This window comes from Podarcis melisellensis (genome assembly GCF_964234715.1).
Source record: "Podarcis melisellensis genome assembly, chromosome: 1".
NCBI lineage: Eukaryota > Metazoa > Chordata > Lepidosauria > Squamata > Lacertidae > Podarcis > Podarcis melisellensis.
Genome location: NC_138528.1, coordinates 11,431,446 through 11,503,534, shown reverse-complemented (window position 1 = coordinate 11,503,534; position 72,089 = coordinate 11,431,446). Strand labels below are relative to the sequence as shown.

Sequence of the window (72,089 nt, the reverse complement as noted above, 5' to 3'; positions counted from 1 at the left end):
CTGTGAAACATACCGTAAATGTGCAGAGTTTTTAAAAAACTGGGCAATACCCGCCCGCCACTCCCAAGCCTTCTCCAATCTCCTACCCCCTTCCCCCTTTGTTTTGACTGATCGAGGGAGGCTTGGGAGTCACGGGCGGGCAGCTGTTGCCCAGTTTTTTTTTAAAAAAACTCTGCACATTTATGTTTCACAGGGTGCGAAAGAAGGGCTTTGGACCTTGCCTGGCAGAGAAACCACGTGCCTTGTGCCCCTTCTGGGCAGTGCCTGCCCGCTTGTGACTCCCGAGCCTCCCCTGATCTGTCAAAACAAATGGGGAAAGGGGCAGGAGATCTGTACCGCCGTACGTCCCTGGTTCCCCTTCGGCAGTGGCGGTGGCAGCGAGCAGCTCCTGAAGCCAGCCAGAGCCAACTGCGTTACCAGGCTGGCTCCGGGCTGCTGAGGCTGCCGCTGCCACGTTTCCCAGGGACAGATATGCAAATCCAGGGACTATCCCTGGAAACTGGGGACGTCTGGTAACCCTAGTTTGTGCACCTTTGGTCCCCGCTCTGCACTCAGCTCTCACCTGTGTCTCCTAGAAGCTGACAGCAGCATCTGACAACGGCCACAACTCAGGAATGGCTTTGACTGGCTGGCTAAACCAGGTGAGGGGCTCCAATGGGTCTTCAACCCTCTGGCCCTACATGCGAAGACTGACTCTGTCGGATTGAGCAGACAAGACCAATAGTGGGTCCAACAGTCAAGAAGACTGTTTCTGCACGTGCTGTAGAGGGAAGTGAGGGGCAGATGGGGTTTGTCAACCTGGGAAGGTAGCCCATCTAGGAGAAGGAAAACTCTGGTCCTAAATCTCTGGAGTAAACCCTACACAAACGCGGAGTGGAGTTGCCTTTGGGTGAGTGTTGCTGTAGGTGTTTTCCTGTTGTTTCTTGTGGGACGGGAGGTTCTCAGCATCACCTTTTGCTTCTGTGAAATGGGCATTTTGTCGTGCCCACAATACTGTCCCTCCCACTCCAATTTCCAAATTAGCCCCTGGGGCCAAAAAAGGTTGGGAACCCCCTGCCACCGCCTCCCAATTAATTTTAAAGAAGTACTATTTTTATTTCTGCTCAGCAACAACCAGAGGACAGCAACAACTTACTCTTTGAGCAGCACTATGACATTAAATCTGTTTCAAGAAGAAAAAGCTCCAAGGACATTGCCACTCATCTGCCTGCCCCCCCTGCCCCCGCCAGCCCGGTGACTTATTTTGGTTTGGAGCAAGCAATCATTCAGTTCCTTTAATAATTAAAAGGCATTTGAGTTGTCTAAGCCTCAAGAAAGAGATAAGCAGCTTTCTTAGGACCAGAATTCAGACTGGTTTAATAAGGCGCATTTATGGGAAATGCTCTTGGCGCTTAGCAATGCAGCACTGAACATTTTGGGTCTCTGGGAGACAGAATGAAGAAAGGCAGTGCACATCACCCGCAGATGATTTAAACTAAAATATTAAATAGTCAGCAGAGGGTAACTTTCAGGGAATTGAGATCAGGCGTGATTTTTCATTTTTTAAAAGGAATATTGCAAAACAAGCCTGGCATTGCTACTGCCGACCAGATAAAATCCATAAGCATCTTAGCAGTTTAATTCTGCAAGGGAGATGCAAAAAATTAGCCAGGGATGAAAGACAAAACCCATAATTAAGAAAGGCGGATTCAGCTCACACGGAATGCATTTCCGGCCGTCCCTCCCGCCCCCAAATCCCACCTTCAAATTTCCGACGTGTGCATCAATGTCAGCTGGGAAATGCTGGTTTCTGTGTACATGCAACCATGCTAAAATTACAGGATATTTGCAATGGCTAATCTGATAGGAGCCCTTGCTAATCTGCATACAGATGGCTGGCGGATGTGCTAAGTACTGTATCACTTTATGATACTGAATACCTTGGTCCAGCCAGGGCTTTATCAGATGCTGCTGTTGCTGCAGGTGCAATGGATCAGGATTCCCCCAAGTTGCCTACAAAGAGGCCGTTACACTTTTGTGAACTCAAATAAAAGGGTTGACTCAAAAAGAGGGAGAGAGGCAGCTTTAACCTGCCCAGATGGCATCCATTGATTCTAATTCCTGCTGAACCAGAGTCACGTTACAGAGTCCTTTTAAAATTTATATGTACATGTGAGCCATAGGCAATGTTATTGGCAGACCTCTGCATAGAGGCAGAGACAAAGAGGCGCTTCAACGGCAGGGATAAAAATAAGAACGATTTGTGCAAAGATGCGCTCCCTTCTCCGGCTTTCGTGAAGCCAAGGAGCCTCGACTATCTTTTCCTTTGCGGCCTTTGTTGAAAAGAAAAATGTAATGGAGGTTAAGCCAATTATAAGTGACACATGAGATTATTGTGCTTAAAACCTTGAAGCTGATGATTTGCAGGGATTCTCAGGACCCAGAACTCCCACTCACTTTCCAGGCTTGGACATGACATTGAACAGAATCACAGGGCACGGTCAGAAAGGGAGCCTTGGGGAAGAGATCCCCACCAGAGGTGACATGCTCCAGATAATTAAGGGCTGTCTCGTGAATCCACTGGATGAAATAGCAGAAGAACGTTGCCTCAGGAGAGTGAGGAAAATTCTCAGGGATGATTCACACCCTGGCCGGCACTTTCTTGATCTCCTGCCCTCGGGCAGAAGATATAGAAGCATGATTAGCCGCACCAACAGGGTAAAGAACAGCTTCTATCTGTGGGCTGTTAGGCTGCTGAATGAAAAGATAACAACAGGGCAACTGAATTTCAGGTTCGATGGGTGTGCATCAGTGAACGAAGGGAATTAAGACTAAGAGAGCTGAGTGGGGGATGCTTGTGTAATCTCACTGTATGCATGTTGTACAAGTGACAATAAAGTATTTCAATTTCAATATTTCAATTCAATAATGGTTCCAGTAGCTCAGTTGCTCACTGGAAGGACAGATCGTGAAGCTGAGGCTCCAATACTTTGGCCACCTCATGAGAAGAGAAGACCCTGATGTTGGGAAAGATTGAAGGCACAAGGAGAAGGGGACGACAGAGGACGAGATGGTTGGACAGTGTTCTCAAAGCTACCAGCATGAGTTTGACCAAACTGCGGGAGGCAGTGGAAGACAGGAGTGCCTGGCGTGCTCTGGTCCATGGGGTCACGAAGAGTCGGACACGACTAAACGACTAAACAACAACAAGCTCAGTTGGTAGAGCAACAGACTCTAAATCTCAGGGCGGTGGGTTCAAGCCCCATGTTGGATTAAAGATTCCTGCATTGCAACACATTGGTCCCTTCCAACTCTACAACTCTATGTTTCTATGAAGCTGAGGGATGGGACACAAAGGTCCTGCCATTCCTCTCAACAATGGGAATCCCAGAAGAACCTGGCTGCTGAATCAGACCAATGGTCCATCTGGTCTAGCATCCTTCTCTGACAGTGGCCAACCAGATGCCTGTGGGAAGCCTGCAAGAAGGTCAGGTGCACAACATTGTTCTCCGTACTCTGGTATTCAGAGGTATTCTGATATTGGAGGTGATATATGTTGGGATACTGCCAGGGAGACGGGGGCATCAGGCAGCCACCGTCCAGCAGCCAGACGATCACCAGTCTCCCTTGGAAATAGCATCAATCAGCGACACGAGCCTCAGATTCGTTTAGAGACCCGTACACGCTTTATCAGCAGAACGAATAAATCTTCTCACAGCAAAAGAGGTGGACAGAGCCATGTGTAAGCAGTATATTACAGCATTTTATTCATCAGCAGGAACAAAGGGGAAAAACATGTCTGCTTCCCTTCGTCTCCAGCAAAACAGCAATGCAAGAGCTATATACAAACGGAAGTTCCCAGCAAGCGCTGGAAGTAAACAGGCATGTGACACACAACAGATGCCCAGACTTTTAGAAGACATCTGAAGGCAGCCCTGTTTAGGGAAGCTTTTAATGTTTAATAGACTATTGTATTTTAATATTTTGTTGGAAGCCGCCCAGAGTGGCTGGGGAAACCCATCCAGATGGGCAGGGTATAAATAATAAATTATTATTATTATATAGTATAATACAATAAGTATAATCAGCTATAAACACACATATAACATTATTGTCCTAATACATATATGATTAATAGAAACCAACTATATTCTGTACAAACTTGTTCCAAATGTCAATATATTTATCCAAACAAGTCTGTCGATAGGCAATTGGTTCATATGTTGCGAGTGTTGTCATGTTTTAAGCAGAGGGGCTTTATCTTTATTCTTCCAATTCATCAATATTGGTCTCTTGGCCACAGTTAGGGCTTGTAGAATCCATTTCCATTGTCCAGTTGTCAGCTTTTTCCACACAGTCATATTCCCCAATGAATCCTGGGAATGGTACTTTGCTAAGGGTGCTGGGAACTGTAGTTCTTTGGAGGGGGAAGGTAAACTACAGTTCCCAACAATCTTTTATGGGATGTGGGTGTGCTTTCAATGCATGGTGCCTATGCAGCTTAAGTCTGACGACATGCAGTAGCCTCCCAGGGCTATGCCACAATGCACAGCGAGATGCAAGATATTAAGAGGGCTATTAGAAGGTTATGCTAGCATCTCAATTTCTTTATCTCTCCTAAGACGGTTTGGCCTTTCGGATGATATCTCACTGCACGGCAGACTGTTACCGTGGAAGCCACAGGCTAACTAAGTAGACCGCTGATCATCCCGCTTACAGACTTGAATTAAAAAGCTTTGCCGATCCATCTTGAGGTCGGACGAAGGGCCAGGCGCCAGGATAAGCCACGAATCGCCACCTGGCAGCAGGGCAGCTTTAAATCTCCTCTTTCCCCTGGCCAGTTGTTATTCCCTCCACTTATTAAATAAATGTTGCTACGAATCAAGGCCGACAGCCACGCAAGCAAGATGGAGTCTTTGAAAAAACAACAGCAGCCAGGCTGCGAAGAGCCAATAAAGGGAGCCAGACCAAACTATGCATTTTTAAAAAAAGAAATAACAAAAGGAGAATAAAAAAGACAAATGTTCACTTTTTCCGCCACAGACACTGTGCAAGACATAAACGTGGAGGCCAGCAATTGGCAATCTGAAAAGAAGCTCTTCCACTTTTTGGCAGGGGTTAAGGGTGCCAACGGGGTGGCGCTGTGGGTTAAACCACTGAGCCTAGGACTTGCCAATCGGAAGGTCGGCGGTTCGAATCCCCGCAATGGGGTGAGCTCCCGTTGCTCGGTCCCTGCTCCTGCCAACCTAGCAGTTCGGAAGCATGTCAAAGTGCAAGTAGAGAAATAGGTACCGCTCCGGCGGGAAGGTGAACGGCGTTTCTGTGCGCTGCTCTGGTTCGCCAGAAGCAGTTTAGTCATGCTGGCCACATGACCCAGAAAAACTGTCTGCGGAAATGGACAAACACCGGCTCCCTCAGCCAGTAAAGCGAGATGAGCACCGAAACCCCCGAGTCGGTCTCGACTGGACCTAACGGTCAGGGTTCCCTTTACCTTTAAGGGTGCCAACTGGTTTTTCAGTTGCCACCCCAAGTTCTTTCTCCTCCTCTGCTGTGTCAGGTACCCAGGTGAGAATAAGAAGAGCCTGGCTGGACCAAACCAAAGGTCCATCTGGTCTATCATCCTTTCATGGCCTCCAGCATTTCTCTGATGAACATTGGGACATCTTATTCCATGATGATGATGGTGATTTTATTATTTATATCCCACCCGTCTGACAGGGTTGCCCCAGCCACTCTGGGTGGCTTCCAACATATATAAAAACATAATAAATCACTGAACATTAAAATAAACTTCCCTATACAGGGCTGCCTTCAGATGTCTTCTAAAGATTGTATAATTACTTATCTCCTTGGCTTGGAGGTAGCATAACTCCAGACCCTCCAACATTTCCCTAATGAAAATAGGGACGTCCTAAGGGAAAGCGGGGCGATCTGGGATCAAATCAAAAACTGGGGCAGCTTCTGGAAATCCAGGACTGTCCCTGCAAAATAGGGACACTTGGAGGGTATGAAATAATAATGTGCAATACATACTGAGCAGTTATCATCAGATTATACACCATGTCTACCTAGCAGTGAACTCTGCAGCTCAACACCTGAGAGTCTCCTAAGACAAGTTATTACCTGCTCATCTCAGATGCAACTACAGTGGTAGCTTGGTTTTCGAACTTAATCCGTTCCGAGAATCCGTTCGACTCCCGGAACCGTTCGAAAACCAAGGCGCAGCTTCCGATTGGTTGCAGGAGATTCCAGAACTCAAGCGGAAGCCGTGTCGGACGTTCAGCTTCCGAAAAATGTTTGCAAACTGGAATACAGTGGTACCTCGGGTTACATACACTTCAGGTTAAATACGCTTCAGGTTACAGATTCCGCTAACCCAGAAATAGTACCTCGGGTTAAGAACAGAAATTGGGCTCCGGTGGCGCAGCAGCAGCAGAAGGCCCCATTAACTAAAGTGGTGCTTCAGGTTAAGAACAGTTTCAGGTTAAGAACGGACCTCCAGAACGAATTAAGTACTTAACCCGAGGTACCACTGTACTCACTTCTGGGTTTGCAGCGTTTGGGAGCCAATTTGTTCAGGAGCCAAGCCGTTCGGGAACCAAGGTACCACTGTATAGATCATGGGGAGGCAAACTAATGCCCAGGAGCCGGATCTGGCCCAATCGCCTTCTAAATCTGGCCCGTGGACAGTCCGGGAATCAGCATGTTTTTACATGAGTAGAATGTGTGCTTTTATTTAAAATGCATCTCTGGGTTCTTTTAAGGCATAGGAATTCATTCATTCACCCCCCCCCAAAAAAAATATAGTCCGGCCCCCCACAAGGTCTGAGGGACAGTGGACCGGCCCCCTGCTGAAAAAGTTTGCTGACCCGTGGAATAGATGCATTTACTTTCATGGATATTGTTAGAGGTTGGGTGTTTGTACTATGAATCATAATGCATAGTTAAGGAATAATAATGGGGGACTGGTGTATCGGTAACTCCTAAACAGGGACATTTCGAGTGGTCTGGGGATGGGAGGAGAAGTGTTTGTGTTGGCAGGGGCTGGAGGGGGGGGGACTTGGCCTGCCCAAGCCTTTGGCTCCTTTCCCCCCATTGATGAGCCTCTGAATCGCCCCCAGCTTGGAGCATGTGTTGTTGCTGTTGCTGCCTACATCTTGCGAGGCTGTGTCCTTCTGCCAAGTTCATCTGCAATTCTATGGGCCGCTCTGGAGCTCAGGACTCGTCCCTCTTGCCCCACAGGAGCAGGTGGAACAGCTGCAGCTTCTGCAGAGAGAGACAGTCAGTTGGAACGCTCCCTTTCCCAGGGAGAATTTGGCACGGCAGCCGCTCTCGGGTTCAAAGCAATTGAAGGATGTGTCGACAAAGGGCACCCCTCCCCCCCCTGGAAAAAAACCCCCAACTGGCTCGGGTGCCAAAAGCAGCGTTTGCCATGGCAGCACACCTGCTCAGGGTTCAAGGGGCAAAGCTTGCTCTGCATGCGGCAGGTGGCTCCTCCCACCTGCGAAGCCTTTGGTGTGGCGTGAGGTGGCAGGGGGACAGGAGGTGGGCGGGAAGAGCCATACAGCCTCCCAGTGGCCTGCAGGCCTGTTTTGACGGAGGCCAGCAGGAAAGCAACATTGCAAGTAGGGAGGAGCCACAAAGAAGCTAGTCCTCATGAGGTCTAGAGCAAGTGTAGAAGGCCAGGAAGCTCTCGGTCAACTCTGGCCAGGGCTAGTGAAGCAATTAGGTCTCTGTAGCAATGACAAACCTAGACAGCATCTTAAAAAGCAGAGACATCACCTTGCCAACAAAGGTCCATATAGTTAAAGCCATGGTTTTCCCAGTAGTGATGTATGGAAGTGAGAGCTGGACCATCAAGAAGGCTGATTGCCGAAGAATTGATGCTTTTGAATTATGGTGCTGGAGGAGACTCTTGAGAGTACCATGGACTGCAAGAAGATCAAACGCATCCATTCTGAAGGAAATCAGCCCTGAGTGCTCACTGGAAGGACAGATCCTGAAGCTGAGGCTCCAGTACTTTTGCCACCTCATGAGAAGAGAAGACTCCCTGGAATAGACCCTGATGTTGGGAAAGATGGAGGGCACAAGGAGAAGGGGACGACAGAGGACGAGATGTTTGGACAGTGTTCTCGAAGCTACCAGCATAAGTTTGACTGAACTGCGGGAGGCAGTGGAAGACAGAAGTGCCTGACGTGCTCTGGTCCATGGGCTCACGAAGAGTTGGACACAACTAAACGACTAAACAACAACATGCCAAGTCACTCTTCCTGCTGTTTAGTCAGAGGGAGCAAGCTTGTTTTCTCCTGCTCAGAAGGTCGGGACTCGAACCAAGGGCTTCAAGTTGCAAGAAAGGAAATTCTGACTAAACATCAGGAAGAACTTTCCAACAGTAAGAGCTGCTCGACAGTGGAATAGAGGTGGTGGACTCTCCTTCTTTGGAGGTTTTCAAGCAGAGGTTGGATGGCCATCAGTCATGTATGATCTAGCGGAGATTTCCGCATTGCAGGGGGTTGGACTACATGACCCTTGGTGTCCCTTCCAACTCTACATTTCTATGATTCTGTGTTTCCCAATTAAAATCAACAGCCTCACCACAACAGCCTCACCTCACTGCTGCTGTTCAAAGCTTACAGCTGTCATGTGGGCATTTACAGTGGTACCTGGGGTTACAGACGCTTCAGGTTACAGACGCTTCAGGTTACAGACACTTCAGGTTACAGACTCCACTAAACCAGAAATAGTACTTCGGGTTAAGAACTTTGCTTCAGGATGAGAACAGAAATCGTGCTCTGGCGGTGCGGCGGCAGCAGAAGGCCCCATTAGCTAAAGTGGTGCTTCAGGTTAAGAACAGTTTCAGGTTAAGAACGGACCTCCAGAATGAATTAAGTTCTTAACCCGAGGTACCACTGTATAAGGTATTCCCCCCACCACCATGGGGCAAATAGCAAGTGTGGGGAGGGGGTTGATTTTTATCAGGATAAATGGGGAATCGTGAAGAGTTTCGTTCCTGTTCCCCTTTCTAGATGCAACAGATTTTTCTAAGAAACCAGAGAGAATCTCCCCATTATGTTCTCCCTGCTACAAGCCTCTTCTGTTGTGTAACTGATCCTCTGTTTCTGTTTCCTTTGCTTGGATTTATTATTATTGTCGATTGATTGATTGATTGATTTTTGAAATTTTTTAACCTGGATGACATTTGGAACAGAAAGGCAGGGCTTAAAAAAAAATTTTTAACAACCAATGTAGAGGCCCATCAGACTTACAGCGAGAAGTTCTATCCTTGACTTGTAATTTAGAAAAAGAAGGTATGAAATTAAAGAAGAAAAGCTGCGGTCTGTGTGTCTTAGCAACGCTGGTTTATTCTTCATTGTAAGTCAGGGAACCGACACGCAGAACATGACCTTGCAGCGGCCAATTCACACCTGCCAACTGTTTGGAAGAAGATTGCAGACAGCACCAGGTGTGCCGTTTTCGACAGATTTTATTGCTGGGTGTGTCGTGGGTGTATTTTTGGAGGCGTGATAGCCCGCAGTGGCGATTCTGTATCAGAGTGGCCTGGGGCCTCCTTAACAGAAGGCACTGCTCTCCTTTAAGGGTTATCAGAAGACAGCCCACTCTATGTGAAGGTTTCCCCTATTTGAAAGCCTGTCCGTTCCAAGCTATAAGGAAAGAGAGCAGAAAGATCTATTAACCGTCACCACCTAGACTGCAGACTGGGCGAGCAGGCAGGTTTGCTGCTATGGTGAGATAGATGTGTTATATCTCTATTTAAATTCTAGTAATTACGCCTAAATTTTCAAGGCTACATATTAGTCAGTACATGCAAATCTGCATTTTCTTCTTTTTGGAGAGGGATGCACCCCCCCCCCTTGGCAATCTATAAGTGCCCATCTGACTCCATCAGTGGTGTTCTTGAGATGCCCTGAATCTACAGATGGGAGAATTTTGTTTGGTCTGCATTTCAGTGTGGAATTACAAAATCTGCGTTTCTCGGACCGATATGCGAACACAGCTCTCCTCTGATATTTGCACTTCTCTGAATTCAGTATAATCACTGCTTTTTTTCTTTAAAAATGTTTAGGGATACTCTCATTTTGACTCACGAAAATCACCATTTTATACTTCAAATCTGGAAAATTAAATACAGTAAATGGACAGAAGTACGATTCACAAAATGTTTAGGGGTATGTGTACCCCTGCGTCCCCCCCCCCGAAAAAAGCACTGAGAATACCCGAAGGAGCATCTCCACCCCCATTGTTCAGCCTGGACCCTGAGGATTTATATAATTATTTCCTGTGCTGCGTGTATACGCGGTCGTGCAGGAGTCGACCCTTTGCATTGTGGGTTCTTGAAGCTTGACGGAGCAAAACATCTGTGCCTAATATACTCAGTGAAGCACGTACACAAGTGAATGTACACACACATTTGTGCTTTTGATCGTTTTCACGACAGCAAAAGGAGGCCCAAACAGTCTCCCCTCACCTTTCGCATTTGACCCTTGCATAAACATCTGCAGCGCAGGCTGTGGGAATCCTGGGTGTCAGTAAAGGTGATCAAGTTTGCATGGCTGAAAGTTCTGCGTTGGGTTATGCAGGCGTTTCTCAGACTTGCGTCCCCAGCTGTTGTTGGACTACAACTCCCATCATCCCTGGCCACTGGTCCTGCTAGCTAGGGCTGGTGGGAGTTGTAGTATGAAGGGGTATGCTACCCTTCGTAATTTCCTGGGGGAATAGTGTGGCTTTTTCATTAAAAGAAGGAAAGAAGCCCCTACATATATAAAAAATCTCTATAGGAAGAAAATCAGAATTCCGCAAGTGATTATGTTCAAGTTGCAATATTTTGTTCTGATTTTGATTTGTCCTAAAGTGGAAAAAGGAATTATTCTGCCACTGGAGCCTAGCTCTCTCAACTGAGGAGAGAGATATAGGAGATATAGGAGGAGATATAGGTGATTGTCAGGCTCAGAGAGGAGTGCAAACAGTTGATCTTCGCTTGTAAACCTGACATAGGTGATGAGCTGTTGTTCCTGGATTCTTTTGCTTGCAGGAAAATCCACATCAGTGCCCTGTGCCCATTTCGATAAATGATTTGTGTGTGAGCAGTTGTCAACCGATTGCGATTAGAGCAACACGCACAAATTCACTGTCTGGTGTCACAGAGATTATACCTTACACATTGCGAGGAAAAGAGGAGACATGTATGAAATTTGCACAGGCTCACTTAGTGTGCAAATGCAGAAATTTGGAAAACAATTCCTGTAATATAAATGGAAAGAACACCATGCATCTCACCATGGCGAGGAAGAGTGACCTGGGAACCTGCTTACTGTTGACGGGCAACTTCAAGGCTCCTCCTGCTCTCTTATCTGAAAGTTCATTGTCTTTAAACCAGTCTTGGACCAGTTTGCCTTTCACATAAAGGGCTCTCTTGAAACAGGACGATGGCTGACCGCCCTCCAAACAGAGGACAGTCATCCGTAAAACAGGACTCAGGCCACCCTGGATAAATTTGTATAGTCAACCTGGAAACAACATCCATGAACTATGTGTGGAAACAGGGCTCTGGGATCGAACCCCAAATTCCTGATTATATAGCCCAGAAAAAAAGCCTATGCATATTTTCAAGGGAAGGCTATAAATATTAAACATAGTTGAAGATGAGCCCAATTAGGATGCTAATTAGAATGGGAAAAACATTTGCCCTTATTAAAGAATGGTGGCTGGCAGGCGTGTGATCAGCAGATTAGATTAGATATGCAAAACAAAGTGCAATGTGGAGATTTCGAATAAGTAATTAAAAAAGTAATGAATATAGCTAATGGGCACAACCCACTCATTTATATCCCCAGTGGTGTAGCTCCCATTCATTTCAATGGTGCCCCAGCTCCCCAAAGGATTTTGCCCAACAGGTTTATTGCATTAAAAGAACCTTTAGAGCTTGAAGCGTGGCAGGTGGAAGGATAGGCAAGGTGGAAAGTTATTTACAGATGTGACTTGGGAGATCTGCAGTCACAGAGCTCCTTGATCATCATGGTCTGCTGCCCAAACCCAGCAGATGCAAATCTAATTAGGTCTAATTACACTTTCCAAAAAGAATGCTAATTTGAGGCAACGGTGTGCAAGGGTGTCTAAGTGCCTCTTTTGCACAACGTGATTTGCCTCTGATTTCTTAAACAACAAGCTCTTTCCAAACCACCGCTTTCGGTTAACAAAACACAGGTCTCTGGAATTTAGCAATAACAATCACACCTTCTATCTCTGTTTTCTAGTCTTGATTTCTTGTGGCCTGTCCCCAACAAAATCGGCAACCCTGATTTGCTTGTTAGAAATGCTGCTGATGTGAATTGCTTTTGCTGGTTTTCATCTTGGCCTTCTTTCCCGGGTGTCTCCTTTGCACCAGAAATAACCATCAATATGGGTGTAAGAAGGCATCCTTTTCCGCCCCGTATTTCTCGCATGCAGTATTGTTTCCGTTTTGCTGCAGTCCGTTTCCTGCCCCAAACTACATAACTCATCTTGCTGTCTGCTGCAACAAAATTACACAATTTATGTGCGCTACGCAATGCTACTGTTAGGTGAATTTGTAGCTGGTTGACTGGTGGAACCTAAATACAGTGGTACCTCAGGTTAAGTACTTAATTCGTTCCGGAGGTCTGTACTTAACCTTAAACTGTTCTTAACCTGAAGCACCACTTTAGCTAATGGGGCCTCCCGCTGCTGCCGTGGCGCCAGAGCATGATTTCTGTTCTCATCCTGAAGCAAAGTTTTTAACCCGAGGTACTATTTCTGGGTTAGCAGAGTCTGTAACCTGAAGCGTCTGTAACCCGAGGTACCACTGTAATGCTCACCAATGTTTCTTCACCATTCTGGAGAAAAGGGGAAAGTTGACTACTACCACAGGAATTGACCAGGACCTGTTATTCAACATAACTGACTCAGATGAAGGGGAAATAGTAATAGTTGTCTATTCTTCCCATTCACCCCTCAGAGAAAAGGAGCAAATCTATTCACTGGTCCCACTGCAACCATTTAACACACAGCTGTGCTCCACATTAACTGAGTGAAATAAATTCCTAGGCAGCATTAGAGGGCCTGATCTACACACCTGGATTTATTTTTAGAGGTAAGCTCCCCTTGATCTTAAAATAACACCCCCCCCAAAAAAACCCCTCACATTGAGAGCTGCTTCCTCTGTCCAGCTTCCTTTTTGCTTCCTGAGCAATTCAGTAGCCTTAGCTGTGTGGCGCTGCTGCAGCGCCACCACCACCTTAGGCCAGAGGGGGTACTGCAGCTTTCAGCCCAACAGGGACCAGGTGACCTCAGGAGCAATCTGGTCTTCTGCAACTTGTTGCTCTGTCCACTGAAGCCAGCTTGCCCAACTATATCATTCTTCGCACACAAGGGCATCAGTTGCAGCGAGGGCTATGGATAAGGATCTGTTCGCCCAGAGCTTTGCTGCCACAGAGAAAGTGCTTCCTTAGTAGGTTTGCAGGTGCAAATATGATATGGCATACGGTGGTGAGTCCTGTGTGATGTCGCTGCCTGCAGCAGCACTGTCGGCCCCCAAATATGTTCACATCCGCATGGCTTTAAATCAGCAGCACTGCTGCAGAATGTGCGCACCTCCTGAGATTAGCTGCCTCGGAACATGCATTTTAAATCGCCCCACTGACACAGATAGCATTGCCATGGTAATTAATGCTAACACTGCAAGGAACGGCACATTTAAGGTGGTGGTGGGGAGATTTCCTATTTTAGATCCCTTGCTCTTCGCAGGATGGCTGATTTGCTCTCCATCGACAATGATGTCACCTTTCACAGCATTAGTGAAGGCTGCATATCTAAGGCTGGAACAGCCCTTTATGTATCGGCATGAGGATTTATTTGGAAATGAGAACAGGCAATGCAATTTAATTTGTCAGAATCATGCACTACTCCAGAACACTTTGCTTTCATCGCTCTTTATTTTCCTTTTATTTATTAGACAGCTTTTGCCTCTGAAACAGATTCTCAAAGTGGCTAACAAATTAAGATTTTTTTAAAAAGACATGATTTAAGACAATATCGAACTGATATACAAAACAACATGATAAATAGCCTCTTAAAGCGATCTCCAGCTTCTGCGATCTCCCAAGCCTTTCTACGCAGTCTTATTAATGAAAATAATAGCTGTAGTTACAGAGGCCATTTACAATAGAATTTAAAGCGGCGGCAGCAGCAGCAGCAGCAGCAGCAGCACCAATGTTAAAAACGCCATGACCAAATATTAAAATGAAGATTAAAAAGTAAATTTAGACAACAATATGGACCAATTCTAAAAAGAGCAACAGGATCAGAAAACTAGATAACATGAGAACAGAGGTGGGTAATCTTTGGGCCTCCAAGCATGGCCAAAGGGCAGGGAGAAATCTTGAAGCCAGAGGTTCCCACACCTGCTTTAGAAGCCCGAGGTAACAGAAATATTCAATGTGAATCAATTTCTCAAATAGGCTTAAGGTTTTAAAAAGACACCATAAAACAGCAAATTAGTACACAACATAAAATGGTAAAAAGCAGAGCACGGCTCAAAGCCACTTCCAGCATCAGTAACAATCTGCCCATCCAACCCAATGCTGCCTACTCTGATTGGCAGTGATCCTCCGGGGTCTCTGGCAAGGGGTCTTCTTCCCTATCACCTGCTATGTGTTGCTTCTAGGTGAACTATGCACCCTCCACCCCATAATAACCTTACAGTGGAACACAGTTATTTCCGTTGGGAGGGGATCAAGCAAAGATGTGCCCCAAAGAAGGCAGACTGATGAGTAGGAGAAAGATTTCATTGCAGGGGACATTTCAGACATGAAATTACTGTATTTTTCGCTCTATAGGATGCACCCAACCATAGGACGCACCTTGTTTTAGAGGGGGAGAACAAGAAAAAAAAAATCTCCCCCTCTCTGCGCAGCACCCCTCCATTTCTCCTCCCGCTTCGCTGAAGTGGCGCTGCGCAGAGAGGGGGATATTTTTTTTTCTTGTTCTCCCCCTCTAAAACAAGGTGCGTTCAGTCGCCTTCAGTGAAGGCAACCCGAAGCCTCTGGAGCGCAGCGGGAGTTCTTTGGAAGCCTGGAGAGCGCACTCCCCCCCCCAGCCTCAAAGAGCAGGTCGGGGCTGGCGGGGGAAGCCCGGGTTCCTCCCCCCCCCCAGCCCCATGGACTACACATTCGCTCCATAAGATGCACAGACATTTCCCCTTAGATTTGAAGAGGAAAAAGTTGCGTCTTATGGAATGAAAAATATGGTAAGCTGGCAGAGCTGTCACAGAGAAGCCGGTGCAACTTGCAATCGGGTTTGAGGTCACAATACAAGTGCCAGGAGAGACTCCCGAGGGGCACAGAAGAACCTTGGTCCTTCTTGGTCCAAAGGCCAGATTTTATCTCTCCCATGCCTGTGGGCCAACTTTGATAGGTGGGAGGAAACACATGCCTGTCAATCAAATGATGTCAACTGTGACTCCTGTCAAAGTTCAAAGGGTGCAGCGTTTCCCAGGCACCCCAAAACCAGCTCATTTTGGGGTGTGCGAGAAGCAACTTGCAGAGTGCTAAGCACATCCTTCAAGTTCTGTGCTTGGCACTGGAGAAGTGTTCACCCTGGGGCTGCGGAGAGCTTCCAAAGCAACCAACGACCAGCTGGTTAGCAAGCACAGATCGAGGAGGTTGTGTGTGATGCCAATCTATGGCGCTAGCAAAGCCCCGTCCTTAACCGATGTCATATATGAAGTTGGGTGTATGGCAGGTATGTGTGGCTTGGCCAAAACAGAGACCACCAGCCATATCCGGTCCCCTGACTGGTCTCCTCTGCAGCAGCCAACTTTGACTCAGCAATTCCCAAACTGGACCAGGGCTCATCGATGAGAAGACAAAACACATTTGGTACCCTAAAGCAAAGCCAGGGTGACTGCCCACAGAGAGTGCTCCTCCCTTGCCTCCTTCCAATGAGCTTTCATCTCCCTTTGCAGAGACATAGCAGAATTCCTTCTCTCCGTGGGGGCTGTTCATTGCATCCCTGCGTGAGTCACAGCTCTGCGCCAGTCTCCTCCCAATGGGGAGGGACAGCCAGATCATCGGCTTATGCAGAAGTGTGTGCTTTCATGTGTCATCTGAAAGGCTAGTAATTCTTACTCCAAAAGTCAAACTTTTGGAGTGCAAGGGGGTGCCTGTGGCGGTTATTGCTCTATCCTTTAATATGCTTTTCCCGCCAGCGGGGTTTGCACGGCGTAATTAAACATTACATGCATGTATATGTAGAGTAATCCAAAGGACCTTTTAAAAAAACGAATAAAAGACCCTCTTGCAGTGCATGAAACAGAGGCCAGGGGGCGGGGAGGGGAGGGGGGGGAAGCAAGGGCTTAATCCTTCCCTTCCTCACCGTTTTGTCATTCCAAATTGCCCTCCCCAAACAGCTGCTGCTGCAAATGCGTGTCTGTCCTAGCAAATTAGGATTCTGCTCTCCCAGCCTTCGCAGCTTCTATGCTGTCCAGCGTTACGTTCAACCAGTCAATAAGGAACTCATGGCTGTCAAGACTCGCTGCCAATGGTGGGCGAGGACTTATGTCTGCAGCTGCAAATGATGTCAAATGCTTAACGCCCGCTTTGCCCGGGGTGAGGGGGAAGAAAGCAGCAGTTTCCTAATTTCCATTCCTATTTTTGCGACTCTTTCCTGAAATATATACATTCAGGAAGGGGGGAAAAATCTTATAAATGGTTTGATGGTTGTTGTTTTTTTAAATGAAATAAAAAAATCACAACCTCACCCCTCCAGAAATCTCAGTAATGGTTATTCTTTTTCTAGCAGCTTTGGGACAACGTTGGTCTGGAACCACATGAAGCTGAAGATGAAGCCCATGGTTTTAGGGAGAGCTTCGTCAAATGCAAAATTCATGCAGTCCTCCAGAGGTATTTCCACCACCTCAATCAGCTCCCCTTCTTGTGGCTGGCCTCCTCCTTCGCCGGCTTTCATCTCGTCTGTTACCTCGGCGTAAAACAAGGTCTGCTTTGATCCTGACACACCAACGCCAGATCTTTAGGGGTGAGAGAGGGGAGAAACCAGTATATATTTAAGGAAACCTTACCTGAACACCTGTCAAAATACAGTGGTGCCCCGCAAGACGAACGCCTCGCAAGACGGAAAACCCGCTAGACGAAAGGGTTTTGCGTTTTGGAGGCGCTTCGCAAAACGAATTTCCCTATGGGCTTGCTTCGCAAGACGAAAATGTATTGCGAGTTTCTGCAGGTTTTTTTCCCCTCCCCCCCTTCCCTAAGCTGCTTATCAGCTGATTCGCTGATAAGCCGCTTAACTGCTGATCGCTAAAAGCCGCTAAACCGCTAATAGCGCTAATCCACTAAGCTGTCAATGGGCTTGCTTCGCAAGACGAAAAAACCGCTATATGAAGAGCCTCACGGAACGAATTAATTTCGTCTTGTGAGGCACCACTGTAAGGGGCACTCTGCAACTGAGAGCAGAATGACACAGTGTGAGAAACACAGGATGTTGCTGAATGGCAGTCCTGCACTTCTGTAATCTGTAGTATATTATTATTATTATTATTATTACCATCCAGCTTACACATTTACACCCAGCTTATTAAACACTAAGAATTGAAATAGCATAAAAAGATCCATTAAAAACACAGACAATAACAATATAAACATTACAGCACCAGCACTTTCCTCAAAAACAGTCAGTTCCCAAATATCTATTGCAGGGGTGCCAACATGAATAAAATATTGGGGTGGGGGGGGCAGGTAAGCCCCATCCAACGTAACTGATTGACCAATGTAGCGCATGCACACCATTTGAATGGCAATGCCCATCAGTTGGGGGCCCCCCTCAAATATTTTATTGGGGGTAGGGAACCGCCAAAAGGCCCTCGGCACTGGACCTCAGTGTCCGGGCAGAACGGTGGGGGTGGAGACATTCCTTGTTGTATGAAGAAATGAAGTTGTATGAAGAAATCAGCTGGCTGGGTTAAGGCAGAGGGTTGCCATTCTCACAGCAGCCTTGCGTTTCTTCTTGGTTCAGATAAGGGTGGTCAGAATGATCTGGTGGTTGGAGGAACTCCCCTCTGGGGAAATGCTACATTATTTTGGGGTTCCTGGTGAGCCAAGAAGGAGATGATAAAGTTTTATAAAGTTATGCATGGTGTCAAATGAAAGGGAGAAAAATCTTCTCCCTAGCTCCTCCAACAAAATTAATTTGAAGCAGATTCAGGACAGACAAAATGAATGCAGGATTTAAAGGTATGGAATTTGTTGTAACTGGATGAGGCGATGCCCGCCAACTTGGGTGGGAGAAATTCATAGAGGGAGCGTCTGCAAAAGATTATTAGTCATGCCAGCCAGAGGTTCAGTAACATTTGCAGAGGTGCTGCTGTGGACCTTCCCCTGAGACTGGCTACTAGATGGGCTTTTGAACTGATCTGAACTGATATATATATGTTCGTATAACACACAGTCTTGGGGTTTCCAGTTCAAAATGTTGCTGCTAATTAATCCATCACAGTTCTGCCACTCTTCCAAGTGAGATACTCTCTATCTCTCTCCATCCAGATATATGATGCAATAGGTTTATTTGTCATCCATTATTTCAATTAATTTTGTGTTCTCATTTTGTATTTCTACGTTGTGAACTGCCCTGTGATCTTCAGATGAAGGGCAGTATAGAAATTTAATAAATAATAAATCAATAATATTTATAGTGAAATAATCTACTCTTACATTTCTGAATCCATGTTCAAAAATTGACACTTATTGATCATCCTGTGCTTTTAAGCATACAAACCCTCCAGTCAAATTATGAAATCGATTCATTAATAAAAGGAAATTCAAGCAAATGCACTATGTGGCATCTGAGGAACGTATTATACTGCTTTTATAAGCAAATCCAAAATCACGACGCTCTTTGTACTGCACGCCAATTCCGTGCACACACACAATGGGTAAGCTGATGAGCGATTAAGGTAATTTCCCAAGGTAATTGATTTGGACCTTTACACAGTTCTGAGGTTATAAGTAGCAGGTGCAGGAAAAACACACACACAAAGAATAGAAGCAATTGACACAAAATTATATTATATTATGCTATCTGCAGACAGGTGTACTGGCAGGTGATTCCCTCTAATTACAAAGCATGTCATTGTACTGTGGCCATTAACCAGAGCAGTAAGGTTAAAATTGTATTTATGCGAAGATTACCATGGAGAGTACAGCATGAGACAACATTAACTCTACCAGGTATGGCCAGTATACTGTATTTTTTATGGGAAAACATTAAAAGACCCCATTGGCAAAATTAAAAACAAATGAAGTGAAACCATATGTCCGAAATAATAATAATAATAATAATAATAATAATAATAATAATAATAGCCCACCCATCTGGCTGGGTTCCCCCAGCAACTCTGGCCAGTTTCCAGCACATATAAAAACATAATAAAATGTAAAACATCAAAAACTTTCCAATACAGGGCTGCCTTCAGATGTCTTTTAAAAGCTGTGAATCTCCTTGAGAGCTTTCCACAGGGAGGGTGCCACTGCTGAGAAGGCCCTCTGCCTGGTTCCCTGTAACTTCGCTTCTTGCAGTGAGGGAACTGCCAGAAAGCCCTCAGAGCTGGACCTCAGTGTCTGGGCAGAACGATGGGGGTGGAGACGCTCCTTCAGGTATACTGGGCTGAGGCCGTTTAGGGCTTTAAAGGTCAGCACCAGCACTTTGAAATGGGCTTGGAAATGTACTGGGAAATGTGCTAGATAAGAAACTTCTGGATAGTAAACTGTTTTCTGCTTGCCATTCCTCATATTAGTGAAAACGGTCTACAGACATACATTAGCTCAGGGGAAATTGCACTAAAATGGTGATGACTTTCCATGAAAACTATTATTATTATTATTATTACTACAGCCATACCTCATGTTACGTCCACTTCATGTTATGTTCTTTCAAACAAAACTTTTAAGATCTGAAAAATGAGGAACTGACCCTGAGGGCCATTAGAGCACAAGACTCTTAATCTTCGAGTCGTGGGTTCGAGTCTCACATTGGGTAAAAGATTCATTGACATAGCTGTCAACTTACAGGTTTGAAAATAAGGGACCAGCAGCCTCGGAAATAAGAGGTCAGCAGCCAAAATATGGGATTTTCCCAGCACAGGTATGTTCAACTTCTGAGCCCCTCCGAGCCAAAGGCAGAAAGCCCAGCCAGCAGCCAAACGAAGCCTCAAGCAGTGGTTCCCACAGCGCAGCAACCCGGCAAAGGGGATGCAGCAAGGAAAAACACCGTCACCTCTCCGCTGGGAAGCGCTGAGCAAAGGTGAGTCCCCAGGCAACGCGGCCAGGCACAAGGCATGCAAGCTCCACCCCCCAGTCATTCTTATAGACTCCTTATTGGGTGAGCAACGCAGCCAAGCAACACAGTTGGAGCCTCCCTGGCCGGCAGGGAGGGAGGGAGAGGAGCTGCTTCTTTTGAAACCCAGGAAATTTAAGGGACATCATCAATAAGGGACAGCAGCGGGACACAGCGCTGGGATAAGGGACTTTCCCGTCAAATAAGGGACGGTTGACAGCTATGGTGGGACTAGATGACCCCTGTGGCCTCTTTCCAACTCTACAAATCTGTGATTTTGGTTCTGTGACCGGTTCAGCCATCCCTACGCAGAACGTAACATAGACTCTGCCATTTAAGTGACCCTCCAAGTCCTAAGGTATTGGCAGAGAGGGAGGCAAAACTCAAATGTCTGGGTAAAAGGGGAGGGGGCTGTGACTGGTGCAGTCTTGCTTCTTCTGTCTGTCACCAATCTCTGTAAGGACGTCCTGTTCTTCTCTTTGCCTCAAGAGAGCAAACCCAGATGCAGCCATAATTATCCCCCCCCCCCCAAATAACATTGACGGAATGATAATACAAATGCCGGGGGGGGGGCAATTCCCAGCCTGTTTACTCAGAAGTAAGCCCCCTTGAGTTCAGTGAGGATTATTCCTAAATAAGCAGGCCTAGGATTGCAGCCTCTCTTTCACACCAAAGAAAGCACCTTTTCATCTGGGAAACCAATCGCATAATCTGGCTCCGAGGAGTTGTAAGAGACAGCTCCTCTGTTCCTCTTCTCCTCCCCCTAGCAAAAGCTCCTTAATCCAGCAGGAAATGACATTTTCCAGGATTGACAGCTGTGGATCTGAATTTAATTCCCAGTCCCCCGCCCCTCTTCTTCTTCTTCTTTCTTAAAGCATGTCAGTGTCCACTTCAATAGAGTTGTCAAGAGGAAAAGCAAATAAAGTTTTCCTTTCTTTGAAAGTCCCAACTCTCCATACATTTCGACATGCATCTCCAAGTAGCGGAACAGATGCTTCCCCCCCACAAAGCTGCAATCTGGGGAGGCAGAAGGCTCTGAGCACATTTTCATTTTAGATTATTTAATTCTTGACATTTCCTTAATTCCAAATACTAGACGCATTCTGCATACACACAGTTGGCTTCCCCTCTTTGTTCTGGTGGAATTTCAATGTGCTTTTTTTTTTTTTTTTAAATCCTTCTAAAATAGTTGGGATTACAAAACGTATCCCAAATTGCATCTAATAATTTTGATTTAAATCAGCATGTAATGTCCCAAGGGTTGGAAAATGATCCACTCCAGTAATTCCTAAATGATCTGCTGGGGCACACCGGTGGGCTGTGTGGAATGAACAAATTGAAAATGCAACTCTCCTAAGCGCTCAGTGTACTTTCTCTAAGGAGGCTGCCTGATGTGTCTCTGCATGATTTGTTGTTCCTGCACTGCATTCTTCCAATCCACTCGGACAGTAGGTAAGACTGGAGAGGTCTTGGGCTAATAATCATAATCATAATAATATAGAAAAAATGACCAGATGTTAAGGGGACAAGAATAGTTGTTATATATCCAACAGTGTGATTGTGTCTGTGCCAAAAAAATGCCCCATATCAGGTAGTTTCCCCCACATCATTTCCCCATCTACTGAGAACGGGGCTCATCTAGTCCAACCCCTTGCAATGAAGGAATCTTTTTGCCCAACATGAGTGGGGCTCGAACTCGTGACCTTGAGATTAAGAGTCTCATGCTCTATGGGAGTGGGACAAGGGGACACAAGATGGAGCTATTATTTCCAGTGGTGGAGCCGTGTCAAACGTGACATTTTAGTTCAGCCCTGAGTAACTTTGTGCAGCTTTGTAGAAAAAAAACAAAAGGGGAAATAACTTCTCTGGAACTTAGGTGGGCATGGTTAGACTTTCCCGCAAACTAATTGCAGGAAGAGATATGATCTCTCCTCTGCAATCCACCTCCTCTTCAACCCCCAAGGAAGTGAAGCAACAGGTGAAGGCAGGTAAAGGCTTCCCTTGTCAGGCTACTATTGAGGCAGGGTCAAAGCTTTTATTGCCTTCTCCAGCTTTCTATTTTGTTTGTTTTATGGTGGTTGTTGATGACTTAGCTGGGCTTAGGATGGCTGTTATCTGACTGGAGAAGAGGCATAGCACAGTTAGCCTGCAGGTCTTGGGTTCAGTCTTTCAGATCTCCAGATTAAGGGGGAAAGAAAGATCTCAGGAGCAGGGCGAGGAAAGATCTCTGCCAGAGACCTTTGAGAGATCATGGTGGAGAGCATTAAAGAACACAAGCCCATGATCTGGCTCAAAGGGTTGTCAGAGGACCTAAGTGTGGGATGTAATCCATTGGTGCAGTCAAATGCTACATTCCTTGTTTCCCTAAAGTGGACACAGGCAGGGGGACATCCAGTCAGAGTAACTTCCTGTTCCACTGGTCTGGAGCATCTTCCCCCTGCATGTGACCTGGGAGATGGGCAAGGCTCTGGCTGACTCCATAAAAGAGCCAAGTCATGCAGCCATTTTCTTAGTCTCTAGTTCTGTCTTCACTTGCTTGTTGATCTTTTGTTGCCATGCTGCTCTCCTGCAGCCATTTTGTTCTATTAATGTCATTTTGCTGTCTGCTGGCCCTCAGCCAGCAGCACATGAGTTCATTCTCCATATGAGATGAACTCACAGTTTCTTTGTGTAACTACTAAGTAAAGCCTGCCTTTCAGGGATCAAATCGTGAACGGAAACGTGAGTAAACTTTTTGTTACTTTACTCAGAAAGACTCTTGTGTCTTTATTCTTTTAAGAGCGATCAAAGGGAACACCAGGAAAGAAACTCAACTAAGAGATTCAAACGAATCTGCAAACTAGCTTCCAGCTACATTGAGGGGAATCTGCCCTGCTAAATCACTTACTAGCGTCAGTGAAGAAAGGATAATACTTATTCAATAGATCCTTTCCTACTATCCTTAACATTCCCACACTAACAGCATGTTCGGGTAATGTTTGCCTTGTCTGATTTCATCAAGGTCTACCCTGCCAGCTGCTCTCCGAAAGCCACCAAGCCCAGATTGACTTACCTGCACGAAGTAATTTTCTTCAGGCTGGCTGTAGGGATCTCATACCCACACTCTTCCAAGACTTCCATGCAAGCTGTCTCTTCCAAAGACAGCTCTGGCTTGTCTACAATGCCAGCGCAGAGCTCATAGGTCACTCCCGTTGAAGCAGGCAAGTGACCTGGCAGAGGGCACCAGCTCTCCTGGTTTTCACGTTCAAAGACTTGAGGGCAGAGCCGCTCCATCTCACACATGTAGACAGCTGGAGGGAGGAGGGGAAAGGTAAAATGTAAGACTCTGGCACTCACCTTATCTTAACAAGAGATAGTCAAGCCATCACACCAATCAAACACCTCCGGCATCTATCTATTTATTATAAGATGCATGTTATTACAGTTGCACTTAGAAGTCCCTGGTGCATTTACTGTGCTGTGTTGTTTGAAAATAAGTTTGTGTGTGGACATCCAATTAGTACTAATTAGCAGAAGAGGAGAGACCCTGCATGATTTACAAAGTTAGATTCCTGCAAGACCTCTCTCCCCGTCCCCCTCCAGCATTACTTCTACTTTTGGGAGCAACTTCTGTCTCAAGGCAGCTTCTGTTTACCAGCCAACATTTCACAGGATTCATTGATACTCGCTGGGATGTTGGGCTGTACATGATGTACCATGTGCGCAATGACGAGTGTTTCAGCCTGTCAACTCAGCTGCTGTTTCGGCAGAGTTATGAAAAGCACGCGTGTTTGTTTGAGAAAGCCCTTTTTGAGCACATACTAACCCCCCCCCGCCCGGTGCGGAGTGGATTGCGGAGTGGAATTTGCAAAAGACCTTTTGCATTAATCTAGAAACAGCTGTTGCGGTAATACTCTCCTAAAGGAAATGCTAAGAGCCATGTAATACCATCAAAGGAAACACAAAGCGCTGGATTCTGCACGGTTGATCCGGTCTATGTTGGCGTGCAGACTGCCAAAAGGCAGGCTGCTGCGACGAGAAGCCTTTGTTTCAGGAAGGCCACCTTTTTTTTATCGGCCTTGCTTCTTAGCCTTTAATGGCAGCTTGGCAATATATAAATTAAGCAGATGGAATCTGCCATGCCGTGGGGATAAGGGGTAGGTCACACCTACATATAGGCTGCCATGAAAGGATTAGAGTTGGCCCAAAGAGTGGGGGTCCTTTTTAAAAAGTTGTTGCAAAAAGGTGGGAGGTGTCCCAGGTGAACAAAAACAAAGCAAGGAAACTCCTAGAATTGGAAGGTCCACTGATGATCAGGCCAATTCTGTGTCCAGGGCAGCTGTCTACCAGCTCCATCTGGTACGCAGGTGAGACCCTATCTGCCCGCGGACTGTCTCGCCAGAGTGGTGCATGCTCTATTTATCTCCTGCTTGGGCTACTGCAATGCACTCTACATGGGGCTACCTTTGAAGGTGACCTGGAAATTACAGCTAATCCAGAATGCAGCAGCTAGACTGGTGACTGGGAGCGGCCGCCGAAACCATGTAACACTGGTCCCGAAAGACCTACATCGGCTTCCAGTGTGTTTCCGAGCACAATCAAAATGTTGGTGCTGACCTTTAAAGCCCTAAATGGCCGTGGCCCAGTATAATTGAAGGAGCGTCTCCATGCCCATCGTTCAGCCCGGACACTGAGGTCCAGTGCCGAGGTCCTTCTGGCGGTTCCCTCACTGCGAGAAGCAAAGCTACAGGGAACCAGACAGAGGGCCTTCTTGGTAGTGGCGCCCACCCCGTGGAACGCCTTCCCATCAGATGTCAAAGAGATAAACAGCTACCTGACATTTAGAAGACATCTGAAGGCAGCCCTGTTTAGGGAAGTTTTTAAAGTGTGACATTTTAATGTATTTTAAATCTTTGTTGGAAGCTGCCCAGAGTGGCTGGGGAGACCCAGTCAGATGGGCGGGGTACAAATAATAAATTATCATCATCATCGTCGTCGTCATCATCATCATTTAGTCCAACCCCCAGCAATGCAGGAATATGCCTCTGTCCCATACAGGGATCGAACCTGCAACCTTGGCATTCTCAGCACCAGGCTCTAACCAACTGAGCTGTCAAGCACTCTGCAAAAGGCAGCTGCTTTCTTTAGTGGGTCACTCATTTCGAAGCCTGAATGGTTGGGACTAGGGAGACTAAAGCATGTTTGTAAGTGTAGTGCACCCTATTGTCCTGGGATAGCACAGTTGGTACAGCATGGGACTCTTAATCTTGGGGTCATGGGTTCGAGCCGCACATTGAGCAAAAGATTTCTGCAATCCCGGGGGTTGGAGTAGATGGCCCTTGAGGTCCCCTTCCAAGGCTACAATTCTATGATTCTACAATTCACCAGAAAGGCTAGTGCATCTTCCCCCATCTCCGTCACAAAATATTACGCCACAGGTATTCAAAGGGCCACCTGCTTTTTACTGCTAAAGCCCCTCAAAAGCTGTGCTTCATTGGAGAGCAAGAACTAAAAGCAAAGAAAGGGGATTACCTGGACGGAACTGCTTCACCACAACAAAGCACCGCCGAGAAGTATTAAAGATCAGGATGGCCACGCTGAGGAAGGAGAAAAAAGCACAAGATCAATGCACTTGCAAGCAAGGAGGCATCCCTAGGCTTTAATGGGTTTAGGGGCTTGGCCTTGGAAGGCAGGATGAGCTAGCCACAAGAACACAAGCTAAGGACACAGTTGTTAAATTCATAATCTAATTTCGGAGATAAGTCTCTGGCACGCCTCTATGTTTCCGCACACCAACTCAGGTAGAAAGCTATAAAGTCGTCTGGACACATGGCATGCAATATTACTGGGGGCAGATGGAAATGATAAGTTATAATGACCCTAAGTGGGACTGCAAGAAAATGTCATGGTGTGGCTCCTGTCCAGGGTTCCGGTCAGCCACACCCACTTCCAGGACTCCGCCTTTCTGTTTCCTGCTCCCAGCATTCCATGCTCACTGAGCATGCTCCGTCCTCGTGGGATGGCTTTTCCAAGCAGCTGCCCCTGGTTCTTTTTCCTAAATATTTTCATGCTTTTTCTGCAGACCTTGCAATTCCCTTGTGCCTAGTGATATCGTTTCTTGGCTGCATAAAGACCCCCAACTCTTATACAATCAGTACATCTTATAGGGTATGAAACAGAGAGGCTTGGTTGTTTGAGACTTCCATCATATGCCAGACCGCCAACATTTTCGGCATGTTGAAGCAGTTGCCATCAACAAAAGAAATGGCGCATGTATGACTGGCGTGTCAATTAGTCATTTGGGACCATCTTTGCTGATTTCTGCGAAACTTCTCTGGAGCAAGTGCCATCGCTCTGACGCACAGAAGTGATCAGAAACTTATTATCAAGATGGGCAAGTGGTTCTGGCAGTTATTTTACATCAGAGACAAGAAAGCATCAGAGACAGTTGTAGTCAAAAAGGTTTGCAAATAATCACAGAAGAATTAAATAATCAAGAAGCTTCATCTCATTAATCAAATTGTTCCCTATCACATGTTAATAATAAGTAACAATCAAAATTCATAAAATGTACACAATGCGTGATTGTAAGAAAACTCAAAGAGGTATACACTATTTGAGGCTATAGAAAGCTTTTAATATTCTCCTTTTCTCCGTCTTTCTAAATTCATTTCCCCAACTGACTCTAAATAACATCCCATAACCAATTCTAAGTGCCTTGGAATTATCTTGTCAATCTCAAGAAGCCCTCCACCAGTAGTCTAAAAGGCCTAAAAGCATTGCACATGCAAAATGGCTAAGAACTGGAGGCTACGACACTTAACACAAATTATGCTGTGAGCAACACACACACACACACACATTTCCTCTCCCTATAATATGGGTTCAGTGTAAGTTATGGCAGTTTCTGAAAGGCAGACAAATAATTGTGAATCTGAGGGTGACATGATCTATGCAAAACCCAGCCCAGTCATAAAACTCTACATAAAAGTAAGATCCACTGAGCCCAGAGCGACTTTCCTCCCCAAGCACAGATGGGACAAAATGAAGGGCTGACGAAATTCCACCCTCACAACCTGTTCTTCCTCATTTCCCTTTGGAAATTTGGAGGTATAAAGCTTCTTACAAATTTTTTCCATGCTTTTTATATGGAAGAGATTTTATCCTGGTTTTTCTAGCCGGATTTAATGCCAACTAACTGTCAAGCATATTTGTTAATTGATGTATATATTAGAGTTCCATGATAACTTGTTGACTACCGAATATTAATTTTGACTGATACCTTGCCCTGTTTCAAAGACCCAGGAATCTGTTCAAGGCGACTGAAGGTTTACGGAGAACATAAAAGAGAGAGGTGATTATCAAGGAGTTATACAATGCCATAGTGCTGAGAAAGCTTGTCTTTAATTCTTCATCTGTGAGATTTGCACAATGTGAAATGTGGTTATGTCTGATATTATTAAAATTAACCACCCCCTAATAAAAATTAAAAGCAGCCTCCATAGCACTGCACTTCAAAGATATTATTTCCTCTGCTTCCTCCCTCCTCCCCCGTTCTGCCTCTTCTATCTGTTTCCCAAAGGCTATTTTTGGGTGTTTCCCCCCCAGTGTTTTTTCCTTATAAAAAACCCCCACTATGACATGGGGTATTGCTTTCTATGAGCCAAATCGCTAATAGCCTAAGGACCTGACCATGCATGAATCAGGGTCTCTAATAACTGCAGTCCATTCACTCTCCCAAAGGTCCCCCAAGCTGTCCAGAATTAAATGGGTGTCAACACAAGCAATACAATTTGCTTGCTTATGATTCTAGTTGAATTCTGCAGAGTGCAAGCAGGGGTAGAGGCAACTGCCCTACGAACATGTCGCCTTCCTACACAACAGGTAGCCTGCAGAGTATCTCTCAGGGATGCAGGACATTTGGAAAGGAAGTCATGAATATTGCCACAGCAAGAGGCACATCCTGTCTCGTTTTGCCCCCAATGGCCAGTGAGAAGCCAATGACAGAACCTGAGAAAAAGCTAGGAAAAATATTTTCCACACATAGACGGGCCAGAAATGGTCAAATGCGAAATTTCGAGGGGAGGGTTAAAACCATCCGATGAAGTATTTTCTCTTTCGGAATGAGGAACGAAGGCTTTTAAAATGAAATTTTGCAACATTGCTGCTGCTTCTGACTGGATGGCTAAGCAAGCAACACTCTTAAGGCGATGCTGGAAAAAGCATTTCCAAATATTGTAGAATGCAGAAGATCTTCAGGTTTTAAGTCTCGGAGTGCAGTCTGGGATTAGGGGAAGCAAACAAAGTAATAAAGGAAGTTTATGCATCATAAGAAAGAAATTATTGCCAATATTTCAACTTCTCTCAAAGATGGGGGGAGGGGCTATACTCTCCCCATAAATGGTTGCATAGTTTTCAGAAATTTTGCATTTCTGATCTCACAAAGGAGTTATGTGCCTCTCAAGGGTTTTTAATATGTGTTCCTGCTTTTTATCACGGCCATAATGATTGGATACTACGAGTAATACATTTTCAAAAGGCTCACAAAATTAGAATTTATATTCCAACAAAGAGGCAGAAAGAGAGAATAACGAGGACTTGAAAACGAAGTAGCATGTGTCAACTCACTGAAGAATGGGTTATTATCCCCCCCCCCCCATTTCAGTCACTTAAAGACATACACAGAACAGATGGAACAATCAGAACCAAGCTGTCAAAGTTAAGGAACAAGATCAAATTAAACTTGAATGGAATAGTGTTTTCATTACAACTGTCTCCTTTCTGTGCCATCTTGAGACAACGGGGAACGTTGAAACACGGAAGATTTGTGAAACTTAACAAAAAGTCTCTGCAAAAAGCCAAATTAGTTGTTAGTTCAATTAATAGTTTAGCTTCCTTGAACACTGAGGAAAGGGGTTTTCTTGTTCTAAATTGGAAATGTTTGTTTACTGTCAGATATTTAAGGCGGTTGAGAGAACTAGGCTTCAGATAATTAACTTTCAGTTTCCCTTAAAAGTGGCAAGCCCTTGTGAACTTGGGGGGTTGGGGCTTATCACTACCTCCAGGCACTGGCGGAGGAACGGGGGGCGGGGGGAGCGCACTGCCCCCGGCCCCATCGGGGAGGGGGGTACTGTCATGGCCGCCCCCTGACACGCCCCCCACGCCCCCAGGATGCGCACCAGCCATGCCCCCGCCTGCTCTCCGCCCCTGGTGCCAGAGCATGCAGTTTCGCCACTGACTCCAGGCCAACTTCAAACCATGGTTTATGGAAACTGGCTTGTTCAAACAGCTAATTGTAAACCATTCCCCCCCAGTTCACACATTATGACAAGCTGAGTTTAAGGGAAACAGAACGTAAATGCTGCCCAGTCCTTCTCCTGGCTATGTGAGAAAGGCGTGGGGACTGCACAAGTCTGACGTTTGCTTGGGCTCATTCCAGCTCAAGCGCATCACACTAAACCATGGTTTAGCGCAGTATGCAAACACAGATGAAGTGAAACTTCGTTAGGTTGCCCAAAATATCAGACAAATGAGAAGATAAATGGGGGGGGGGATAAGTAATGGGCCTGCTCATACCAGCTTCCATTGGCTTTCTGGGGGGGGCGCGCTTGGCTTTGTGGTTGACTACTTCAGCCCAGTATACCTGAAGGAGGGTCTCCACCCCCATCGTTCAGCCTGGACACTGAGGTCCAGCTCCGAGGGCCTTATGGTGGTTTCCTCCCTGCGAGAAGTGAGCTTACAGGGAACCAGGCAGAGAGCCTTCTTGGTAGTGGCGCCCTCCCTGTGGAATAAACAACTATCTGACTTTTAGAAAACATCTGTAGGCAGTCCTGTTTAGCTTTTAATGTTTGATGTTTTATCGTGTTTTTAATATTCTGTTGGGAGCAACTCAGAGTGCACATGGGTGGGGTATAATAAATAAATAAATAAATTTATTATTATTATTATTATTATTATTATTATTATTATTATTATTATTATTATTATGTCTCTTGTTTGGCACTGAGACCTCAGCATCTGTTGCCCTCTCCCCAATGAGGGAAACTTGGGGAGGATAGTGAAGACTAGCGGGGGGGGGGGCTAGGTAGCGAAAGTGTGTTTGTGTGTGTGTGTGTCATTTTGATGTGGGAAATGCTCCAAGGGAGCAACACCCAATTAGGAATATTGTACAGCCAAGTTTTGGGGGGCAGAGGCATGTTTGCATTTTAATGGATGTCAAACCCTTACTTGACAACACAGCAACCATTTTGGTGCTACGTGGATTCCAGTTGTCCTGGATTTCTTCGGATAATGAGGAGGGGGCTTTCACCATTGGAAAGCGCACACACAAACGTTATTAAAAGCTTTATTTGAACAAATGAAATGACTTTATATTCCCCCCCCCCCCGTATTGTAGCAACTACATATTTGGCACCATAATGGACGAAAGATTAGATCCGGCCACTGTGTTGTGTTATGGGAATGCCTAAGCAGAACACAAGGGCAGGAAAAGAGTAGAGTCTCCTTGGAATGTATGAAGCATACACAAGAATTTAATCTGAAATTGACATCAAAAGGCCCCGAACAATAGGTCTCATGTGCAAACATGCCAGAAATGCATACAATTTGTTTTTGTTCTTACTCCCTCCCTGGAGAATACAGTCAACAAAACCTTGTTTCGGGTCCATTGGGATGCTGAGAGACGACAGAAAGAGCCGATGGGAAGAGAAAACTCCTTGGGAAGTGAGGGTGCCTCTGACCTGCATATACTGCTCCCTCACTTGCAAAGGCTCGCCCGTTCAAGTCAAGAGAATATTCCCAAGCTCATCCCTTTGGCTCCTCCCCGCCCCCCCCAATGAATCTTGCATACTCAGGAGATCAGTGTTCACACCAGAGAGCTCAGAGGAGCGCTGCAATTGCTCGAGTCACTGAGTCAGGGATCCCAAAGCTTGAACCAGCAGATTTGACCCTGACTGACTGCTCGTCTGGGAACTTTGCTCCAGAAACTATGCTGCTCATCAAGGGGTTGTGATACGACGGCATTGTCATCTTGCAATGCTCCACCCTCTGAGACAGCCAATTGATCCAAGCAGTTCCCAGCAGGGTAATACTTCTGGAGTAGCCTGCAGTCCTTTCCCCTGAGCAAAGCCACTTCCGCCTTAAGGAGGAGGTGGGGTTGCGGGCACTCAAGACCCCTTCAGGGGTGTGGTCAGCCCTGTGCGATTGGGGGCTCTGGCTGTGTCATGCCCAGGCTGACCAACCCGGTTGGTCTGGAGGCGTGGCCCGCTCAGTTAAAATGGGATGCAGCCGGGAGATCTCCTCTTTCCTCTCTCACCAGCTCCTTTTCTTTTCTTTTTTAAGAAAAATACTTTTATTTTGCTTTAAACAAATACAGATACAGTGGTACCTCGGGTTAAGTACTTAATTTGTTCTGGAGGTCCGTTCTTAACCTGAAACTGTTCTTAACCTGAAGCACCACTTTAGCTAATGGGGCCTCCTGCTGCTGCGCTGCTGGAACACAATTTCTGTTCTCATCCTGAAGCAAAGTTCTTAACCCGAGGTACTATTTCTGGGTTAGCAGAGTCTGTAACCTGAAGCGTATGTAACCCGAGGTACCACTGTAAATATAAACAACCAAAATTACAAAAGAAAAATCCTTCCTACTACTACTAATAATAATAATAATGAAAAAAGCTAAAAAACTATAAAAAAAATCCAAGTACATGGCATAGAACATAAGCCATTATGGGAAAGAAAAAAGGAAAAGGAAAGAAAAAGGAGGAGGAGGAGGAGAAAAAGAAAAAAAGAGGAAGATGAGCCAAAACACAAGAAGGCTCATCTATTGTATGCTTCCGTCAAGGTCACAACAGATCATTATTCTTATCAATTCTATCTGCATTCCATAGAATCCCTCATCTTGGTATCAGGGAACATTTCCCTATGCGGTATCATTCTAAACATCTTTCTTGATGAATCCTTATCCCCTAGATAATTATTTAACAGCTCCTGTTTTTCCTTGCTCATGGATCTCCTCCGTTGGATCTCTTCTGCTCCCCGTGTTGTCTGCCGTTCCTTCTGGGCTTGGTACAGTGGGCGGTGTTCACAGCCTCTCTGCCGGCTTCCGTGAGCGATCTATTCCAAGGCGCATTTACAGGTCAGCTTTGGGGCGCAGTGCTGCTCTCTGTTCCTCGCTCTAGGAAGCTTTGGACGGCGCATTCGGGTGACCAGCTTGGAGGCACATTTGGGGGTTGATCAGCTGAGAGGCGCAGGACAGCTCTCCCTGCTTCGTCTTGCTCTGTGTGTCTGCGTCCTATCGCTGATGCTCGACTTTTGTTCCCTTCTTCAATTCTTACTCCTTTCCAGCCTCATAGGTGGGCAGATTCCTTTTTTAGCTAGTAATGGTAAAGGTAAAGGACCCCTGGATGCTTAAGTCCAGTCGAAATCAACTAAGGGGTGGGGAGCTCATCTCGCTTTAGGCCAAGGGAGCCGGCATTTGTTCGCAGACAGCTTTTCTGGATCCTGTGGCCAGCATGACTAAACTGCTTCTGGCGTACAGAACACTGTGACGAGTGCCAGAGCGCACGGAAATGCTTCTTACCTTCCCGATGCAGTGATACCTATTTATCTACTCACACTGGTATGCTTTCGAACTGCTAGGCTGGCAGGAGCTGGGACAGAGCAATGGGAGCTCACCCCATTGAGGGGATTCAAACTGCCGACCTTCCAACTGGCAAGCCCAAAAGGCTTGATGGTTTAGACCATAGTTTGCACCCCCATATTAGCTAGTGACCTCAGCTAGCCTTTGACATTGCTTCCTGCAAGTTTCAGATGGGACCTTGTGATTGACCTGATGCTGCCCAGACTTCATCTCCATTCTTTTCCAGCACAGATGAAGAATCAGTGCTTCTCACTTTAGAACTCTGCAAACTTTGCCCACTTCCTCCCTTGACTTGAATCTTGATTTTGCAAGCACTCTTGGCAACAGCTAACGTGTCCAGAGGAGGGCAACCAAAATGGTCAAAGGCCTGGAAACGATGCCTTATGAGGACCGGCTAAGGGAGCTGGGCATGTTTAGCCTGGAGAAGAGGAGGTTAAGGGGTGATATGATAGCCATGTTCAAATATATAAAAGGATGTCACATAGAGGAGGGAGAAAGGTTGTTTTCTGCTGCTCCAGAGAAGCGGACACAGAGCAATGGTTCCAAACTACAAGAAAGAAGATTCCACCTAAACATTAGGAAGAACTTCCTGACAGTAAGAGCTGTTCGACAGTGGAATTTGCTGCCAAGGAGTGTGGTGGAGTCTCCTTCTTTGGAGGTCTTTAAGCAGAGGCTTGACAACCAAATGTCAGGAGTGCTCTGATGGTGTTTCCTGCTTGGCAGGGGGTTGGACTTGATGGCCCTTGTGGTCTCTTCCAACTCTATGATTCTATGAACAGCAGCATCCAGGAGTTACCTGCAACCCAATGTATGACAGTTTCATCGAATTTCATTTTCTTACCCTCTGCTTGAGAATGTTCCACCCAAACATCAGAGGATCTCATTAACAGAAACCATTGCCAGAAAAAGAAATCTGAATGAGACAGTTGTATCTTTATAAGCTACTGAATTACTGGTGGTGGTGGTGGGGACGACGACCAGTTGCAGCACAGTCCTAACCACGTCAACTCACAAGTATTACTGAATTCAATGGTGCTTATTCACAGGTTAGTGGGGTTAGGACTACAGCCTTCGTCTCCCTTAGGATGAAACTGGATGTAGAGCTAAAACAGCCCTATACACAAACTCTCAAGTGCTGAGATTGTAGAAGCACCGAGTCGGTTGAGTGGCGACTCAAATGGAGAAAAGCCAGGGGGAAAGGGAACTGGTAAAAAGCAAAACAGATATTCACTAACTTCCCAACTACAACCAATGCACAGTTTTTGAAGAAGGCTACTAAGAACAACACACCATAAACGTACAATGTGATAAATGGAGTGACATGAAAATCAGGCAAGCAGATCAAGCAGCTTAGGCAAGAGAAAACACAGCCACTCAACTCCAGGGCCGTTGTACTAAAGCTACAGCCTTTTGATTATTTTTCTGGTGCAACCCCTTTCCTTTCCCAGAGCTTTAACCATCAATGCAGGCAGGCCCTGGATTAAATGTGGGCACGCCTGCACAATCTTTCGTTGGCTCATTGAGAGCCCCTTCAAAGCATGCTGCATCTCGCTCCCCCCGCCGAAAGGCCAATACCATTCCAAATGGCTACTTAAGATGCAGCCCCTCAGAGACGCAAAGCCATAAGCCCTTGACAAAAACACTCAGCCTTTCATACTAATAGCCAAGTGGACTCTCTCCCCCTCAAAAAGGAAGATAATTAGAGAGGTCTAAAAGGCTATCCCTAAAGAAATGGTTTTTGCAACACCCCCCCCCCAAAAGAAATTCAACATGCAATGTACATTTTTTTAAAATGCATTGCGATCGTAGATTTGGCAAGTACATTTTAACTTTTCTGCGGTGATGCAAAACACTACTAACCTGACGTTGTGGTCAAAGGGCTCCTTTCTTTTTTAAACCACAATCCAGTATCAGATATATTTGGCAATGACTCCTGTTTGACGCAAGTGCTACAAGATTATATTGAGGTTTATAGCTTATTGTGCAGGAGTAAATTTATAACAGTGATGGTATTTGGGGTCTTAAGGACCTCAATTTTAATTTATATGGGGTACTAGAGGCCTAATTCAAACAGAACAACAAATCCCCCCCTTTCTCCACACTTGAAGGGAGAAAGTTTAAACCAGAGCTTTCCAAACTTTTCATGTTGGTGACACACTTTTAAGACATGCATCATTTTGTGACATAGTAATTCGGTGTTACTAACAAACCAGAAGTTAAACTAACCTCCTTCCAGCCCTGGGAGGAGCGCCGGCAGCGTTCGTGCAACACACCTACACACTACAGCCGACACACTAACGTGTCACGACACAGAGTTTGGAAAACTCTGGTTTAAACCATTTAGTTTGTAGAGAACAATCTACGGTTTCCTGTTTTTTAATCCGAATAAAGGAAACTATGGTTTATGCACAACATAGTTACTTAAGAAACCAATATATCAAATCACTGTATCCAGCAAAGAAGTGGGGGGGGCATAGTTTGCATTTCACTTCAAGGTTGGGCCATGGACTCCTGATATCTCCCTCCTGCAGTTTTCCATTTCACTAAATACCTTCTGGATACATGAATAAAAAATACTGAAGCGTTAACACCTCCTTATCTGAAATCCTGCATCAACATAAAGTAGGAATAGCAATGCTATAATCAAAATTATAATATAACCTGCAATAAAGCATGTCTCTCCTCCCAAAGCAGGCACTCTTAACACTCCGATTGTTTAACTTCACCCCTGAAGGCACACTCTTGCAGTGTTTCCAGAGACAGACGGATGCCAAAAACAAATCAAAAATTTTAATGCAACCCCTGCAATAACTTAATTACAGTGGTTTCCTGCCCCTCATTAATGTTAACTGAAGCCTAAATGATTCCAAAACTCTTCTAGTTAAACATTCACATTGCGTGTGTGTCCATGTATCTGTGTTGAAACACTACAGAACCCTTTTATTGTACAAAACATGCATGAAATATGAACTAACAAGAGCAAAAGGAAATTGTTTTTTTCTATGTATATATTTATGCACCTACAGGGTCATCTGTGCATAGGAAGGTTAAAACAATTTTTTTTGGGGGGGGGGCGGGTTTACTTTAGCAAGATATTCCTTGTGATGCCACAAGCAACAAGCCCTGTTCCTTTAACCATCAGCCTTGCAAGAGAATGAGGAGTAGCAATAATTTTTAAGGCGTATTAACAATCCCAGAAGCATCTATCTTTGAAACATAAACCACAGCTACAGATTATTACATTGGCTTGAGCTGCCTACAGTGTTTTATTTAATCAGCGTATAAAAGAATGAGGTGCCGAAGGACATTTTTTAAAACAAACAGACGCTCAGCAACATGGGTTCGTGTGTAATAATGGATAAAATATAGAGTGTAAGAAATTAAGCAACAACAAAAAAGGGAAGTGGGCTGTCGGGCCAACATTTTGTATACAATACACCGCATCAGTCACAGCATTTTAAAGTACAATATACTGTCTCTCTGTGTGAGATACTTTGGCCCACATCCCAGGATCTGCAAGACAAGGAGACCTTACTGTTCCAAATCATTTTAAGGTGGAGGCGCAGGGAATATTTAAATAAAATTTGAAATCTATTGTTTTTATAGCTTCACTCAGCTTTTTTTGGGGTGTCACTTGCGACACGTGTTGCAATGACCTTTGATTATTTGTAAAAACTGTCTTGCCCCCCCCCCGCCCAAATGCATTACGTTAACACCCTAACCCTGAAGGAATCCAAAACTGCGATGGCACACAGAACAACTTGCACTGGTTGCCACGATGGCAGATCCGGTCTCCTGCCTGCTGGGTGCAATCTGTGCCGTGCATGTGGAGACAGCTTTTTAGAAACTAAGGGTGTGCCATGAACACAAGATTCACCTTGTGTCTGTTTTGGATCCGCTCTGTGGTGTTCCAATTAGATGTGTTATTTGGGTGACAATAATTCACTGGGGATAAAAACTAGACCAGTCCACCAAAGCAAAAGATCCCTTCTTTTCCTCTTTACTCCGTCCCCTTTTGAATGCTAGTGTCTGGTTTAATGAGTCTGGTTTAACTTCTCAGAAAAGGGATGGAAAAAAACTTTGTGCATCTAACTTTCTGGATAAGGCAAGGCCACAAAGTGACTTGGAAGTTTAGAGGGTCCCTGATCCCACTCACGGCATCTTGTTAATGGTGCAATCCAAGGAACACGGTATCATTACTCAATTCACCTTGGTTTGCCTCAGCACACCCTCAGCAGAAATGATTTTCATGTGGTCTGTTGACAAAACACCCTAAACAGTCTCTAAGAGTAATTCCTAAGCTGTGCACGCTAGTGTGCCATGAAAAAGTAGGAACATGGTAGTTGTCTTATTTGTTCATTTGTCTATTCTGTTGTCCACTCTGACTGGAAGTGGCTCTTCAGTGCCTCAGACATGGTCTTCACATCACCTGCTACCTGATCCATCTACTTGAATTTTGAGTAAGGGGAAGCAAGCTTCCCATTTTAATTCAGAAAAAAAGAGTACCGTATTTTTCGCTCTGTAAGACGCGCCAGACCATAAGACGCACCTAGTTTTTGGAGGAGGAAAACAAGAAAAAAAATATTCTGAATCCCAGAAGCCAGAACAGCAAGAGGGATCACTGTACAGCGATCCCTCTTGCTGTTCTGGCTTCTGAGATAGCCGTGCAAAGCCTCTTCAGGGCAGCAGGATGAAGGCTCCCCCTGCCCCGAAGAGCACACACATAAGATGCACACACATTTCCCCTTACTTTTTAGGAGGGAAAAAGTGTTGTCTTATAGAGCGAAAAATACGGTATTTCTCAGCTTTCGGAAATCTGGAAGCACTGCCCTATCTTTCAGTCTTCCACCCATCCATATTTTTGTGCCATGATACAATTTTGCACATCCACATCTGCCAAGAGTGGTCATTGCCAGGGCTTTGATGCCAACCAAATCTATGGCAACAGCATGGCTCTGCAGAGTTACTTGCCATGCTGGCAATGGCTGGCCTTTAAAGTCCATTCCCCTGAATTTCAGAGTAGTGTAATAATCCAATGGACCTGGCTTTTAGGACTGGACTCTAATTGAAAATAAATTTATACGCTATAGGAGGGCCAACCCAGCAGGCTGTGTTAATTGCTAGCCTCCATCCAACCTGTGGTGCAATGGATGAGAATCTCACCTTTGTCAAAGAGGCAGTGTCTCAACCACACACAAAAAGCAGATGGTTCTATAAATGCACACCTCCATTCTTCCAGGTGAGCAAGAGGCACCATCATGCTTCAAGGGCACATTCCAGACAGGCAAAAGCTCTTGAGAAGTGGGTGGGGTGGGGCAGGGCCGGGGTGTGGCCTAGGGAAAAGGGGTGTGGCCTGGGGAGAGGCATGGCTTGGGGGAAGCCCAAGGGCTGAGAAGACCCGAGAGCTGCATGTGATTCATTTTAAGGCAGCTCCCTATGTTCCAATTAAGGTCCCGTCCAAAGGATAATTATGAATGTGTGATACATACAAATCAGATAGTTATCTCAGTTGAAAGATATTTGGTTCTTTGGCTCATTCCTCTCTACAAAGGCAGGATGAAATTCATTATTCCCTGCATCGTCCTTGATAAAGAGGTGTCAAGTCCAGACTCGATTAGCTTCCAAGCCCTGTTGATTGCACAACATCCCTTCGCAGCTTGTTCAAAAAGCTTTTCCTTAATGTTTAACCTGAAATGTTCTGTCTTCAGCTTCAGATGTCTACTTGTTCTGTTCGCGGTGGCCAAGGAAGATAATTGATACCTGTCTGTTTTTAAAGATCTCTTTACATGTTTATAAAGAGCACTCTTGTCTCCCTGTAAGCCTTCGAGGCCCAAGTATGAACAAGCCTCCCTCTTGTAACAATTCCCCTTGTTTGGTTTTCATTCAGCATGTTTGCTTGGTCTCCTTTGAACTCAACTCCCCCCCCCCCCGCAAATTCAGAATATGTTGAAAATATTTAGCATTACTTAAATATCCACTCTTTTTACCATTTTGGCTCATGTAATCACTGGGCTGCCAAATCCCATTGCATGATGGAGAGGTACTGTGGCTAGTACCTTCCACTATGTCCGATAGAAAAGCCTGATTTGTTCAGTTACAGGGCTCTGGGAAGGGCATCATGAGGGCTCTGGCCGCTTATTAGTGACCTTCTCAGAGCCCAGTAAACAAGGAAAACCTGCTGGGTGTACAGGTGGGGGGAATAAATCAATGGAGAACAGGGAATGGCCTGGACCTCTTCTGAAGGCCGGAGGGGGGGGGGAAAGGCTTTGCTCCCCACCGCCAGCATTTAAAAGAGGTCCCTGGAGATTTCCCTATGGGCTTTCGTCTTGCGAAGCAAGCCCATAGGGAAATTCGTATTGCGAAGCGCATTGAAAAACGGAAAACCCTTTCGTCTTGCGGGTTTTCCGTCTTGCGAGGCATTCGTCTTGCGGGGCACCACTGTATATGTAAACTGAGTTCAAGTTGCAGGCCCAGTGTATTCAATGCTTTCAACATGAATTGAGTTCCCAGGTGGGTTATCACATGCACTGGTTATTTTGCAGGGTCTTGTGTGAACTGCATAATACACAGTTCGGCAAATAGTGGGAGGGTTGGGTGGGGTTAGGAGGCCACCCAGAACCTTTTGGCCTTACAATATGACAGCAGGAGATCTAGGAGAAGCGTCAGTAACAAAAACAGAACAAAAGGTTTCCTTTGTGTGCAGCTGTTGTTTAAATTTAGTACTCGAAAAGTTAAAATATGGGTATTTTGTGGCAGCAATTAGAAACAAACAGACATGATGCATAAAATATGTTGGTCTACAAATGAGCTTTCTAAACTGTGTTGCGACACGTGTCGGCTGCAGTGTGCAGGTATGTCATGCGAACGCTCCCCGTGCTCCTCCCAGGGCTGAAAACGAGTGAGTTTAACCTCCGGTTTGCTAGTAAAACTGAACTGCTCATCTAGAAAGTGTGTCACCAACATGAAAAAAGTTTGGGAAGCTCTGGTTTACAGGTTTCCTGAAAGATTTTGGAAGGTTCCTATAATAATTCTTTAAAGCGTGAAGTTTTTATGGAAACATGTTACAGGTTTTTTTTTCTCGTTTTGACTCTGCAAAAACTCCCTTTACCTTGCCTCAGTCTGAGGCTTGCTTCTCGTTTTTGCGGGCACTCTTCTGTACGTGATCATTAAGCCCACAAACATAAAGGGTGCTATGCCTGAGGGCTGACGTGAAAAAAGTGTGACTCAGACCTCCCAAACCTGCAAAAGGATCTTATGACTTCTTTCTTTTCAGCTGCATATATAACATGCATTTGAGGGTGCTGGGGAAGAGTAGCTCTGTAAAGGATAAACTACAATTCCCAGAATTCTTTGGGCATAATCATGTGCTTTAAATTTATGGTGCACACACAGCCTCTGTCAGAGAGCTACTACTCCCAGCACCCTTAACAAACTGCAGTTAACAACACTATTATTATTTATTACAGGGCAGAGCAAGGGGCAGTTTATACCGTATTTTTCGCACCATAGGGCGCACCGGACCATAGGGCGCACCCATTTTTTTGGGGGGAAATAAAGGGGAAAAAATTATTTCCCCCCCCCAGGCGCGGGGCTGGGGCGGGGGAAGCTCGAGCTTCCCCCGACCCCAGCCCGCAAACAGGCAGCTCTCTGCAAGCCGTGGGAGCGCTCCGGCTCCTTGCGGAGAGGTCCGCGAAGCCTGGGCGCGCTGAGCTCAGCGCGCGCAGGCTTCGGCATGCTGGCAACTCCCCGCAAGGAGCCGGAGCGCTCCGGCTCCTTGCGGAGAGGTCCGCGAAGCCTGGGCGCGCTGAGCTCAGCGCGCGCAGGCTTCGGCATGCTGGCAACTCCCCGCAAGGAGCCGGAGCGCTCCGGCTCCTTGCGGAGAGGTCCGCGAAGCCTGGGCGCGCTGAGCTCAGCGCGCGCAGGCTTCGCCATGCTGGCAACTCCCCGCAAGGAGCTGGAGCGCTCCGGCTCCTTGCGGAGAGGTCCGCGAAGCCTGGGCGCGCTGAGCTCAGCGCGCGCAGGCTTCGCCATGCTGGCAACTCCCCGCAAGGAGCCGGAGCGCTCCGGCTCCTTGCGGAGAGGTCCGCGAAGCCTGGGCGCGCTGAGCTCAGCGCGTGCAGGCTTCGGCATGCTGGCAACTCCCCACAAGGAGCCGGAGCGCTCCGGCTCCTTGCGGAGAGGTCCGCGAAGCCTGGGCGCGCTGAGCTCAGCGCGCGCAGGCTTCGGCATGCTGGCAACTCCCCGCAAGGAGCCGGAGCGCTCCGGCTCCTTGCGGAGAGGTCCGCGAAGCCTGGGCGCGCTGAGCTCAGCGCGCGCAGGCTTCGCCATGCTGGCAACTCTCCGCAAGGAGCCGGAGTGCTCCCGCTCCTTGCGAAGAGGTCCGCGAAGCCTGGAGAGCGTGAGGGGTCGGTGCGCACCGACCCCTCTCACTCTCCAGGCTTCAGCGAAAGCCTGCATTCGCACCATAGGACACACACACATTTCCCCTTCATTTTTGGAGGGGAAAAAGTGCGTCCTATGGTGCGAAAAATACGGTAATATACCATATTTTTCGGCCCATAGAACGCACCTAGTTTTTTGGGGGGGGAAATAAAGGGGGGGAAAAATTATTTTCCCCCCAGGCGCGGGGCTGGGGCGGGGGAAGCCCGAGCTTCCCCCGACCCCAGCCCCCAGAACAGACAGCTCTCCACAAGCTTCAGGAAACCCTCTCCAGGCTTCAGGAAGCTATCTACAAGCCGTGGGAGAGCTGCGCAAAGCCCGAAGCCTGGGGGGCGCTGAGCTCAGCGCCCCCAGGCTTCAGACTTCTCGCAGCTCTCCACATGCCGTGTGAGAGCTGCGTGACTTCGCGCAGCCCTCCCACGGCTTCTGGAGAGCTGCGAGAAGTCTGAAGCCTGGGGGCGCTGAGCTCAGCGCCCCCCAGGCTTCGGGCTTTGCGCAGCTCTCCCACGGCTTGTAGATAGCTTCCTGAAGCCTGGAGAGCGAGAGGGGTCGGTATGCACCAACCCCTCTCGCTCTGCAGGCTTCAGCGAAAGCCTGCATTCGCCCCATAGGATGCACACACATTTCCCCTTCATTTTTGGAGGGGAAAAAGTGCGTCCTATAGGGCGAAAAATATGGTAAATTCTTCAGAGGTGGGCATGTGCTTTAAAACTACCTTATGAATGTTAACTTAGAAAGGTGTATTTATCTAGGACAGCAGTGCTGGTTGGTACTGATGGCAGTTTTCATCCAAAACACTTGTAGAGCACCAGCTTGGGAAAGACAGATCTGGTATATGCTCACATTGGCTAATTTAATGAGCTTGGTTCTTTAAAAAAAATGCTCAGTAGTTTCTACCACATGCATGGACCTGGGATTGAAGGCCAAGTAGTTTTAGAATCTTGTTATCTTTAGTGATTACTTAAATTTAGAATATTATGAGCGCATTCAAAATATCTTATTTTGCGATCTTAATGCATCACTACTAAAAAAGGAAACTTTCTTTTAGCATGGTCCCACAGCTTAACGCGCTGCGTCACAATTGAGACCGCAAAGGCAACTGATCTCCAGTTGTGATTTTAAAAAGGAAAGGAAAAGAGGAGTAAACAACGTGGAAAGACTAATGAATGAATCTGTAAAAAAATGTGGTACAATGGTTTCAGTAATTCAAATCTCAACATCATTAGCCACAGCCAATTTGACCGAGAGGAGCAACGTCTTTTGCATAGGCGCCAATGAAATGAACATGAGTTTTCAATGCCGGTGGCATGTATAGCTTTGTAATGCAAGGGAGTTGAGTTAATATGTGAGCATTATGTTGCTTGTTCAGTGCATGGAGCATCTGTATTAGAGGCCAGAACGGTTCGCCCGTCATCCACAATCCTTCCTCTAATGCCTGGAATTGACTGCTTTCAACATGAGAAAAGGATCTAGGGGTCTTAGTGGACCACAAGCTTAACACGAGTCAACAGTGTGATGCAGCAGCAAAAAGAAAAGAAAAGAAAAAAAAGCTAGTGCTATTCTAGGTTGCCTCAACAGTAGTATCCAGATCAAGGAAGTGCTGGTCCTACTCTATTCTACTTTGGTTAGACCGTACCAGGAACCAAGATGATCAAACGTCTGGAAACCAAGTCTTATGAGGAACGGTTGAAGGATCTGGGTATGTTGCCAGGATAAGCAAATCGGGCGACCCCCATGCGTGCTGCACGTTTGAGAAAGGGCAGATTACGAAACTGGTCAAGCCAAGAAATAAATAAAAAAAGAGCGCAAGAGGCTTGCAGCGCAGGAGGCATCCACAGTGAGTTCTACCCCAAAATAAAATTGATCTCTGCACTAGCAGTTCCGGATGACAAGCTTAGGGGCTTGGGGTGAAGAAGCCCTTTGTATTCCTACGATGGTAGAAAGGCTGCAGTGCAGAGCAAGATGGCTTGGCACGCTCACGGTTGAATGCTGTGCTCTGTAGTCACACACAAAAAAAGTTGCAGGATGACAGCTGCTGCACATGTGAAGGCAACAAATGTTTTGTGACCAGAGATGACTGGTGTGACATGTGCACCTTATGCAATCATGTAAAACAGCAAGCAGCTATTTTAAAAACGTCCTGTGAAAAAGTCCTTTAAAAACTATAATTGCAAAAACAAAAAACAAAACCCACCCAGCCCTTCTAGAAAACATATTTAGTGAGCTTTTCTCTGTAATCCCCCCTCCTTTAAAAGGCTGCTAGGTATCATAGCCGCAATACTTATGAAGTGTTATATGCTGGAGAAACAATTTATGAAGTTATTATGTTCGAGAACAGCAAGGCGTAGCGAGGTACTGCATTTCCAGCAATTCACTGATCTCTCTAATCCCCCAAAGGAAACCTCTGGAGACTGGCCTCTCTTCTCCAAGCTGAACAGTGATGTTTTTGAAGTGTGTTCCCTGGCTTGGAACTCCCTTCCTCTGTGGGCATACAAACAGTCTACACCAAGGGTCAAACTAGACGTGACACTAAATGCATCACTTGGAAACACGTCAGGGCTTTTGAAATTTAATAATAGATGCGTGGGAGGCGGGGGAAAGCTTTTTTTCAATACAGCATATGCCTAACAGCAGTGGGGGGAGGGGGTTCAATAGGAATGCAGCCGGGAAGGGTTAAACTTACCCTCTCCGTGTGATGCAGCCCCAATCTATTAGTCTATTAATATCACATCTGATTTGGCCCAGAAAGCCAATTCAAACTATTAGGAGGGGAATGAGGAATGGTTCATATAGAAAATGTACTGCGTCAGAACGAACATTGGGGGTGTGGGTGGATGGTATGCTTGAATGCATAGCCATGTTTTGAATTTCCCTGTATGGCTAAAACCAACATATCAGCCCAAACCCAAACACATAAATCTCTTCTAGTCTAGCTGAAACCTCCTTCCTGATACACTGTTCCCCTTTGAGAGGATGGTGTAAGTGCCAGACCTTTCACAGAGATTTGCTGTTTGTACGCAACCAAATGAATGCATGGATTAGATCAAACTGGTTAAGAGACTGAACTATAATTCAGGAAATCTCTGGTTTGAATTTTGCCTCTGCTGTGAATTCACCAAATGTCCTTAAAGCAATACTCTCTCTCTAACTCTTAGTTTATGCCAGGCCTTATAGGACAACCGGCTCACCTTAGAGGGTTTGGTATACAAAGGATGATGAATGGGAACAATCAGAAGTGCTATAAGACTGTTAAGTGGATAGATAGATGATAGATAGATAGATAGATAGATAGATAGATAGATAGATAGATAGATAGATAGATAGATGATAGAGATAGATAGATAGATAGATGATAGATAGATGATAGATAGATAGATAGATAGATAGATAGATAGATGATAGATAGAGATAGATAGATAGATAGATAGATAGATAGATAGATAGATAGATAGACAGACAGACAGACAGACAGACAGACAGACAGATAAGATGAGAGAGAAAATTGATTGGTTGAAGGAATATGTAAAAGAAAAAAATGCTGCAAAATTTACCTGTCATGTGTCCTCATGAAATCCCATTTCTTTGAAATGCCATTCTGCAAAACAAAAAAGCCATCCCTAACAATTAGTACAGTATGATGGTCTTCAATCAATCAATCAATTGTTCCATACAGGTTTTAATGCTATTGTAGCTTATGTTGGAAACGGTTTGTATTTGGCACAGAGGTGGCATAGAACTAGTGTTACAATAAATACATTTGATCAGTTTAGAATATTTTGCCTACCAACTATGGTGGTAAAGGGAAAGCAATGCTGGGGCTGGGGGGTGAGGGGGAGGGTGGGGAACTGGTGCCACTGGGGGAGAGATACTGGACTTCACGGGGTCTAGAACCACCATCCTAGCTTCTGTTGACCTACTTGGTCTCCTTTAAAAATTCCCAGCTGGATGACCAATGGCAAGAGAGCACCTTATCATGGTTGCACATAAAACAGGCCATGTACCTACTCTAGGCTTCATTTCTCACCATCTAGTCCTTGTGAGAATGAAGGAAATAAGTCACATGTTACCCCTGTATTTTCTGGAATTACGCTATAACCTATTTTCAGCCTTTGAGTTTTTATTCATTTATTTGCCATTTCACACCAAGGAGTTTTCCAAAGCAATTTACAACATAAAGCTTAAAAAACCCATATAAAGCACAACAGCTAAGCATGCTCATCCAAGATTAATTATAAAAGGGCAAATCCTTTTAGGAAAATGAGCACCGAAACAGGCCGAAACCCGCTCACTCACTGCCCTTCAGATTAATGATCTGAATCTACAGCAATATTTTAGCATTTAGCACCAGGCTTGCTTTCCGGGAGAGAGCTCTGTACAAGTGGGAAGCCACCACCAAAAAGGCCTATTCTTGCATTGCCACCATGCTCAACTCCCTCAAAGGAAGCAGAGGGAGAAGGGCCTCGGGTGGCAAAAGGCTCCTTGTTTCATTGTGTTATGTTTATTTGTTGGTTTAAAATCGTATCTGTACATAGGCAGAATTTCATTCACCCTTTTGCACAACGCCCTGGTTCATCTTTTGATGAACAGCAGCTAAGAAATACTTCACATAAATAAATTGTCGCAATGTGTGAACAAGGCTCATTCGGCAGCATGTTGAAAACCTTAAGCCAGGTGAGAGAAAAAGAAAAAGGATGAAACTGAGTCGCTGGGTGGCTGAAGATGCAACACAACAAAGGCAGGCCTGAAGGCTTATATACGGAATTTGTCAAGGCAACTGAACACAGAACAGTTGGTGGGGATTAGGCGACTGCAACATTGCCTTGGATAACTTCGAAAAGTTTAACTAGGCTTTTTGCTGCTGTTGACACTGACTGTTTGTCCAATGGCTGGTTCATATGACATTTCCACAGGGCTAATTACAAAGTGGTTGCTCATCCTAGGAGAAACTCTCCTCAAACGTAAGCAGCTCTAAAAGCAGTTAAAACTGACCAAATCTATAAGGAGATGTCATTGGGGGGGGGATGCATTTAGTTAAATATGCAGGCTTGGATCCTAAGATACGTTAAGGGTATTCACAGAGGGAAAGCTTCCCCCTCATCCCCCTTTGCCCAGATATCACTTGTGACCCCTGAAAAGACTCTTTGGCAGACAGGGGGTCCCTCCTGAACAATGTGGGGTTCAAGCCTGCTCACTCCCTGCACAGATTCACCCCATCCCACAACCCCCACAACCTTCCAAATAGGCTTCAGGTAATTGCAGGGGGTGTATTTTCTTTCAAAATGCGGGGATTTGCACTCTCCAGTGGGAGAGAGCACTCAGCAGGGTTAAAAACACTCTCAGAATTAGGCAACAGTATAGCATGGAATATAAGTTGTTAAACTCTTTTCCAAATCCCGTTTAGTCTGCTTTAAAGCTCTTGCCCCGACTTCTCTCTATCCCTCTGCCAATGAACAGACCTTAAATAAGTTAAAAATGCTTTACTTACTAAAGCCAAAGGTCTGGTTCATGCATTATTCCATGCAGCAGCGAAGAAAACACAAGTAGATTACTTTTGGGTGCAAATACAGACTTTGGCAATCCCACCTGCCATTGAACCCAATGTGTTTTCACTATATGCGATTTTGGCTTTAGGTGTGATCCCTGGAACATAATCCCTGTGTTAAATTGCAGGCTTGCTGTGTTACATAAGCCTGGCACAATTTCAAAGTGCTTATCTTTCTTTACCAAATACAAGAAAAATATACGTGCTAGATTAGATCACTAAGCTAGGCCTTCAGAAGATTTTCCGAAGAAAGCTGGAAGCTTTCCAACGTAAATTATCCTATCCAAATTTGCATAAGGTAATGTAAAAATTTGCAGAAAAATTCCCAATTCTAAAGTTTTCCAGAAAACTCATAACTGTACCTGGCCCAAACAGTTTCATTTAGTAGCACACTACAGAGACAGAGCTTTCCACTTTTGTGGACTGTTTAATCTACAATAATGAAGACATAAATAGATTTAGAGTCTGCTAGGATATGCATGTTTTCGCTTATCCCTATGTACTGATCCAACAAAGCTTTGCAAAGGAATATCTAGGAGCAAGATTCAATTTTGCATGGGCAGCTTGCACCTGTCCAAATAAATAATGCAATAAACAAATGAAAGTGTCCAGCATCCCATTGTTTGCTGTGGCAGAAACTCAAATGACTGCCATTTGCTGCCATTGTCCTTGTGTAATACAATTTGAACTCGGCTCTATGCAGCCGAGTTTCTATTGTGCCAAATGCCTGGCTCTTTGCTAAGAATCCGCTATGAAGGCTGCTAATTATTAATTCCAGGTAAACAGTTGCCAATGGTTATATGACTCTGTGTACTTTGCAGAACAATAAATCCAACTGTGCTTATAGTGATTTTTATCAAGAAATGGGCAAGTTCGTGGCACTGATTTATCTTTCTCCTGTTCAACAAACCTGCATATTCATAGAATGATGAAGAGATGGACAAATGGGAATCCACTGGTTTGTGTGTGTGTGTGGGGGGGGTGTCTTGTAGGGCCCCTAACATAGCCCTACAACTGCAACTACTGCAACCATTATTATGCATCCCAACCTCTGCCTGTTACTTGGAAGAAACAACTGAAAAATGTTAGCGACAGTATTAAGATCTCTTTGCTTGTGTCTCAACTTATGGGGGAGCAAGTCAGTAGCTGTCATGGACTGGCGGGGCAGAGAGGAACGGGGGGAGGCACCGGCTGGGGAACCATCAAGGGACGAAGGCTCAGAGGCCAGGGAGTGGTGGTGGGATGACAACGAGTGGTCAGTAGGAGAAGAGGGAGCAGACTGGGAGGAAGAAATGTCGGAAGCTGAAGAGGTGACAGGGCTTAGTGAGCTGGGAGAGTCTGTGGGAGAGAGAAGTCCAGAATCAGAATATGAAGCAAGCAAGTGGGAAGAGGGAGGTCAAGAGGCAGAGATGAATTAGGCTGGGTAAGAGTCACGGGGGGTCTCCCCCTCCTGCTAAGACAAGCTCCCCTCTCCCATGTCTCCCAGAATCAGAAGAGGGCTGAAATGGGCGTAGCAGTGGCAGGCTGCATGCAGGTGCAGTCTCTGATTGCCTGAAAAAGCCCTGAAGAGGAGGGGCCTTAGATGGCTGTGGAGAGTTGGGGACTCTCAGTCTCGGCAACTGATTCAGGGAGTAAGACCTGCCGGGGATGGGCAGCTGTGCTCATTAGGCCTGAAACTCAGCCAAGTCTGGGAAGACCATGTTTTTGCTAATGAAGAGTTAGCGCCAACTTTGAGCAGTGTGTGATTTACTGCTGGCTTGCTCTGTGACAGTAGCCTCCACCGATGCAAAACATAGCCCCTCATTAGGAACTGCTCGACTTTTCAGGGTTTGCAAAGTAAACAACAGGCTTGTTTATTTCATTTACTGCAACCAGTTTGTGCATTTGAACATTTAAATGTGATGTAATCAAGTGGATCCATGTTTTGCATGCACGTTCTCTCCCCGTCCCCCGGCGCGCAAATAGCTGAAACAACGGAAAAGCCTCTGGCAGCATCTCTTTCGTAGAAACCCATTTCCAAAGGCCTGTTTAAAAAACATGTTTCCACCTGTCTGTTACCCACAAGCAATGCTAAACTGGTTGGCCTACTTAGGGAGAGGGTGCCATAACATGGATGCCACAACTGAGAAGGCCCTGCTCCAAAAGACTGCAAAATACTACTCCCCACCACCACCGCCCTGCATAAACTCAGAAAAAGATCTTGCCATTAGATCTTTAAAGGCAAGGTATGAAGGTGCTCCCTCTATGGCAATCAGGTTCTTAGTTAAAGGAATCAGAGTTGAAAGGGACCCTGAGGATCATCTAACCCAGTGTTTCCCAACCGGTGTTCCGCGGCACACTAGTGTGCCGCGAGACGTTGCCTGGTGTGCCGTGGGAGGGAGGCGGGCGAGTCGGGCGGCGGGAGCGCAAGGCTTGCGGGCGGCAGCCGGCAGCACGGAGCACGGGGCGCCCTTTGGAGGACGCCCCGTGCTCCGCGCTGGTGTCGGCAAGCCTTGCGCACCCGGGGGCGCGTGGGGCGCCCTGAAACAGAGGGTTCCCCATGCTGCGGACTGTAGCCTGCCGCCCGACGCGCGGGGCGCCCTGAAGCAGAGCGCCCCTCGCGCCAGGCAGACATGGGCCAGCCCCACAAGCTCGGGGACAGCAGGGAGGCGCAGCACCGCCATCCCACTGTTCCCCGACCTGGTTTGGGGGGGGGGAAATAAAGGGAAAAAAAATTTCCTTTATTTCCCCCCCCAAAAAAAGTAGGTGCGTCCTATTTCATAATAAAGTAATTATAAAATACTTTCTTTGTGTTTATTTGATGCCTATTAAAGAGAGTTACTTTATATATAGTCAATATAGGCACACAGTTAATTTTTTTAACATTTTCTAATGGTGGTGTGCCTCGAGATTTTTTTCATGAAACAAGTGTGCCTTTGCCCAAAAAAGGTTGGGAAACACTGATCTAACCTAACACCTTGCAATGCAGCAATATGGAGCTGTTCCATATGGGGATGGAACTTCTGCAACCTTGGTGTTATCAGCACTAGGCTGTAACAAACTGAGCTATCTACATTTGAAAATGATCTGCAACATGTACTGTCTCCAAGCTCAATAGCAAAACACTTGCTTTTCATTCAGGTGGGCCCAGATTCAACCCCTGGCATTTCCAGTTAAAAACCTCTCAGGTAGGGAGGCTGGGAAAGCTTTGACTACTATCAGTGCAGACAGGGTCCCCATTCTGGACTGGATGAACCAATGGGTCTGACACAGTATAGGGCAGACAACCTTTCTCCCTAAGCCAAGCTGTGCTAGCCACACAAAAACAAGAGGAAGATGCTTAACCATCATTCTCAACATGAACCATCTCCTTGTCTGCTGCACTTTTCGCTCCCACTTTGTTTATCCATTTTCCATTTTAGCTTAATGGAAATTGATTTCACATCCATGTGGTTTGCAAGAAAAGATGACGGGAGATTTCATAATTTGGGGTTGTTGGATTGGATTTTTTCTTTTTCTTTTTGTTAGCTGCATTATTAATGCCGGCTACTGTCATGTGAAGTCAATAGCTAACATCTCCAGTGACTATGGCAATGCCCTGGCACGCTCTTTACCTCTAGGTCAATCTGAACTTGGCGCGATTCGTTAGTGTGCATTTCCATTTGCATGCCTCCACCCCTGCATTGTTTCAATTAGCCCCGTTTTAGGGCATCACTTTGAGCATGGCCTTCGTGTAAACAGAATTAACGAGGAAGAGAAAACAAGGCTTTGCCCTCTGTGCCAATTGCTGCTTAAAACCAGGAGGGGATTTTGAAAGGAAGCACACAAGTCTATTCTCCATGCGATATTGTGAAATCGGAATTATCAACATAAATTGTACATCGCAAAACAGAGGCAGCACGTTTGGGCTTGCACAGATTTCTACGGAACAAACTGAACTGAGCTCCTTTCTACGCCCCGTTGCAAGAAGAATGGCATTCCAACACCCCCTGAAGTGGGTGAAAAATATGGCTCCCCTTTCAAAAGACGTTTCCCAAAACTATGGAGAGGACGTCTGGTGTGGCAGACACAGCACTAGACTTGGCCCTGAGCTCAAACATCTGCCTACCTCTCTTGACAACCTTGCCTGTCCAGCTAATCTAAACTTCTCGGGGTTTCCATGAGGGCAATATGGGATAATCCCCATATAATACCACCCTGAGCTCCTTGGAGGAAGAGTGGGATGCGAATGTGATCAGTAAACAGATGACTGTTGGTACTGAATAATTGGATGAGACTGTTATCTTCAGCTGTGATACTGCGCTTCCCAGTGTCCATTGGGAGCTCTGAGGTGTTTGAGGACAACCCCAAACTTCAGGGGGGATGGATGAAATCAGGCTGCTATAAGAAAAACCCCACTCATCTCTGCATCTACCTCGCTCCTCACCTGAGTTGTTAAGCATCATAGCCGGCTCTACCATTGGGCAAGGTGAGGCAGCCAGCCTCAGTAAACAGATTTAAGGCTGCCATTATTATTTTCACTTGCTGTTGTATTCATGTTATACCACCAAAGAGGGTTTAATTGGTATTTTCTGCTTCAGGCACCAAGAATGAATCCTGTTTGTATCTCAGCTGTAAGTTGGCTACCTTGAACTAAAGACATTTAAATCAACCAGTCCAGGGACGAGTAGAAACTATCTCCCCCCACCCTCCCAAGAATGGTACACAATCCAAAAGTCGCACTGTAATTTTTACAAACCGTATCCATTTTAGTCTTCAAAGCGAGGGTTATATTTTGGCAGGAGACTGTAATGAAACTGCATCCAGATGGTGAAGACAGTATAGTTTTACTGTTCAAAAGGTGTCGTTTTTACCCATTAGGAGGCAAAACAAACATTTGAGAAGTGCATTCACTTCTTCAGCTGTTCATGTGATACAGGGGGCCAGGCCACTATGTTTATTTCAAACCCATCAGCTCCGAGGACAGGTAAGCTAAAATCTGCAAAGTTTCCCTTTATTGTTAGGGCAGCATCATGAGCTGGATATGTAGGCACAAACTGACACAGCTTTTACTCCTGGAATTTATAAACCCTTGATTTACTTTGTGATGAGGCAACCAATGCCACCAAATTTTAAATAGATGAGTTATTTCTGCCAGCATGTGGAAGTGGAGAGAAAGTGTCAGGCTTGGGCCAGGGAGACCTGGGTTCAAATCCCCGACCCAGCCACAAAGCTAAACGAGTGGCCTTTGAGCCAGTCACGATCTCTCAGTTAACCTTCCTTATGGGATTGCTGTGAGGATAAAACAGAAAGGAAGGGAACCAAGTATACCATCTTAAGCTCCTTAGAAGGGAGGCACAGAATGCCTCTATATATTGCTTTGTCATCCAAAGCAATTGCATTCTGCCTATAAAGCCCACTCTTTTCCTCAAGCAAGCAGACAGTAGTAGGCTGAACTTGATACCTGAAAGGGGGGAGGATATGTCGCCGGCACTAGGAAAGCTGATAGGTTCAGGGGTCAAAGCTACGGCTTTTCCTGCTACCTTCAGTTTACTGCTAGGTCAGCAACTGCATTTAAGGTTATAACCTGGGATGCAGATGTGAGGCAACTGGAACTGGCGCAAATTGATTCCGGGGGAGGGGGGGGAGCAACTTGGCGCTTCAGTAAAAGAAAAGAGCCGAAAGGTAGACGTTATACCGCTTAGTGTTATATGGCTCATTTTTTAATAAGGGATGATAAAAATAAAAAATATTCTTTATACCCTGCCCATCTGGCTGGGTTTCCCAAACATTAGAAACTTCCATAGACAGGGCTGCCTTCAGCTGTCTTCTAAAAGTCAGATAGTTGTTTACTTCCTTGAAATCAGATGGGAGGGCTTTCCACAGGGCAGGCGCCACTACCGAGAAGGCCCTCTGCCTGGTTCCCTGTAACTTTGTTTCTCGCAGTGAGGAACCATCAGAAGACTCTCGGAGGAGGACCTCAGTGTCCAGGCTGAACGATGGGGGTGGAGACGCTCCTTCAAATATACTGGGCCAAGGCCATTTAGGGCTCCAAAAGTCAACACCAACACTTTGAATTGTGCTCGGAAACGTCCTGGGAGCCAATGTAGGTCTTTCAGGACCGGTGTTATATGGTCTCGGCGGCCACTCCCAGTCACCAGTCTTGCCGTCGCATTCTGGATTAGTTGTAGTTTCCGGGTCACCTTCAAAGGTAGCCCCAGGTAGAGCGCATTGCAGATAGGGAGCTGCCTTACAGAGAGTGAGAATACTAGGTCCACCTAGCTGAGTGCCGTTTACACTGGCTGGTATCGGCTCTCCGAGGTTTCTGAAGGGGAATTCAGCCACAGATCTTCCGCAGATGCTCTACCATTGAGCTACGGCCCTTTCCCCAATAATTAATTTGCTTAAAAAATAATAAAAAAGACAGGCCCCAGCTATGCATTCTGGGAACAGTCCAACACTTCCTACATGCCGCACAATGAAGCCTGAATGATGCTCATAAAATAATTGTGTGAGGTTGCAGGTAAACTAGGGTGCACTGAGTTGGGTCCCCCACTTCTATTTCCCAAGGGAAAAATCTTCCAGCAATAGCCAGCTTTCTACCGAAACATCCACAGTCAATCCTGGCCCAACCCTTCCCTCTATGAAAAGGGGAAAGCAAGCAGCGATGTGACTGTAGTGTGGAGAAAGAGACCTTAAAATAAACACCATTTACCCATGTTTACTACACTGGTGCGCCAAAGCACTCTGTGCAATTCACAACTCAAAATAATGGCTAAGAGAGATGATATTTTATAGGGAAGGCAGAGGAAAATGAACAAGTAGAAGCTCTATGCTAACTCCCCCAGTGGAACCTGGGGGAATTGAAGAATATGCAACCAACCTCTCCACTAAAACCTGAAGACAGAAACTGCCAGGGTCAGATCATTATTCCTCTCTACCAACCTCCCAAGCCTTATTGCTTTTTTAAAAAGAGAAAAAGGAACCACCAGAATGAGAAGCACTAATATAGAGCATTTAGCAGGTGAGGATTTTCACTTTTGTGGGAGTTGTAACTATAATGCCTTATTTAAAATATCTCCGTATTTTAAAACAGAATCACAAAAGTCTTTTTAACAAGCTATCCTCCCATTGGTATGTTTCACTTTGAAAGCAACAACCGTTTTAGTAGCTCAGCCTCCTCAAAGTTCCAGAGAAGCCATTTTCCGCTCACTTGCTTTGAAAGTCATTAAAATAACTTGATGAAGAGCAGCAGCAGGGGGTTAATGGAAGGCAAGGCTTACACACAATCTTTAGATTTCCCCCGAAGACTTTCTCACAGGAACTTCTTACAAAAATCACGAGGACCTTTCACCTCCCTCCAGTCCCCTGCAAAAATCAATACAAAATGGACAGATGCTACCAAGCCCCAGATTTTAAATTATGTCTTACATAACATAGCGAGCGGCCCTCTCCCTCTCTCCAATCGTGAACCTACAAAACATATGCTTAAAAGGATGGTGAGTTTCGGTGTTTCCGTGTGCATGTGTTAAACTTGGAGTAGACAGGATGCTATGAAAGAGGACAACAATAGTTCACGGGTAAACTTTCATTACCTATTGATGATAAATAGAGTGGCTGGGCGAAGGACAAGAATACTTCTGCACTGAGAGCCAGTTCACACACGCCCATCACTTAAGGGCCAGGTAAGGAGACGCGGGTGGCGCTGTGGGTTAAACCACAGAGCCTAGGACTTGCTGATCAGAAGGTCAGCGGTTCGAATCCCCGCGACGGTGTAAGCTCCCGTTGCTTGGTCCCTGCTCCTGCCAACCTAGCAGTTCGAAAGCACGTCAAAGTGCAAGTAGATAAACAGGCACTGCTCCGGCAGGAAGGTAAACGGCATTTCCGTGCACTGCTGTGGTTCGCCAGAAGTGGCTTAGTTATGCTGGCCACATGACCCAGAAGCTGTACACCGGCTCCCTTGGCCAGTAAAGCGAGATGAGCACTGCAACCCCAGAGTCGTCTGCGACTGGACCTAATGGTCGGGGTCCCTTTACCTTTTACCTTTAAGAGCAACACTGTTAGATCACTCTAAAACGGTCCGTTTAGTGCAGTATCCTGTTTTCCTGCAGCAGCTAACTAGATATGTCTGGAATTGGGACTGCAGATTTCCCCAGGCCACACACCCCTGCCAGTTAGTTGATATCACTGGGTGACATCACCTGATGGGGTAGAGTTGAATCCTGCAGGGTGCTGCCTGCAGGCAGGAGTGGGCAACCTAAGGCCCGTGGGCCGGATGCGGCCCAATCACCTTCTCAATCCAGCCCACAGACGGTCCGAGAATCAGTGTATTTTTACATGAGGAGAATGTGTCCTTTTATTTAAAATGCATCTCTGGGTTATTTGTGGGGCCTGCCTGGTGTTTTTACATGAGTAGAATGTGTGCTTTTATTTAAAATGCATCTCTGGGTTATTTGTAGGGCATAGGAATTTGTTCATATTTTTCTTTCCAAAATATAGTCCGGACCACCACACAGTCCAAGGGACGGTGGACCGGCCCACGGCTGGAAAAGGTTGCTGACCCCAACCTGCAGATGAACTTTGACAGAAGGGCAGGACTTCCCACCTATCAATCGCCTGACACCAGGTGACTGACAGGTGTATAGCCCCACCCACCAGTCAAAGCTGGCCTGATGGGTGAGGTGGAGATAAATATCCGAAACAAAAAAGATCCTAACCCTGAGATATAAGAAGTTCACAAGCAGAGTGTGATGGTGCTGATAACACCAATATGCAGCTGCATTGCAAGAGTTGGACTAGATGGTCCTCAGGGTCCCTTCCAACTCTGCACTTCTATGATGACATGATCCCTACCCCCAGCAACTTGTATTTAGAAGCATAACATTTCTTCTGATTAATTTTATCATGGTGAGCAGCTGTTAAGACCTGTCATCCGTGATTTGCAGGGAAGCACAAATGTTCCATCACATATTAAATGTCACGTGAGTTCACAGTCTCCAGCACCACCATTTTTCAGACCTAGATCTCGACACCTGAGGAAGAACGGGGTGGTAGACTGCTGGGGTGGCAGAATGACCTGTATCACTTTAGAATGTAAGGAGTTTTGCATGTGTCTCAGAGTTTTGAACGCTTCCTGATGTTAGGAGATCCCTGCCAATAAAACACCAGCACAGCAGATCTCCAGGGCTTGATGAGCTGCATCCAAGTGTACCAAAGGAGCTTGCGGATGTAATTTCAGAGCCTTTGTCTACTATCTTTGAGAATTCTTGGAGAACAGGTGATGTCTCCACATTTAGCTGTTGAGGAGCCGTGCAGTGCGCATGCCAGTCTGAACCACCCCAAAGAGCAACACGGAAGGAGGAACTATCCTTGGTGGTTCCTCTCATCACTTCAGTGACGTGCAAGAAAAAGCCCCATTTGAGATGGCAACTCCGCTTTCAATTCTTAAAAGGAACAGAATCGCCAGATCTAGCCAGTCCATTGGTAAAGCATATGTAATGATATTTGTGTTTTCCAGCATTGCTTAAATGAGGTTTAGGTTTCTCTCCAGTCATCTGTAGGCTTAAGGATACCAGGTGGCCAACAGGCCAGGGATGCTGCACCTTTAACAGTTGTGCAGAAGATAGAATTTCAGTAGGTGCACTGCAAACTATACCTCCTGAAATTCCCTCTTCTATGCTTTTATTAAAGATACAGGAGCCCTGCTCTCTCTCTCTCTCTCTGTGTGTGTGTGTGTGTGTGATGCATCTGGTCTAACGTTATCAGACGTCCCCGTTTCCCAGAGACAGTCCCCGGATTTACAAATCAGTCCCCATACAAAATCCATTGAAGTTGAAAAGTGTCCCCGGATTCATTGGGGGGGGGAAATCTGGTAATCTTAATCTGGTTACCCAATGTAGAGTCCGTTTATGCTGTGCTTCTCAGTCACATCACTGCTCCAAAAACTCTCTTCTCCAAACTCTGGCTTTACCTGTTGAGGGACAGGGCGCCACCCATTGGCCATCTTGCACTGAGCCTATCATCATCTCCATCTCTACACTGCCCTTCATTTGAGGATCACAGGGCATCTTACAATATAAAAACACAAAAATGCATGACATACTAACAAACAAGAACACCACCTCCCAGTTTAGAAGGCCATGGATTTTTTAGTCAGTCGTCCAGGGTTGTCCCACACAATGGGGCATCAGAGTGACCACTCTCAGCCCTGCCCTTTGGGAGGCTCCACACCCTAACGTGGAGGCAGCCACAGTTGGGAAAGGCCGCCATGGGAGGAGGGGTGTGCCTGCATTCAGGTGGCAGCTGGTTACATAGGGGGGAAAGCAATGATTCTTCAACATCAATTTGGTTGGACTGGTCATGTTTTTTGGATACCTGATTATCGTCTTCCAAAGCAACTACTCTTTTCCAAACTCAAGAATGGAAAGCAAAATACTGGCAGACAACAAAAGAGGTTTAAAGATGTTCTCAAGGCAAATCTAAAAAAAAAGGTAGTATAAACACTGAGAACTGGAAAACCCTGGCCTGCGAGTGCTCCAATTGGAGAACAGCCTTAATCAAAGGTGTCATGGACTTAGAAGAACTCAGGGTGAAAAGAAGAAGAAAGAAGGAGGAGGAGGAGGAGGCAGCTGGTGACGTAGGGGAGAAAAATAAGCTTTTTCAAAAAGCAAAGTCTCCCCCAGTCTTATCTGGAATGACTTTCAGTTTGTTGGCTTCAAGTTACAAGAAAGACATTCTGACTAAACATCAGGAACGACTTTCTGACGGTAAGAGCTGTTCAACAGTGGAACAGTCTTCCTTAGGAGGTTGTAGAGCAGGTTTCCTCATACTAGGCCCTCCAGATGTTTTGAGACTACAATTTCCATCATCCCTGACCACTGGTCCTACTAGCTAGGGATCATGGGAGTTGTAGGCCAAAAACATCTGGAGGGCCAAGTTTGAGGAAGTCTGTTGTAGAGTCTTCTTCCTTAGAACAGTGTTTCCCAACCTTTGGTCTCCAGCTGTTTTTGGACTACAACTCCCATCATTCCTAGCTAGCAAGACCAGTGGTCAGGGATGATGGGAATTGTAGTCCATAAACAGCTGGAGACCAAAGGTTGGGAAACACTGCCTTAGAGGTTTTAAAGCAGAGGCTGGATGGCCACGTATGCTTTAGCTGAGATTCCTGAACTGCAGGGGGTTGGATTAGAAAACCCTTTGGGTCCCTGCCAACTCTACATTTATATAATTCTAATCTCCCTTAATGGCTCACCATGGGAAGATAGCTTGGCTTGATTAAATTCCAACACTTGCCTGATCCAGAGACTAGAGGGGTCTGGTACCCACAAACTCACAACAATATTTTCCCTATGCTAATTGCCACAGATAGCCCAGCTCATTTGAAGGCAAGTATGCACCTGAATCAGACAGACTCACTTTGCAACAGAGGTAAAGGGGCTTGTCTTCCACCTGGAGTTGGTAAGCGCATTCAGACTTAGGGGTTTTCCACCCAGCCCCACCTAGGCTCGAAGCTGCTCACAACAAATAAACAAAGTCCACAAAACAGGGCAAGACACCAGGCAGATTAGAAGCCATCAATAGAAACATTATTCAACAACTGCATCTGAAAGCCTTCCTTGAAAGCTGGGTTTTGCAGCCCCTCCTGAAGGCTAGCAAGAGCATGCTCCAGCAGACTTCTTCTGGCAGACTATCCCACAACCCTGGGGCAGTGACTGAGAATGCCTTGCTTCTTGCGCTGCTTGTCTCTACCTCCCGCAATGATGGCAAACAAAGCAGAAAACTTGAGGGCATTCTTGATTTGAGGGGAGGGGCCATATGGGAAGAGGAAGCCTCAAAGATGTGGCGGTCCCAGACACTAAAAGGTTGAAAGCAGTAGCTGGGCCAGAAGCTATTTGTGATGTGTGCTTGTTTATTTTCTCTTTAAAAAAAAAAATTAATGGTATAACCAACAGGACAAACAGAGTAGTCCAACAATTCAAGAAACGAAAAGAAAAAACCAACAATCGAGTATGGACAGGTATAAGTTGAGGAGACAAAAGGGATAAAAATATTGAAAGAAACTTGTACAAAAGAGGCAATGCTGCAGTGTTCTAAGATAGGACACGAACAATGGGTCAAAAACTTGTATTATCAAAAGCAGCACCAGATGATATCATATTTGGACGGAGTTCGCCATCCGTGTGACTGCGTCGCTAAATAAGCTAAATAAGCTTAAAAAAACAACAACAGCTAGCCGCAAAGTCTCATCTGAGAACCCGGCATTGGTGGGCTAGTTTCTCTGATGTCGCTATAAATAAGACTTTTAGAAACCAATTCATAATAGAGAGCACAGAAGCACCCTTCCAGTGCTTGTTTATTTTTGATGTTGCTTGGAGGGCTTTTTAGGTAAGTTTACCAAATACAGTGGTACCTTGGGTTAGACGCTTCAGGTTACAGACTCCGCTAACCCAGAAATATTATCTCGGGCTAAGAACTTTGCTTCAGGATGAGAACAGAAATCGTGCAGCAGTGGTGCGGTGGCAGCAGGAGGCCCCATTAGCTTAAGTGGTGCTTCAGGTTAAGAACAGTTTCAGGTTAAGAATGGATCTCCAGAACAAATTAAGTTCTTAACCCAAGGTAAGGTAAAGGTAAAGGTACCCCTGACCATTAGGTCCAGTCGTGACCGACTCTGGGGTTGCTGCGCTCATCTCGCTTTATTGGCCGAGGGAGCCGGCGTACAGCTTCCGGGTCATGTGGCCAGCATGACTAAGCCACTTCTGGTGAACCAGAGCGGCGCACGGAAATGCCGTTTACCTTCCCGCCAGAGTGGTACCTATTTATTTACTTGCACTTTGACGTGCTTTCGAACTGCTAGGCTGACAGGAGCTGGGACCGAACAACGGGAGCTCACCCCGTCGCGGGGATTTGAACTGCCGACCTTCTGATCGGCAAGTCCTGGGCTCTGTGGCATCCCTTTAACCCGATGTTCCACTGTAATAAAAATAGTAAGAATATTCCAAGAGAGTGGTTTCACCTCATCTTTGTTAGCACGCAAAGGGCACTGTGCCATAGAGTCTAAAGAAGGGTGCAAGCAAGCAAGCAGACTTGATTTTTGTTCCATATGACAACCATTCCCAGTTCCGCAGAATCCTGGAACAGCGCTGGGGGAAGAGAGTTCCCAAGCATTATGTCGATTGTGCCTCTGGCAGTTGCTGGCAGTAAAGGGTGTTGCACTCACATCCAGTGCTTGAAATTCCCCAGGCACCAGGTGCGTTTTGCTACTGGCACACGGCCAATGGCACCCATGTGGAGATTTCTGGGCTCCAGGCTGGCAACCATGGTTTTAAAACCTCTGCCTTAGTCCATTTCCGTTTCCACTGTGTGGGTTTCTCCTTCTTGCGTACTGAGAGAAGTGAATGGTTTCTAAGAGCAAGCTACAGTCAAACAATATTGTTGAGTCATAGAATCATCCAGTCTAACCCACTAGCAAATAGACATTCCATTGTGGTGACCGTAACCTAGGTTTAAGCTTATATATCGGAGTTTCTCACACCGCTCATGTCCGGCTTGCAGGCTTCTCGCAGACATCTCATCTGCCACTGTAATGGACTACATAGACCATTATTCCGATTCAGCAGGCACTTCTGGTATTGGTTTGGTTTTCAATTCATTTACACTCCTCCTTTCTGCCATGGAACTCAAGGCAAAACACATACTGTCTTCAGCCTGCCAGCCATGCACTGACCAGAACTAAAATTCGTTTCACAAAGCTGATGCATCAAGACCTGGGATATAGGCTGAGGATCTAGCCCACTCTGATACCTTGGAAGATAAGGTATTTATATATCTCTGCCTCTCCAGCCACACACCCCATGGTGTATAATGTTCACGTTAAGTACTTTAGACATGTGTAAGAAACTGAAAGAAAAGCTATAAACCAGGAATAGGCAAACTCAGCCCTCCAGATGTTTTCGGACCACAACTCCCATCATACCTAGCTAACAGTACTAATGGTCAGGGATGATGGGAGTTGTAGTCCCAAAACATCTGGAGGGCCGAGTTTGCCTATGCCTGCTATAAACTAATGAGCAGAAAACTCTTTTGTGGGGTTTTTTTTCTTCAAATCAAGATGAATCAGAAGCAGCAGATGAATATCACATCCCTGTGTTATGTTTATTTGAGCATGCACAGAAGCCACTATAAGGTCCGCAGCCCTCCAAGAGGGTTTTCATGCCTTTAAGCATTGCTTAGAAGGGAACATACACCAAATGAAACTGCTCCTTTGGCAACAACACCATGATAGCAAAGAGAAAAGTAAAAAATCTGCCTCCTGGGCATCACTTAAACCAGGAGGTGAAATCTCAAATAGATTAATTGAGCAAGTTTTAAGCTGTTTTAAGATGTTATCTGCTGTTTTCTTATTTTGTGTTATTTCAGACTGTACACTGCTGTTGTTTCAGTTTAATGCATAAACCTGCAAATAAGCACAGCCTACAACCGATGAAAACCCACCAATCTTCCCTACCCATCTTTGGTTATTGCTTGCTGATAAAAACACTATTAGAAGTATAAGGATTTCACTGATAATAATGTAATTAAGCAAGCAAGCAAGCATTGGTGTCATTTCTTTCTACCTTCTGAAAGGCAGAAACTTTCCCATAATTACGCCGAGCAAATTCAAGGAAAGGACATCACTCACCTTGCGGAGTTTGGTCCTTCTTTTGCCTGTAATGTATTCATCACCACTCATCACATCTGTCCCTGCAAATCCTATTTCCTGTTCTATTCATGAGGTGCAGCAACCTGGAGCTTTAGAGATTGCCGCCACACTTTTCCCATGGCCTTCTCACCTCTCCTCTCCCGAGCAAGTACCCCATTCCCATTGTTTATCATCTGTTCTCCCCTGCTGGAAACTGCTGTCAGATGTTCACTTATCCCTAATCTTGCTTGCTGCCTTTGATATTCTTTCTAATCCAACAACCTGTCAACTGGGGCATCGGCCCATGTCCAGGCCAGCTGCTCTGTCCCAGGCTCCAAGATTCTCTCCCAGACTCCATCTGAAATGATTTTAGGGGATTCTGACCCAGCAAGGAAAACGTGAGGCAAATAATTAATGTCATCTCTATCTGCGCTCATGACTTTGGTGTGCCATTAAGCGCCTCGCCAATGAAGGAAAGTAACCTTTTAAAAGTTGCTTTAAACTCGGGCGTTAATGTATTAATGAAACCCTGGTCAATGTTTAAGGGACATGATTGAGGACAAGCAAGGTCTCGAGGAAGGCAGTGAGAAGATGCTTTTTAATTGAAAAGCAAATCTGCATATAAGCCTCCCAATTTGGACAGAACTTTCTTGCACACCTGCAGCTTTAAGGCAGAACTATAGAGCAATTGTTCAGCAGCGAACTTTCCTCGTGCTAAGTGTAAAATATGAATATTAAACATGAGCAGGTGGTTAAGATGCATTGCTACAGCACTGAAAAAACTCAGTGTCCCCCCACTTCTCAGGCAAGAAGGTTGCTGCTTCGCACCTCCCCTCTTTATGGACCTTTTTTGCAGTGCGTTTTTAAAGCTCTGTGGCAGTTGAAGCTTTTCCTGGCATGGAGACCAGATGGTGGGAACAGTTTCATCTGTTGAAACTGCACAGGAGAAAAGCTACTAAAAGTAAAATTGAAATGGGGAATTCCCACCTGGGATAAAGCACAAAATTAAGGCTACCGGTTCCCAGAGCCTGGGGGAACTTGTCTATTTTTAAAAGTTCTTAGGAACCATCAAAACTCTGTCATGGTGGCTGATACCCTTGCACCTGATGAAATTTCCTCCTTCTCTGTGATCCTTGAAAGTACAGGGACTGGATCTTTGCAAACTGCAACTCTTGTTAGAAAATATGCCTTCCTTCAGATTTCTCAGGGTGGGAACGCTAACTTCTATGAAAGTTAACCTTCTCTTTAAAGATTTTGAGCAGATTGCTTGTTGTTACTTAAGAAGCACTGAAAAGCCTCTTCTAGGATGATACACTCTATTTGCACTCAGTATCTGACCTTTTTTCTTTTTTAGTATAATCCTAACTCCACCAATTTAGATAGTTCTTTTTCTTTCTTAAGAAAAGTGCACAAATTTCATTGTATGTCTCAGATATGGCTCAACTGCTTTCATTTTGTACAGGAATTTAAAGGAAAATTAAACAAGGAGGGTTTGAGAATGCATAGAGATGTACGCAAAAATATTCATATGACAGATAACTGAAATTAACGTCCGGCAGGTCCAGACCCTGAGAAGGCAAGATTTTTCCAGGTGTGTCTGTTCCCATTAGGGTGTTGCAATGAAGAAAAAGGCCTTGACTCTTAAAGGTACAGGATCCCAATTTAGGGCCTGGACCTGATGACTTTAAATTAGAGAATGGTTCATTTCCTTTCTAAAGAGCGAATATTGATGACACTGGGACATGCATATATTAAAAACACACACACACACACACACACACACAGAGAGAGAGAGAGATAGCATTAGACTAGCTTAAGATAATAACATGCTCACAGATTAGCACTCCAAATAACTTTTCATTAATTTTAATCCTTGTGCTAATTTACAATGCACACCAATACACTGATTTATTTTGTGTTTTATAGCAAAGCATAAACTCTGAATTCAGGAGAACATTACATATGAAGCTACCCTATGCTAAGAGAAACCACTGGCTCAGCATTGCGTTTGGCTAGTAGCAGCTCCCAGGTCTTGAAGCAGGACCTTTCATAGATCCTTCAAACTGGAGAGGCCAGGAAATAAGCTTGGCACTTTCTACAAGAAGGAGCCAAGGCCCCCTCCCTTAAAATATCTGTATATTTCAGCTTCTCCATTTCACACCCAGTGTACCCCTGCTGCTATTTTTTGTAGCCATATAGACATGATGTTATTTTAAGCCTTAGCTTCCAAGAGATATCGATGATGCTTACGAGAAGCATCTGAAGGAGGGTTCTTGATTAGATTCATCTTTGGTCTATTCTTACAATGTTCTTAAAGGGAAATGGGGGGGGGGCATATTGTGCTTTTACCACCTTTTTTAAACGGCCTTGAGGAATAGGATCTATTTAAAAAAACATGTCTAAGTATTACAACAAAGGGACGTAGGTGGTGCTGTGGGTTAAACCACAGAGCCTAGGACTTGCCGATCAGAAGGTCAGCGGTTCGAATCCCCACAACGGGGTGAGCTCCCGTTGCTCGGTCCCTGCTCCTGCCCACCTATCAGTTCGAAAGCACATTAAAGTGCAAGTAGATCAATAGGTACCGCTCCGGCGGGAAGGTAAACGGTCTTTCCGTGTGCTGCTCTGGTTCGCCAGAAGCGGCTTAGTCATGCTGGCCACATGACCCGGAAGCTGTATGCCGGCTCCCTCGGCCAATAAAGCAAGATGAGCGCCACAACCCCTGAGTCGGTCACGACTGGACCTAATGGTCAGGGGTCCCTTTACCTTTACTTTATTACAACAGCTTGACAAAAATCAGCTGCGAAGCAGCACTACATGAACCACTATTCACCACTGAATAGTCAACCCTAAACCATGAGATCCACCTGTTCCTTTTTCCTCCTCCTGGCAGATCCCCAAAACATGGAGAGCTGTACTTCCTATAAGTATTTGAAAGAGACCAAAATATCAAGCCTGCCCCATGCCTAAGGCTAGTGATATAAATGTGCAGTCCAATCCTATGCTTGTCTTCTTGGAAATGCCTCCAAGTGAGTTCAGTGGGGATTGTTCGCTAGTAAGACTGCAGCCTTAAAAAAAATGTATGTTAAAATGTTCGGTTATTCTCCACTGGAAGCTAATGAGGAATAATGACAATTGACAGCTCGGCTCCTTCAAACACACCAGCATAGAAGATCTCATCATCACCTAGCAAATTGAGAACATTTGAATTTCCAGCAATATGAGGGAAACTTCGTCAATGCTATTTTAAACCCAAACTGTATCAGTAAAAAGGGAGCTTCTGTTAAAATGTCTTAATTGTTCATCAGTTCAGAAGAAGGGAACATTTAATAAGTGACAATATATTATTAAAGCTGGTGGCCACCACCAGTGTTAACCCGGCGCTGTGGTTGTATTTTCCCATTTGCAAGAACACTGACTCTGCAGCAAGGTGTTTTATATTGAAATTGCAATAGCTGTGAAAACTGTGCAAGACATTTAAGAGCGCTGTTAGCCATTGATCTTCCACATACTGGGACAGTAGACCTCTGAGTCATAGAATTACATAACTGTAGAGTTGGAAAGGGACCGTGAGAGTCATCCAGTCCAACCCTCTGCAATGCAGGAATCTGAACACATAATGCTGAGATGATGCCTTGCTTTGGGGGCTTCCCTGAGGCATCAAGCTGATTCTGTCCTCTTTCTGGATAGTAATGTTGTTGTTGTTGTTTAGTCGTTTAGTCGTGTCCGACTCTTCGTGACCCCATGGACCAGAGAACGCCAGGCACCTCTGTCCTCCACTGCCTCCCGCAGTTTGGTCAAACTCATGCAGGTAACCTCGAAAACACTATCCAACCATCTCGTCCTCTGTCGTCCCCTTCTCCTTGTGCCCTCCATCTTTCCCAACATCAGGGTCTTCTCTTCTCATGAGGTGGCCAAAGTACTGGAGCCTCAGCTTCACAATCTGTCCTTCCAGTGAGCACCCGGGGCTGATTTCCTTCAGAATGGATCAGTTTGATCTTCTTGCAGTCCATGGTACTCTCAAGAGTCTCCTCCAGCACCATAATTCAAAAGCATCAATTCTTCGGCGATCAGCCTTCTTTATGGTCCAGCTCTCACTTTCATACATCACTACTGGGAAACTGGATAGTAATACTTGTCTTTAAAATAAGTATAATAAATTGCCAGACGTGCTCGGGTCCATGGGGTCACAAAGAGTTGGACACGATTAAATGATTAAACAACAACAAATAATTAATTGATTGAGAATAACTAATTAACTAAATTACTGAAATGTTAATTGATTATAATGATACTCATAATTTAGCACCATGCTCCCACCTGCAATTCCGAAATGCAGTGAGATAATTATTTATTTATAAAGGGGATGTCTAATTGGAAAGAAGAACACGTTCATTGATGAATGAGACTTCTTTTTTGTATCTAAATAGTGTCTACCTATTATTTATAGTCTGAAGGTCTTTTGATATGCTTCTTGATTTGATCAACCTTCCCCAGCCCCAGCAACACATTTTCCCAATAATTATGCAGATTTTTTAAAAAATAACATATAAAAAAATGCCCCCATCTATCATGGTTGTAAAACTAGGGTTGTCATATCATATGTCCTGACATAGTGGGCCTTCAGGCCCCTTAAGCAGTGTCCGGGTGAAAATTGCTGAAATGTCTTTGAAAATCCGGACCTAAGGCAACCCATGTTTTCATGGGTTTTCATTTAAATAGCTCAGAAACTCCTTTTCCATTCTTGTTGAGATTATTTCGCAAAAAAAAAAAAAAGCTCAAAAACTTTGGGCAAAACAAAACAAAACGGCATGCCAGAATCCTAGGAAGTCTAGTATCTTAACGCTGCTGAGAGTTTTTAGGCAACCCCTATTCCTCTCACAGAGCTATAATTTTCAGAATGGCTTAACAGATAGTCCCTCTTCCCGGAGAACTCTAGACCTGTAGTTCTGTAAAGGTCTTCCTAATAATTCTCATGACTGTTGACAGACTACAGCTCCCAGAATTCTTTGGGGCAATCCACAACTGTTTAAAGTGGTATGATGCACTTTTGGATGCATAGCGCAGATGGGCCAGTAATAGTCAGAATTTCACTGTTCCCATCTAGGGTAGTTGCCAGAAACGAATGCAGCAAAGGCAGACAGAAAATTCCAGCTGGGCCATTCTTGCTAGGAGTGTGTGTTGTGTTTGATGACACAATGCTGCCTGTGCACAGATGGCTGCATCTGTTGTATGTGTAGGAGAGGAGTCACTGCTTGCCTTTTTACTTCAAGGCGCTCCTCAGGCTCCAGCAGCTGTGGGGCAGAGGATACAGCTCCCCACCAGCATTGCTGAGTACCCATAAGCAGGAAAGCTGAGAGAAAGGTGTGTGCTCAGGACACGGAAGCTCACAGCACACTTGGGCAGTCTCAGAATGGGAAGCATTTCCTTTCCAAAAATACAATCACTCCGTGCACAAGATCGCTAGCTATTTAGTAGAGACCCGAAACAGGGCCTTTTCGGTGGTGGCTGCTCCCAAACTCCTTCCCTAGAGAAGATAAACTGGCTCCCTCCATGTTGATCTTCTGCTGGAAGGTGAAGACCTTCTTGTTCCAACAAGCTTTTGGGAACTGATGGCCACCTGTCATGTATGAATTAGATAATAATAATAATAATAATAATAATAATAATAATAATTTTTATTTATACCCCGCCCTCCCCAGCCAAGGCCGGGCTCAGAGCGGCTTACAAGCAATAATAAAAACAAATTGAATGATTACAACAAAAACAAAATTAAAATACAACATTAAAATATGGAAACATTAAAATGTAGCCTCATCGCAGGAGGAGAAGGAAAGGAAAAAAGAAAGAAAGGGAGGGAGGGAATCAAATTGGCTCCAAGCCAAAGGCCAGGCGGAACAACTCTGTCTTACAGGCCCTGCGGAAAGAAATCAGATCCTGCAGGGCCCTGGTTTCATGAGGCAGAGCGTTCCACCAGGCCGGAGCCAGTGTTGAAAAGGCCCTGGCTCTGGTTGAAGCCAATCTAACTTCCTTAGGGCCCGAGACCACTAGGGTGTTGATGAGATTTCCGTATCGCAAGGGGTTGGACTAAATGACCCTCAAGGTCCCTTCCAACTCTATGACTCTATAATTATATTTCTGCTTTTAATTAAAGGGCTGGTGCTGTGCTCCCTTTCTTGTAATTATTGGTATGGTTTTAACAGATTATATATATGTATATGGTTTGAATTTGATCAGTGCTTGGTTTCCCCCCTATTCTTTTAATGATTCTTATTTTTATCTGCAAGCCGCCTAGAGTCCCGTCAGGGGAAAATAAACATGCAATAATTTTTAAAGCAAAAATGGTGCCGTCTCTCCCGCCCCCGCTCTGCAGGTACGGAACTCTGCACATGCCCAGAGCCACTCAGCGGATTCGATTTATTCTATTTCTGCGCCGCTTTTCTTTCAAACGAACCCCAAAGCGGCTTACAAACCATAAACAACAAAAACAAGCAGCGTAAATCATACAGGGGGGAATCAAACCCCCACAAATCATCCGTGAAACTGCCACAACCTATTGAACACTGTTAACAAAGCAACAAAGATGGATGATTGATAGATAGATAGAGAGAGAGAGAGAGAGACAGATAGATAGATGATAGATAGATGATAGATAGATAGATAGATAGATAGCTGAACATCGCAATTAAAGCCAAAGTCCGATTACACGATGTGCACATCCGAGTTTATAATCTATATAAAACAATGCTGGGGGGGGGGAGGGAGCTGCAGCCCCTCTCTTTCGGCAACCAGGAACCCCCTCAGCCACGAAAAAGCCCACGTCCTCTGCCCATGTGCAAAGTGCTTACCCCCCTCTCCCCCCCCCAATCACTTCTACATGAACCTCAGAAACCTTATGGGGCAGGAGGTGGGGGGAAACAACTGCGTAACCCCCGCCAGGCTTGAGCCCCGGCACCTCTCCAGCAGCGGGGTTGGGGGACAGAGAGATGGGCAAAGGAGGAGGCAAGGCGCCCCCTCACGCCGGGGCCTCACGCCGGGCTTGCGTCGGAGGCGGCGGCCGGCGAGGCCTAGTCCGGGCGGAGGGAAGGCGGAAAGAAAGCGGCGGCGGCGGCGGCGCTTCCTCCACGCTGGGCCGCAGACCCTCCTCACCGGGCTTACCTGGCGGTAGCGGAGGCGAAAAGGCCTCAAATACTGGGAGTGGTCGCAGGGACCCACCGCTAAGTCCTCGATGGATTCCATGGGGGGCGAGGAGGAGGAGGAGGAGGAGGAAGCAGCGCCTTCGCCTCGGAGATGCAGCCGGAGAGGGGAGCGAGGAGGAGGGAGAGAGAGAGAGGAGAGAGGGTAAGCTGCCTCTCTCATATATATTTATATGCCGGAGGTGTTCTGACTGGAATATGCACCTGTGGCTGCGTGTACATGAGACTTTTAAATCACGCACACAGCTTCTCCCTCTTCTCCCCACCCCCGAACCCGAAATCCTGGAAACTATGGTTCCCTCACACACAGAAAACTACAATTCCCAGCACCCTTAACAAACTACACACGGAATTGCAGAAAGAGATCGGAGTGCTTGGCATATAGCAAGTCCCCGTTTTCTCTGGGAGGCATCCTCCCAGCTGAATTATTTGCAGCGTGTGAGAGCATAAAACACTCTTCTAGGTAACCTTCGTGAAATAATAATAATAACATTAACAATAATAATAATAATTTATTATTTATACCCAAGCCACTCTGGGCGGCTCTCGGCAGAATATAATAAGCACAGCATATTGGCTCCATGCTGCAGATAAGAGGCAAGTAGGCGAGCTTCAGAACATATCACAGGCGAAGCTTGACAGGCACCATATATATATATATATATATATATATATATATACACACACACACACACACATATACACACAGTGGTACCTCAGGTTACATACGCTTCAGGTTACAGACTCCACTAACCCAGAAGTAGTACCTCAGGTTAAGAACTTTGCTTCAGGATGAGAACAGAAATTGGGCGGCGGCAGTGGGAGGCCCCAGTAGCTAAAGTGGTGCTGCAGGTTAAGAACAGTTTCAGGTTAAGAACAGACCTCTGGAACGAATTAAGTTCTTAACCCGAGGTACCACTGTGTGTGTATATATATGTGTGTGTGTGTGTGTGTGTGTGTGTATAAAATGTATTTTTATTAAAGATTTTCTTTGTTTACAAAGTATGTGCAATATATATTGCAGGTACCACATATTGACAGGTTGTGGGACACGGGTGGCGCTGTGGGTTAAACCACAGAGCCTAGGACTTGCCGATCAGAAGGTCAGCGGTTCGAATCCCTGCGACGGGGTGAGCTCCCGTTGCTCGGTCCCTGCTCCTGCCAACCTAGCAATTCGAAAGCACATCAAAGTGCAAGTAGATAAATAGGTACCACTCTGGCAGGAAGGTAAATGGTGTTTCCGTGCGCTGCTCTGGTTTGCCAGAAGCGGCTTAGTCATGCTGGCCCCATGACCCGGAAGCTGTACGCCGGCTCCCTCAGCCAGTAAAGCGAGATGAACAGAGGCTTTCAACCTTTTTGGGGTCTACGGCTCCCTTGACCAACTACCTTCTGTCTGCGGCACCCCTGTGGGGCTCAGGAGCCCAGTTAGGTCACCCTTTGCTTGCAGCCCCTCGCCCCTTTTCGAACACCCTCCCTTGAGGAGAGTTCCCTCAGTCTCTTCTCTTCTCCCCTCACCTTGGGAGTCCTCTTTGCAGCCGCTTTTGCTGCCGTCCCTGGTCTCTGAACTGTCCCCCACCCTAAAGAAAGATGCCTCCTCACACTGCCCCACAGGAGCCTGGGAAGCACCTCCTGGCCACCCCCAGAGGCACCATTCACCAGCTGAACTTGTAGCCAGGGCTGCAATAAACAGCTGTGCAAGCCTTTGGGAGGCAGAGATGCAAGAGGGCATCAGAGGAGGGAGGGACAGAGGCCAGTGTTGCCCGTGGCATCCCTGACCATCATTCAAGGCACCCCAGGGTGGCACGGCACACTGATTGAACACCACTGCCCTACTATGTTTGAGAGAGAAATGTGCTAGTTATACAGCCAGGGTCTGAATGTACTCCATTCTTTTAAAATTAGGCACCAAGAATAGCTGGGTTCTGCAGCCGTTCTCCTCCCTTGGAGGTTTTTGAGCAGAGGTTGGATGGCTATCGGTCATGGATGCTTCAGCTGAGATTCCTTCATTGCAGGGGGCTGGACTAGATGACCCTCAGGGTCACTTCCAATTCTATGATTCTGTGATTCTAAATTGAGTAAATTTAACCATTTCCCATAACTTCCTCTTTTGCACAACGTCACTTGTTTATTTGTTTGATTATTTGCCTGCCCTTTACCGCAGGATCCCAGGGCAGGTTGCAGCAATTTAAATACAGTGGTACCTCGGGTTAAGAACTTAATTCGTTCTGGAGGTCCGTTCTTAACCTGAAACTGTTCTTAACCTGAGGTACCACTTTAGCTAATGGAGCCTGCCGCTGCACCGCCACTGCACGATTTCTGTTCTCATCCTAAAGTAAAGTTCTTAACCCGAGGTACTATTTCTGGGTTAGCGGAGTCTGTAACCTGAAGCGTCTGTAACCCGAGGTACCACTGTACAGTGGACGCTCGGGTTGCGAACATGATCCGTGCGGGAGGCACATTCACAACCCGCAGTGCCACGTCTGCGCACGCGCGGGTCGCGATTCAGAGCTTCTGCGCATGCGCAAAGCGCGATTTAGCGGTTCTGCGCATGCACAATGCCGAAACCCGGAAGTAACCCGTTCCGGTACTTCCAGGTTCGGCATGGTGCATAATCCGAAAATGCGCAACCTGAAGCGCCTGTAACCCGAGGTATGACTGTATTGAAATAAGTTTTGAAGGGGTAAAATCAACTGAGAGAAATGGGTGGGCCCAAAATATCTCTTTCAGGGGTCAAAGGCCAGGGTGTAAAGAGGTGCCTCTTCATCATATGACAGAAACTACCTAACAAAAGTGCCGGACACACCTGGGTGGCGAAGGGTTGCCACAACTGGAATCCTCTTCTGGAACCATGTCCAGCTAGTTGTTTCCGTGGTAACCACTTCCTTCTGCTCTTTAGTCATGCAAAGGGATACATAACAGGCTGGGCCAGTGCCAGTAACTTAACAAAGAGACTAGCTTGTCCACTTCAGCTGCTTTTCTTTCTACAAATCCCCACCTTGCCGAAATAAAACCACGGTTTAGGAGGAGAGCTACATTCATTCTGCTACACCCTTGTCACACCCAAATCCTATAACTGTATTTTGTGGACAATGGTGGTATTTTTGAGATTCCTCCATGCCTGTTAGCCAGAGTGCTGCCTTTCCCCCATGGACCCCAGACTGTATTGCTGCCCATATATCGCCCGGGTCAGGGGGCAGAAGAATTGTGACCACACGGGGCCTTTCTGCTTGAAGGAGCCATCGAATCAGTCAGTGCATCCATGATGACTTAACATTTCATGCTGTATTCCTCCTCTCATAACCCATGGTT

General features: G+C 45.9%; 1 protein-coding gene across 1 annotated transcript; it reads right to left on the bottom strand.

Annotated features, from left to right (window-relative positions):
- Positions 1-16,167: 16,167 nt before the first annotated feature.
- NUDT14 (nudix hydrolase 14) lies at positions 16,168-69,021 on the bottom strand. Its single transcript, XM_081915362.1, has 5 exons — positions 68,743-69,021; positions 44,962-45,005; positions 25,867-25,931; positions 23,408-23,645; positions 16,168-17,038 (listed from the first exon to the last, which is right to left on the bottom strand). Exons 1-5 carry the CDS (start codon positions 68,941-68,943, stop codon positions 16,795-16,797), a joined length of 792 nt encoding a protein of 263 aa, XP_081771488.1. The 5' UTR covers positions 68,944-69,021; the 3' UTR covers positions 16,168-16,794.
- Between the last annotated feature and the right edge of the window lie 3,068 nt (positions 69,022-72,089).

Bases quoted from the DNA above. Each gene is read 5' to 3' on its own strand.
- NUDT14 (XM_081915362.1), bottom strand. From the start codon at position 68,943: ATGAGAGAGGCAGCTTACCCTCTCTCCTCTCTCTCTCTCCCTCCTCCT. The intron at 45,006-68,742 runs GTAAGCCCGGTG...TTTGTTTTGCAG, and splicing joins TTCGCCTCCGCTACCGCCAG to AATGGCATTTCAAAGAAATG. The intron at 17,039-23,407 runs GTAAGTCAATCT...TCACCCCTAAAG, and splicing joins AAGAAAATTACTTCGTGCAG to ATCTGGCGTTGGTGTGTCAG.